The sequence below is a fragment of the Chondrus crispus genome, genomic scaffold, assembly GCF_000350225.1.
Source record: "Chondrus crispus Stackhouse genomic scaffold, scaffold_284, whole genome shotgun sequence".
NCBI lineage: Eukaryota > Rhodophyta > Florideophyceae > Gigartinales > Gigartinaceae > Chondrus > Chondrus crispus.
Genome location: NW_005179166.1, coordinates 66,726 through 127,676, shown reverse-complemented (window position 1 = coordinate 127,676; position 60,951 = coordinate 66,726). Strand labels below are relative to the sequence as shown.

The 60,951-nt window shown below is 53.6% G+C and overlaps 11 protein-coding genes; 5 read left to right on the top strand and 6 right to left on the bottom strand.

Moving 5' to 3' along the window:
• Window positions 1–2,057: 2,057 nt before the first annotated feature.
• On the bottom strand, window positions 2,058–3,254 carry CHC_T00005327001 (hypothetical protein). Its single transcript, XM_005716865.1, has one exon. The coding sequence runs from the start codon at window positions 3,252–3,254 to the stop codon at window positions 2,058–2,060; it is 1,197 nt and encodes a 398-aa protein (XP_005716922.1).
• Window positions 3,255–4,600: 1,346 nt separating this feature from the next.
• CHC_T00009031001 (myo-inositol 1-phosphate synthase) lies at window positions 4,601–6,217 on the bottom strand. The gene has a single exon (XM_005716864.1). The coding sequence runs from the start codon at window positions 6,215–6,217 to the stop codon at window positions 4,601–4,603; it is 1,617 nt and encodes a 538-aa protein (XP_005716921.1).
• A 1,332-nt stretch (window positions 6,218–7,549) lies between these two features.
• CHC_T00005326001 (hypothetical protein) lies at window positions 7,550–8,202 on the bottom strand. XM_005716863.1 is given in 2 exon segments: window positions 7,550–7,908; window positions 7,909–8,202. 1 exon segment carries the CDS (start codon window positions 8,200–8,202, stop codon window positions 7,909–7,911), a length of 294 nt encoding a protein of 97 aa, XP_005716920.1. The 3' UTR covers window positions 7,550–7,908.
• Window positions 8,203–8,214: 12 nt separating this feature from the next.
• On the top strand, window positions 8,215–8,931 carry CHC_T00005325001 (hypothetical protein). Its single transcript, XM_005716862.1, has one exon. The coding sequence runs from the start codon at window positions 8,215–8,217 to the stop codon at window positions 8,929–8,931; it is 717 nt and encodes a 238-aa protein (XP_005716919.1).
• Window positions 8,932–8,949: 18 nt separating this feature from the next.
• Window positions 8,950–11,121, bottom strand: CHC_T00005324001 (hypothetical protein). XM_005716861.1 is given in 4 exon segments: window positions 8,950–9,603; window positions 9,604–10,643; window positions 10,751–10,976; window positions 10,977–11,121. 2 exon segments carry the CDS (start codon window positions 10,974–10,976, stop codon window positions 9,604–9,606), a joined length of 1,266 nt encoding a protein of 421 aa, XP_005716918.1. The 5' UTR covers window positions 10,977–11,121; the 3' UTR covers window positions 8,950–9,603.
• A 254-nt stretch (window positions 11,122–11,375) lies between these two features.
• CHC_T00005323001 (hypothetical protein) lies at window positions 11,376–11,870 on the bottom strand. Its single transcript, XM_005716860.1, has one exon. The coding sequence runs from the start codon at window positions 11,868–11,870 to the stop codon at window positions 11,376–11,378; it is 495 nt and encodes a 164-aa protein (XP_005716917.1).
• A 4,726-nt stretch (window positions 11,871–16,596) lies between these two features.
• On the top strand, window positions 16,597–17,616 carry CHC_T00005322001 (hypothetical protein). The gene has a single exon (XM_005716859.1). The coding sequence runs from the start codon at window positions 16,597–16,599 to the stop codon at window positions 17,614–17,616; it is 1,020 nt and encodes a 339-aa protein (XP_005716916.1).
• A 221-nt stretch (window positions 17,617–17,837) lies between these two features.
• Window positions 17,838–18,104, top strand: CHC_T00005321001 (hypothetical protein). Its single transcript, XM_005716858.1, has one exon. It carries the CDS (start codon window positions 17,838–17,840, stop codon window positions 18,102–18,104), a length of 267 nt encoding a protein of 88 aa, XP_005716915.1.
• Window positions 18,105–18,123: 19 nt separating this feature from the next.
• CHC_T00005320001 (hypothetical protein) lies at window positions 18,124–20,509 on the top strand. XM_005716857.1 is given in 2 exon segments: window positions 18,124–20,250; window positions 20,251–20,509. The coding sequence occupies 1 exon segment, from the start codon at window positions 18,124–18,126 to the stop codon at window positions 20,248–20,250; it is 2,127 nt and encodes a 708-aa protein (XP_005716914.1). The 3' UTR covers window positions 20,251–20,509.
• A 27,390-nt stretch (window positions 20,510–47,899) lies between these two features.
• Window positions 47,900–48,322, top strand: CHC_T00005319001 (hypothetical protein). The gene has a single exon (XM_005716856.1). It carries the CDS (start codon window positions 47,900–47,902, stop codon window positions 48,320–48,322), a length of 423 nt encoding a protein of 140 aa, XP_005716913.1.
• An 11,063-nt stretch (window positions 48,323–59,385) lies between these two features.
• Window positions 59,386–59,907, bottom strand: CHC_T00005318001 (hypothetical protein). Its single transcript, XM_005716855.1, has one exon. It carries the CDS (start codon window positions 59,905–59,907, stop codon window positions 59,386–59,388), a length of 522 nt encoding a protein of 173 aa, XP_005716912.1.
• Window positions 59,908–60,951: the final 1,044 nt, after the last annotated feature.

Below are 60,951 nucleotides of genomic sequence, written 5' to 3'. Positions count from 1 at the left end.
AGGGTCTTCAACCGGGCGCGCGTGCCGGGGGGCGGGGGAGGCGGGACGGCGAGCGGGCTTCAACCGGGCGCGCGTGTTGGGGGGCGGGGGAGTCGCGACGGCGAGCGGGCGCTAACTGGGTTGCTCAGAGACGGTGACGGACGTGGTGTGCCGGGTAGCAGCAGAGGCAGGCGTTGACGCCGTGGTGGGCGAGTGCGGCGGGTGGGACGGGCGTGCGCGCGAGATCGCGGACGCGGTGTGCATGCAACTCCACGCAAAGCGGTTCCAAGCGGCGGCGGAGACTCTGCTGGACCGGCAGGCGGGCGACGCGCGCGTGGTGGCGAGTTGCGTGGAGCTTCTGCGCAACATGAGCGGGCAGCACGCGGCGAAGAGCGCCGTGCGCGGCGAGATGTGGCGGGCGACGTGCGTGGTGGGTGGCAGTGCCGGGGCGGACGGACGCGGGCGTGGCAGAGACGTTCTGCGTGCTGGTGGGCGGGGTGTGCCTGCGGCGCGGGGACGTGGTGGACGGGTGCGCTTAGGAAGGGGCGGTCGAGGTAGTGGTGAGAGCGGTGGCGCGGAGGGCGGCGGCGCGGGCCGCGCGCATCACGGAGGTGCGAAGAACGGGGAAAGTGGTCGCTGAGAGCCGGGCAGGTGTTGCAGCCGGCGGTGCAGGAGGGCGCCCGCAGGCGGGTGGGTGCCGGGAGCCGCCGCCAGGTAGCAGTGTTAGGCGGAAGCGAGCGGCGGCGTGGAGGGCAGCGGCGCTGACCATGTTTGCGGGCTGCAGGGACCGAACCGCGGCCGGGGGGGGAGGGGACACAGGCGGGCGGCGGCGCAGAGGGCGACGGCGCGGACCGGGCGCGACGCGCAGGGGCGAGTAACGTGTGGCAGGACGAGGGGGCAAGGGGCGACAAAGACCGGAGAGAAGACGGGAGAGTTAGCGCAGGGGGAGGGGGAGCAGCGGGGCGGGGAACGACAGCGTGTGCAGAACGAGGAGCGGAGGAGGAAGGGACTTGGCTTGGCCTGCGAAGCGCGCACGGAGCCCACTTGTACTGTACTGATTTTCTTGTCAAAAGCCCTTCTGATCCTTCCTTCTTCTTTTCCTCTGTGTCCTCCATCGTTATTCTCTATCTATCGAAGTCTTAAATGCTGGCTTCACAAGTTTCCTCTTTGCCCGAATACTGCGCTTCGTGCCAGTGCTGTCTCCTTCGTTTTCTTTCTCCTTTCGCTTCGACGCCCGTCAAAGAACTCACCATCTGCCGTCCCTACTTTCGCTTTCCTCGGCCCGACAGCGGGCTCACCACACACCCACTGATACTGGTCCGCTTTCGCTTCGATTCCCTCCATCCGCGCGCCCTCTATTTCCTACAGCTCTCCACCGCCTGCGCTCCCCTCCAAAAGGCCCTTTACCATCTTTGCCAACCCTGATCACACTGTCCGTTGGGACCGCAGTTCCCTTCGTCCCAGTTTCCCGCGTCCGCGCGTCCCCTGCGAACCGCAATGTAGGCAGGAGCACGCGCTTGGGACGCCTGTGAGGTCTCATATTTTGACACGTAGTCCAGAATTCAGCTCTTCCAGCAGTATTGTACAGTACCAACGGTACAGTAACCAAGAAGCCAGAGTCGTTGGGGTATCGAGACAGCACCGTAAAGCGATGATTCTTCTGTGTCCTTCGTGGGAACAGTGCCCCTATTCACTTTCGAACTGGAAGGCTTTCGATTCGTTGTTGTCCCATCCCTCGTGCAGCGCATGGAGGATGCTTCGGACGGGGGACTGGTACTTGTTCACTGTACAGGAAAGCAAACAGGAAACGCCCATTCCAGGTGTGTCTATGTTTGTTCCACATTGCCTCAGCTTTGGTGTTGGAAAAGAGCGGAGATGGTTTGGTTCCAGGGCACAGGCGATCCAATACCCCTGCAACCATGAGAGTTGAAACAGATATCTCGCGAGGAGCACCTCTTTCGTTCCCAAACACACACCTTATCCTTTCTCAAAGGAGATGCGGTTTCGAATGCATGCTTTTAGGTGGCACAAATGCCGGTCTTCATGCCAAATGCAGCTGCTTAGGGTACACCACGAAATCACATGCTGCTATCACCGATCTTGAACAATCCGACTTCCAGCATGCGACCCTGCTCCCATGTACCTTCAAGCCTCTGCATTCTATTTCCCAATTCCTTTGATCTTTGCACACAAAAAGTCCCCAGCTTCATTTGCTTCTCCTCATATATCCGCAGCGCGCTGACGACATCTCCGCCATTCTCCTTCAACGAATTTTGAAGCTCCCAGGCATCCTCAGCAGCTTTTGCGGTCCCCACAGCGATGTGAGGTCGGGGCGCAAAGGCTGCGTCACCCAGTAGACACACGCGTCCAAAGGCCATTTGCTTTACTGCCTGGTCAAAAATGATTTGCACGAAGGGTGCCTCTGTCTTCCGCACAAGCTCGCGGAAGGGCTCGGGCATTGCCTCCACTTCTTCGCGGAGATTGGTGACAAGCTCATCCCGCACCAGCCCAGGAGGTACTGAGTCCTTCCGCCTGATGCCGTGTTTATCTACAAGCACTTTGGCAAGCTCTTCGCTGGATGTGTTGCGATACCACAGCCAGTTGACGTATACTGTCTGCAGCTTCAAGTCATCCGAAATGACAGGTATTGGGTAGGATAGCATGTGTCCATCCGGAGTGAGGTGCATGTGCGCCTTGGACTTGAGTGCGTCTGATGCTTTGAGGGAAAGTAAACTTTGTTCCACTAGACCGCGCCAAGCGAAGTAGCCAGCGTAGTCTTTGCTGACTTCTGCACTGAGCATCTCTCTTGCTGTCGAAGACGTACCGTCTGCGCAGACGAGAAGGCTTGCCGTGGAAACAGTCCCATCTTGCAGCGTCACCAAGACTTGTTCATCGGTTTGCGAAATGCTTCTTACTGCGTTTCCCGCGCGATACTGTTCCGCCGGAAAGTGGAATTTTAAAGCGGTTAGGATTGAGTTATAGGAGGCGAAGCGGAAACATGCTGGATCCGGGGAAGGCGACTCTTCGGGCAAGTACACTAAGGAGGAAACTTTTAAGCTCATGCAGGAAAGGTCGAGGTCCGTGCAAATGTTAAAGTAGCGCGCAGAACAAGGATGCAGAACAATCCCAGCCCCTTTGTTTGATAGCATGGACGCGGAGCGTTCAAAGACGGTTACTTGAAATCCTGCCCTTTCAAGCCAGACGGCAGCATACATACCACCCAAGCTTCCGCCCATGACGATAGCGGTTGGGCGGGCCCCCCCGTTCGTAGACATTGAAAATGTGTTTGAGCAGCAACAACCTGTGGAAATCGAACTGCCGTCCAAAGATGTGAGACAGCTCCCTCTGTCGCAACAAGGCTTCCAAAGGGTGTTCGAGCGCCTCGTGTATCTCTATGCAGTGTGAATGTTACGAAATGTCATTGTCGTTGGCTCTTGTCTTGTAAAGGTACCGTAACGGTACCTCTTTCTTAGGCATTCCCGAAAATTAGTGGCCAGTGCTGAAATTAGAGTGGTCCTGGGAGATCAGGTTTGATGCTCTTTCAAAGGTCACGTGTTCGAGTTAGACTGGTTTAAAAAGGAAGTGAAGCAATTCTATTGGGTCAAAAGATGGCCCGGACGTCTGTTGAACCGCCTCCAGTGCACGCAGACCACGAAGATCACATATCGTGGATAACTCGCTGGCTCCTCTTCAGTACTCCCAAATTCTCCAGTCCAAGCGGCCGCATCACGACTTCAGGCCCCACGCTTCCGCTGTCGTTCTAGTTCCGCTACACCACGTCATCTCTTCGCGAGCCATCCCGCTAAACTTGGGCTAGTGGACGGGTTCACACAAGTTGCTTGTCAGGATGGTTGCTTCACCTTGCTTCGCACAAAGTGTGACAACCTTTGCTGGTCGATCTCTCCAATCTAAGTCGGTATGCCGCTCCCGACCGGCAGTGCCCGCACGATTATCAATCCGCCGCGCACGAGCAGCAGCATCAGGACCTGAGACAGATGCCGCCGCCGAGGCAGATAATGCCGTAGAAGTAATTCAGGGAGGTGACGCCGCGCCTGAGGCTGTGCCGTCAACGCCTTCGGAACCCACCAAGCCGACGTCAGACGACTTTTCCGAGCGCGTGCCGGGAAAGATTACCCTTGACGAAATCGCACTTGCGAAGCAGCGCACAGCCCTCGAACAGTATTCTGCGGAGCTGCGAAAGAAGCGAATTGAAGAAGAAAGGGAGGCATCAAGATTGTTTGGTTGGGTCCCCTACGCAGAGACTCTCAACGGAAGACTGGCTATGTTTTTTATCGTCACGGGCTTGCTCACCGAATATTGGACTGGGTACAATATTCCTGAACAAGTCGAGCTTATGGCACGTACTCTTGGCATACTGTAGAGCTTTCTTTTCGTAGGAAAGGTTCCATTAAATTCGTGAAGATACAAGTGAGGGCAGTCCGAGCCAAATATCACAACCATTCATAGTTGACTGAATAAGCTATGACCACTTGCGGTAATCTCAACTGCTACCCCATACTGGTGCAAGGCTTTAGGAAAGCGCGAACGCTGTCACTGCCACCTATTCGCAACATTCTGTAACATATGTAAATGTTTCTTACAAATTTGATCTTGCCTTTGTCTAGAAAGGGCACTTTCTCTCTAACAGGAGATTGTTCTCTGGTGGTAGTCCAACAAGAGCCCGCAGCAGATTTTCAATACATGCCTTCTGCCTTCCCAGTGCGCTTACAATTGGTTCGCCGGGTGGTACTCGCGGAATCTTCATGTAAAATCCGAGCACGCTGAGAGCTGTTTCCATTCCGCTATACTTGTCTTTCCTCAAGCCTGCGTCCCCTTCCTCAACAGCATACTGAACCCTAGAAAATAGTTCGACGAATATCGCCAAGTCAAGGATCAATGGTGCACACAAGGCAGAATCAAGACATTCATTGTGCATTATAGTTGTGTAGTGTCCGTCCATGAACCCCTCAGATGTATACTCTGACACGTCTCGCTTGGAGTCTCCTAGAAAGGGTACGTACTTCACAACGACAATATGATCGATTGAATCTTCATTTCCTTTGTATAGAACTCCATTTGAGTCGACAATATCTTCGACTACTCTCGACTTGGAGGCTGATTTAGGCTTCCACATCACTTCATCCGTGAGTTGATACATGTCGTTGTTTCCGAGATGGTTATATGTTACCATCGTCTTGATCTTGAAACCACACCCGATCAAATAGTCTACCAGAACAGACTTCATCTTCGTCTGTCCTGACTTGAAATCATCGCCACATATCATCACGTTTCTTTCGCGAGCAAGTTCCACGACACCTGGGACAAATGTGTTTTGAGGAGATCCGTTTACGTATGGACACCCTTCAAGAATTGCTGCAACGCAGTATAACGTCGAAGGAGATACCTCTTGATGTGACTCTTTGATTGCAGTCATTAGGTTGCTGGCAGTATCGTTTACTCCAGTTATTTCGGTGGCATAACGTTCCGAGTTTCCCGTCCAAATGATGACGACATATTCCAACTCCTTGGTGGACTTGAAATTTCGAATATCCTTGCGCAATTGTTCGAGTTGCTCCCCTTTATCGGACGTTGACAAGATATTAGTTGCACGAGGTTGCTGATTCTTTGCAATAAACTGTTGGTCAAACGCAGCCCGCAGGGGCACCATGTCTTCCATGAATGGTCGCAACTTGCTTCTTAAATCCGGCTCGAGGACCTTGGCCTTATCCATGGCGTCGGCTAAGTTGCACCCCGATATATCCCAACCCCCCAGCACAATGTCGTTGGGTTCTACCATCGGCAAAACTGATTTCATGGGGACAAAAATGTCTCTCCCTTGCGCATCAAAGCCCACTCGCATAGTGGATGCCTGTGTGAGCGATCCATTGTAGTTCGGGAGGTGCTGCTGAGCTCTCGTCTCCCACGTAATGTTCTGCTGGTTTGCCACAACAGCTGCAGTTACGGTAGTCCCATTGTTCCCACCCCACCCGACTTGCATCAAACCAAGTTTACGAGGTCTTACCGCTGTCCGAAAGTGATAAAGGCGCTCGACAGGCTCCGCCCGTACATCTCCATCCTCCTGGACGACAGCATTGACTGTCCTGTAAGGGTATGATGCATAGATGAAGTCAGCCTCATACTTAACATCAGGACTTACAACTTTAAGCAGACCGGTTGCCGTTGTAGAGCCAGATGTCCGTGATGCGTTTCTCCGTCGTTGTTCATTGTTATCCGTCATCGCTAGGGCTCCGGCTAGCCCTCAATCGGTACCGATCTGCTTGATGCGCAAAGACTGCCTTCCAGCTGACGCTAATGGAAAGAGAGATATAATGTGTATGTGGCGTAGTTCAAAGCTCGTCATTCATGAATAGAGAAACCACTTCTGTAGGAGCGGTCGTGAGGTCAAAAGAAGATCTGAGGGGTCAACGATAGATCGGAAAGTTTGCAAAATGATGACTGGAAAACCCCAATCAGAAAGGCTTTATGAAGGTTCTCCATGATCTCAGATATATCTCCTTGTTACACTAGCTTACAGTACAATGCAGATCTGAAGTATTATGAAGCGAAGGGCCTCATATGAGGTCGCATTTCAACATATTTGTTTAAGGCTGACGTTTAAGCAGTAGGTGAAGGAAGGTGCCTCGTCACCGCAACTGAGTTCCTTTTTCGGCTGAAGAGGTCCGGTGAGAAGTGCCTACCCGTCACGGTTCTTTCTAGGAAAGTCTGGTGAAGATGCACTTTTGAACAACCGTGAAACTTGGTGTCTTCAGGTCTTGGCACTTTGATTCAATCTTTATGGGTCCAACGCACGCTTGAAACTTCAGTGGATTCCTCGCCTTCCAATATATTCGAAAACTGCGGACCTGATGCTCTGCCGGATATTCGTACCGCAGTGTGCCGCCAAGTAGACCAGAACCTCCTCCCCAGAGTCGACGCTGTTTTCATTTCTCCGTGTCATGCAATTAAGTAGTACCTACTCCTACGATAGTACGTCCTTTAGTCCACATCTGTACGACCACACACTGAGGCGCCAGACGCGCCCGCCGCCGCCGTGCGACCGCGCAAAGTGCCCTACAGTACATTTGAACAAGACCGCTTGTCTCGGAGTAAAAAACGGGTATCGATTCATCTTCTTCATCCCCTGCAATCGCATACGCAGGCAAAAACGCTGGAGAAATTGTGTCCACGTTTTTGTTCTAAACGAGCAAAGTGCTTCATGAATTATTAGCAGAAAAGCGGTACACAGTGTAGGCTCCCATGAGTTGCAACTCACCAATTGCAGGGCTTACCACAGCGCAGAAACTAATCATTTGCTGCTTCCTCCTCCATGCAGCCACCACCGATCATGATATTCCGCTACATGTACGGTCTGTACCTCAATTTGTTTGACTAACTTCTACAGTCCGGCACATCAAATCTTCCGTAAAGACTGGTGCAGCACTGAACCAGTCTTTACTGTACAATAGTGTAATGTCTTTTGCACCATGGAGTACTGTTGAAGAATGCGGTTATATGTAAACTGTGTCCGATATTCCCACCCCCCCTCTTCTTTGCAGTGCGATGACTAGAGTTTCTCGCACCCGCGCACCCTGCCTACCTGTAGCGCACGCGGGATTTGTTTACCCTTCCCTCAACTGTACCTATCATTAATCATATACCTCCGACGGGGCTTCGTGCCTTCGACAGGTGGGAGGCGTACTGTACCTCGCGTCTGCACACAGGCCTCTGCATCCTACCAAACCTCAAGCGTCTCCACTTTGATAAACTACCCTGAAGAACGCAACCGGCCCCATCCCACGAGCCATCCAATAGAATGTACCTTCTCCCATCTGCCCATCTCTGTTCCCAAATCCCCCATGTGTAATGTGAAGAAAACGTCCCAGTGCATTGTAGAGAAAGCGCAGGAGTGTGCTGATCTGCAGCCTCTAATCATACTCTATCATCACCATCGCTACGATGCATGTCCCCAGCCTCTCTACAGTTGGATCTCCCGACGTCTGACGCTCCCGTCGCTCTGGGGGTTTCTACTTGCATCTCCCACTTCTTCTTCATACCAGGGTTCTCCTTCTCAGTCGACGTGGCAAACGCCTCATCATCTTTCTCTCGTTTCTCAACTAATCGCGCTTTCCGCCCTCCAACCCCAATCTTGACGACACCAACGATGGGAGGCTCTGCACTATATGTAGCGACCCATCCTCCGATTGTCCTGCTCCTTCGCATCATCTCAAGCAGCAGATGGTGCGAAATACCTCATCAAACCCACCAAGTACATACGTCAGCAACATGAGAACCGCACTCCTCCTCTTCGCGACACTGCTCCTAACAGCACACGCTCGCACGATCAACGTCGTGGGCGAAGGTACCTCGAACCTGCCCCCCGACCAGGTTACGTTGGAGGCCGGGGTGACGACGACGGCCAAGTCGGCGGTGACAGCGTTGACGGACAACAACCGCAAGTTCGTACGTCTCGTGGCCGTAGTTAAGGAGAAGGGCATCGCAGATAAGGACGTACAAACGTCGTCCTTCGACGTGTTCCAGGATTTCCGAGGGCGTGGGGACAGCAGGATGCGCGTGTACACAGTGTCTAACCAGGTCACGATCAAGGTGCGCGATGTGGCCATGGTGGGGGAGATCCTGGACGCCCTGGTGCGTGCGGGGAGCAATGAGATCTACGGAATCACGTTTGGGCTGCAGGATTCGCAGATGGGCAAGGACACCGCGAGGAAGCTGGCTGTAGCAGACGCCGCGAGGAAGGCTGAGTTGTTTGCGAAAAGCGCAGGCGTGAAAGTAGGGAAAGTGCTCGCGATTAGCGAGACGGCGATCGCGGGGGGATCGGACAATGGTGCTACCCTCCCGAACGGAGAATTTGCGGCTCGAGAAACTCTGTCCGTGTCGCCCGGCGAGCTTGATGTCGAAGTGATAGTGTATGTGCTGTACGAACTTGTCGAGTAGTTGGTTATGGTTTTGGGGTAGATCGCGCGGGCTTTGAGTTATTTGTATCTCTGTATATGTCTCTGTATATGCTGCCGTTGTGGGCAGTCGATGAGACACATTCGGAAACGAAAACAGATGAGGAGCTTCAAATAAAGGTCTTCGTTATCACGAGACAAACAACCTCTTTCGCGCTTCTTCCCATCACAATATATGTCTCGACACATCATTCAGCGTCAACGCTAGCGTCTTCTTTGCGATGACGGCGCCGCACCGTCCTTCTTTCTAGCGGGCTCTTGTGCTTGGCTTTGTGTTGCACCACTCAACCCTCAGAAACGACATCATTCGGCTTTCGTCGGGTTTTGAGTGGATGAACAACCTTCTCGACCCGCTGCAGTTCAGACTGACTCTTCTAAACTTTCAGTTCCACATTTTGTTTTCAATACATGTTTCGGCATGCCATGCCAACGTGTTATGAGGGAAGCCATAGAACTACTGTTCCCTGTTAGAAAATTTGTATGGGAAAATTTGTTTTGTACTATGACCAATCCCTGCCTTGACACGAGCCCTGCTTGCTCAGTAGCTGAAGGATAACTGGTTCGTTCTGGCCCCACGTCATTAGCAAAGAGAACCGATTCTACTTCGCTGTTCAGTACTTCTCGCGCCTGTCCACAAACTTGGCGTGCGATCCTGTTACAGAGGAGTTTCTTCCCTTTGCACTGCACCATACAAGGTCGAGAGGGAGCTTGCTTCGTCCGCTTTGAGAGCAGTTACCCCGTTCAATACAGTCTCAGAGTATGTGACAATACTCCTTCTTGGTGCTTTGTACCTCCGAAGCATGATGCATACCAAGAATCCCTGAATGCTTAAAACAACACCGATTACATAAAACATGTTGTACTTCTCTGGCGACAGCTCAGCGGAACGGGCACTAAGGTCAACGGCAGCCATTATCTTCCCAGACATAACTTCACCAATACCCATTGCTATGCTTGCCCCAACCCCGAATATGAGGGAGCTATTTGAAGGAGAGAATATGTCACGGGCCAAAACTGCCGATTCTACCGCAACCCCTGCGAAAACCATAAGAATTACCGAAGCGGAGAATACGAATCCATCGTAGTTCAAGGTCTGGGAGAATGAAATAAGTGCAATGTATGAAAATGACTGCATGATGAATAAGAGTAGTGTCACATTCTTCGACCCAATGGAAAAAAATCCATTTCCCCACTTCAAGCAATCTGAGAGCACCCCGACCAGCAACCGAAACACAGTAGAGCAAGTAATGGCAATCTGATAGGACCTAATGACTGTGGTTGACGACATGCCGAAGCTTCTTCCAATGTTGAAGAAATACGGAATGAACGCATATCCTGTTTGACCCGCGAAAATTGCTAGCACGTAGTGCCAGAAAGGGATAAGGAATGGCAGTTTCCTCCAAGATATAAGTTCCCCTTCGTCATCGACATCAGCGTAGCTCTCCGGAAAACCTCCTTGTGTGGAGCATTTCTTGCACGGCCAACTTAGAAGTGCAATGCTTGGTGCTGAAAAGAACACAAGAGCGATACCTGTTATAAAAAGAGCGGTGCTGCACTTAACACGTTCCAAGAGATACTCAAATAATCCAGAGAAGGCAATTGTCCCCAGACCATATGCAAGATTCCCAAGACCAACTGCGAGGCCTGGTCGTGCTGGCGACCAAGCTGCGAGCAGCTCTAAAGAAATGAGATAGTCTTCTTGCACAAATTGTTATCAAGAATTTCACAAGAACGTCAGCAAGTTGCAATTTGTAAACCAGGTGTCAACGAACAGCAGCCGAAGGTAACATGCCTTAACATACATATGGCGAAGGGAATTCCTTGGAGAGTAACTGCAATAATCATCAGCGATTTACTTCCCATTGAGACGCCAATACCACCTAAACCGATAGTTCCGAATAGTAGGGAACCTATAGCAGAGGCTATTCGGATTTTCTGTGTCTTTGAGAAGCGCATAGGCAAGGCAGCATATCGTGTGTTTTCTTCTTCGCCACTGAGGACCACTCCGACAAGCAGCATCACTGGCATTGAGAGAAGACTCATGTATACCATAGAGGAGGACACTACACCGTCTAAATCACCCTCTGTCGTCGCCGTTTCTTCCACAGATTCATTGAACACACCTAAGGAGTACAGAGCTCCCACAAGGAAAAGGAGCCAACATCCAGCACAAAGGTTCTTCGCGGTATCGAATTTCTGTAAGAGGGAACTTTTTGAGACGCAGCCCTCAGCACACCTGACCATTGCCGCCAATTACTTGTATTGCGACAACGGGTATGAAGCAATCTTCACCAGATTTGCTTTTTCCGGGAGGACAGCACCGGTCGGACAATAATTCAGACAACTCAGTAGCGCCACCCGAAATAAAATCAGGTGGAATACTCGTGAAACGAATGGAACGCGTCGATGCAATGGAGCAAGAAAAAGTCAACGGGATGGCTTCCGCAGAGCAAGAGGGAATATAAAAACTCTCGCTACAATCACGCTGTCTATGAGAAGACAGAAAGCGGTTGCTTCAGAGAACTTCGCGTGGTCTTGCTTTGTGAAGGAGGTTCGGTCAATATCGTAAATGCTCAGCCGCCGGTTGAGCGACAGCGCACTTGACCTTGGATAGCAGAGAAAGATCTGGAATTCTGTAGCTTTCGAAATTGATAATGCAAGCAAAGCGGATTTGGTTTCCTTAAGAGGGCGTCGACCTACGCAGGTCTTTTTCTTTTTGATACGCAACGCCGCATAGTTTCCAGCTGAGTGGAAGATACCTACTGGGAGAAAAAGTTTATCAGGAAGTTCCCCCAATTTCATAGGCACCCCAGGGTAGCTGAACGTGACTGCTTTCCCCACCCAACCTTGGATGTTTGGATAGGACATTGGTGAAGTTTTGATTTGCGTGCAGTGTCGGAATGCAGTGCATAAAATTAACATGCGTGCATGCGCCTCTACCTGGGAATGACGGGCACTCTCATGGTTTTCGTGTGGAAGAAAGCAATTGTGAATGTCCGGAGTTGTCTTGAGTGGGGGCTTCCTGAAATCCTAAAATCGCAAATTGTGTTGACCAAATCGGGATTTTTTGACACGCAAACGGCGCGTTGTGCACACATAACGCGCCGTTTTCTCGGACGGGCGGCCCCATGTAGGTTAGGATAAGACGCCGCGGCGCCTCACGCCGTGCGCCGCATCTTTGGCGCGTCCGCCGCGGCGCGCCCAGGGGCCGCGCCGGCCATTACAGCGGCGGATATAGGTTAAATGCGTATCGCACGAATGCCACAATGCGCGCGTGTGCAATCCAACTTTTCTGTAGTTAGAGCTCTGACGGCGTCATCGTCGGCGTCCGGTGAGTTCAAAACGTGCGTACAGAAGGGGGACGCACATTGTGTGCCCAAACATTCCGTGACAAAAATCATTTTGTGTGCACAAAAAGGAAAACTATGACTCTTGACACAAAAAATAATTTCCGGAGGCTCCCAGTATGGAAGAACAACCACAAATGATCACTACTGAGCTCTGACTCAGTTCTGTGACGTGATTGTACAGATCACAGGCTGCAAAATATTGTACAGTCAGGACCACGATATAAGAGCACCCCGTGCCACCCCCTTCATCTGCTCTTATTCCGAGGTTGCTGTTATTCAAGAATTTGGCACAGGATGTCCATTTTACTACCCAGATCGCTGTAGCATCTCACCAATAAGCAGTTGCCTGGACCCGTGCACAGCAGCACTCCCTCGTAAGCGCGCAAACACGCTTCTCACTCTCCGTAACAACATCCCAACCTCTGTTACGTTGCAATCATCAGCAAGTTTTTCTAGCGGACTTCTGCCTCGAGTTCCAGAAGGGGCGGAGTGCGTAAGCTTTTTGCGTCTAGTGAGGCACCATGTGCGTGAGCCTTTGAGATCAACACAGAGAGGTTCGACTTAATGTTTGTGACTGTGCTGCGTCCAATTCCAAAACGCTTCATCACCGAAGAAGCGCTTGCGCCGTTCTGGAGACAACGCGCAGCCTCGGATTTCTCTTTCAACGAAAGGCGCTTGCGCCTCTTAAGCGAGTCGCGCGCCATCTGTGGAAAGTGGAATGTCATTTTGAGGCACCGTATTTATCTGTGCGGCGGAGGAATGGTACGGGCGCTCGCTGATCTGTCCTCCCGTACCATTTGAAACCCATCTTAGAGGTCTCCCTCACATGAGGGAGACCTCTAAGATGGGTTTCAAATACCAGCCGAGGAAAGGCCTGTGTGAAGGTAAGTACAACACTGTAATTACAATGTGTAATGGTGCTCGAAGTTATGATACCGTGTCAAGCGAAAATGGTGCTCTTATTGCGAGGTCGCTCTTATTCAACCTGCTCTTATATCGCGACCCCCCCTGTACTGTACCCTGTACCACGTTTCCATGTACGGTACTGTACGGAACACTTTATGGTCTCATACGTGCGTTGCAATATTATACAGTAGCCGATGTACAGGCGCTGTTCAGGCTACAGTAGGGCATTTTGCTCGAAACGGCTACAGTATACAGTATTTATGAAACGCCCCGTATGACAATCTGGTCCGGAGACAAGCAAAAGAGAGGGGTCCCGAAAAGAGAGTTAGAGAAAGGTGAAGTTTACTCGGGCTACCAGACCGCGCTTACCCTTGTAGAGCCCGGCTAACGCCGAGACCACGTAGTGGTCATTAGTTTCGTCCGACACCGCCCCTCCATCGTCATACCCATTAGGCCCTGCCGCTGCTGTGGCGGCAGGGGCGGCCAGCGCTGGAACCTCGGCCGAACGCCGAGGGGCGAGCACAGTAGAGCTATACTGTATATTTCGACAACCCGGAGGGCGCGAGGTCACAGAGCGGCCGTCGCCGCCAGTCCAGAATCCTTAGTATCCTTCCCCTCTCATACCTCAACCATCTCCACATCGACACTGTACACGTACAGTATGCGGGTAGCACTGGATCTTTGGTACTGTATAGTAGATCTGTGTCTTTGTGAAGTCTCTAATGCCCACAATTTTGTAAAGAACGTAGTTCTAATGATAATGATGGGCTTCAGAACAAATGTGTAAATGTAGCTCCCACAACCCGTTGGTACAATATGTACAGTATTGTAGTTGATGGAGCCGAAGTACCGTATGTGTACAGAGCTGCATTGAACTGCAGGAAAGCTCCCAAGGCTTTGTACTGACTTCAGGTTGAGCTCATTTTATAAACGTAGCTTTCTCGACTTCCCCAAGTCATATTTCATGCTCGTAGGGAAGCCTGCAATTCCACGAAGGTCCATAGCGCTCATCAAAAACTAAAATATGCGAAGTGCGAGCTAAAAAGAAATATAAAATTGCGTTAGTGAATCCCTTAACAATGCAGTGTAGTCGAGCCTTTTCACATCAGGCCGTTTCCAGGTACAGCTATAGCACAGGGCAGCACAGGTCCCACAATCATGACAGATAGAAAAAAGGGTCGCCCTGAAAATATTGCAATAACATCGAGTAGTCCTTGTCACAAAATACCAGAGATGTATGGGAGACAAAAAGCCTTCAACGTGAGAGCCTTTTCATGACAAAATGATGAATACTATAATTACCGAAGACGACCTTGCTTCAATTATCATAATACAAAATGCCAGACGCACTGCTTGTAGTAGATCTTGAGAAAATTTGAAATAGTTTACAGAGGTCATGAATCGTTTAATCTATTTACTTGAATTGCGCAGCATACTTCCGGTAAACGCCGTTTCGACCAGGGATTTGGTTCTCCTCTACTTTTCACCCATCATCAATACCTTACTACCTTCTGTTACCGCAACAACTCCCCAGGCTCTCTCTTCCGTGAGTGTTTCAATCGTCAATGTATGTGCCTCGGAAAAAGACCTCGCGGCCAATCTGTCTGTATCGACCTTCCATAGATCCAGGGTAGTGATAAAGATAAACGCGTCTCGGCACGTCTCGGCACGTTTCCTGCTAATACTAATTTAAAACAGCCATGATTTGCGCCCATTCAAGTTACAATTGTGACAATTTTCCTACACGGACTCATCAATGTGACGGGGCAGTACCCAAGTAAATCATCTTATCTGCGTCCAAACGATCTTCCTGGTCTCAGCTTTCTGCTCCGCTGGATGCTGCCTCGCGGTAGTCTCCTGTCGGTCCTGCGACAGAAAAAGTATTTCTTCGCCGCAGATAGCTGTTTGATGTTCAGATACTCGTCTCCGTCCCGTCCAAGGGCATTTTCTCTCTCTGCTGTCTTGCCGGTTAAACAAAAAAATGCATGCGATTCAAAAATGATCAAAAGCCTTTGAAAAGCGTGACGCGACATAACAGTAGATGGGACATACTGTAACGCATAAATGGTAGATCACAGATCAGGACTAATGCCATACGAGCGACGAAAGTCTCGCTCTGGAAGCGAGAAGCTTTTTCATCTTTCGCCGTTCCTGTATAAAAAAAATACAAACATAGCGTATGTCGATGAGACCTGTTTTTGGTTCCCTGAACAATTATGCTACAATAATTATTGGGGTTGGCGTTCCAAATTCGTTGAGTGCGTTCCTGCATCATACTGCGATTGTTACGATTTGTTCTGCGGTATCGAGTTCCTCAAGGAATTGCGACGGGCCGGAGCCTGATTCAAACATAGTGGCAAGTCGGTTTTCAAAAAATACGATTTTGAGACATTCAGATTGCGAGGTACCAGGAACCTGAAAGCACTTAATACGGCGTGCATATATTAGAGGGTTTAAGAGAAGGATAGAGACATGAGAGTGCCATTATCAACCTCGGTACGGGTCGGCAAAGGATTAGTAGGAATGTATATGCCAAAGACCCGCCCACGGTGAAAGTAGTGAGACGGCGAAAGAGAAACAGTTTGGAGTAGGGCAGATGTACTGTTGAATGAAAAATTCACACAACACCAACAATTGCATTGCAATGAAACCAAGAGCTATGTAACCACATGCAACCATCAAGGGGTTTCGTGGATAGGCAAGCATCAGGACGCCGACTGCAATAACTTCAATTATCATTAAGCTTGGAAAAAGTTGGGAATAACTCGTCTATGGCAAGTTCGGTCTGTGCGAGACTTTCTTCAGAGGCAACTCCGATGGTAGAGGTCGCAATATCAGAAAGATGAAAAATCGAATCGCAGCAGTGCGTTTTCCCCGCACAGAGTTCATGCATACGCAACCACACAAACTCCAGTTAGACAGGTGTTGGATCACCGGGCCTCAGTTTCCAAACCTTCCATACAAGGATAAAATTCCAAAATTGATATCCCATTAGTCATCCACAGTACAGTAGCTACGCAGAGTACTGTGGAGACATTCCTTGGAGTGCTTTCTATTCGGTTTACCTTCACAAAAATTTAAAACGAGTAAACCTACCAAAGAAAAATGGAAACCGTGGACATCAAAGTTGAAAAGAAATAAAATTCGCAGATGTTTATGTGACGATAACGCTTGGTCGGATAGACACTAGAGAGAGAGGTGTGAGAAAAGCGCCTTGAGTGGGAAGACACCTCTTTCATTATGGTGTTCTTCCAACGCACACAAGCACTGAGGAGCATCCTCTGAATACGTTTTTGACCTCTTCCCGCGGCGGCACCCATTGTCACTAAAACGCAGGCAAAAAAGATCGCTCTTACCTTCCTGCCCACACCTACAGCATTCTATCTGCGACCATGCTACTCATGCTACAAAAGTGGCCAGGCCAAACCTTGGAGCTGGCGATGCTTCTGGATGAGACGCCGCAGTTTCACGCGCGCGCGATGCACAGCGGGGAACCCTGGCGCGCTGATTCTGTCCTATGCGCGGCGGCACGCTCGGTAGACTTGGAGGGCTGCGCCTGGCTGTACGTCGTGTTTGAAAAGGATCCGCCATACACGTGGGGGTCCAAGATGGTCAAGCTGCTTGGCGGTGGGCGAATCGCACGCAAGGACGTGTCGGACGAGGGGGTACCGACTGGGATGTATAAAGAGTTGCGTTATGAGGTCTTGGCGAGGCATGTGTTTCATAATATTATTGGGAGAGATTCGCAAAGTGGATATCAGGTTATTCGGAATTGTTCTTTGGGAGCACCAGAGGAAGTGGACAAGGTGATTCATAGAAAGCACAGCTCGAGAGGAAGGAGGGCTATGGAGGACGAAAGGGAGCGCAGTCCTATGTATCTTAGGGAGTTGAGAGAACGGAGGGAGAACCAGAAAATGATGAGTTCGGGTGAGCGCTGGGACGAAAACAAGGCACGGAGGATTGCAGCCTCAGAATATCCGCTTGACCCATTGCTCGGGAAAGCTATCGCGCAGGTTAAAACGACGGGCGCGGCCTTGCCGCCTTTTTTGCCGGATGGCAACAAGACTTGGTGCTGCCTAGTGTGGGAACGCAAGGAGGCCGGGTTGGAGGTAACGATGGAGAAGGAGAAAATCACTGACGAGAGGGATGTTGATAACTTGGAGTTGTTCAGGAAGCGGGGTTTCCACATGATCGAGTATCAAAGAAGGCCGTTTGTGCAGATAATCATGGGACGGCTTGGCTTTATCAGAAGGTCGAGGAACAATGAGCGGCGGGCGCCGTCTTTGGTCAACGTTTGCTCCGGGCACTTGCGAAACATAGTGATGTCGATGGACTCGATAGCGAAGGCGACTTCGTGCGGGGCGTTTCCTGACCGGGCGATTGCGGATCGAACCGCTGACGGAGAGAGGTGAACGTTAACAAAGGTGGGAGGCAGGCTGGGGTTCGATACGGCCTGGTCGACGATAGGCTGCAGCAAGCTTGTTATTGAGAAGATCAGGGAAGACGTGGGGATCAGTATTTCCACGCCGCCCGCACTGGCCAATCAGCGCGCTGTAGACTGCATGCCTTACTGAGCCGACGTCATCAGTCGGGGCACAGTTGTGCCCTCATTTTGCAGCCGGCCAATCACCGCATGCTCCTCTCCATCATGTCAAACCTGAAGAAAACTTTTGACCAGCCTTCATATCCTAAGCTGGCGTTCTCCATCTGGTTACCCTTCGGTAACCAGGGTAAGACTTCTCCTGATTCCTTGCGCGGCCTCCAAGTGAGGCATCTCCAGATTAGCCTCTATGAACTCTGCATTTGTCTTTTCGCTCCCAGGCTTGTCATGCGCCCAGTCGTGGCGCCGCCCGCTTTCAGTTTTGTCTTCGACCTCTCGCCAGCCAGTCGTTGCACATAGCTGTAGAGTTGCGCTTCAGATGAATTCGCAGACGTCATCCAACTCTAATGAGGAACTCGAATCATCACGGGACAAACAACCGGAATCTTCTTCTCCCACTTCCTCCCCCACCGCAACGGACTCTGAGTTAGACGAGCCTCAGCTGGACTCCGGTTCTGGTTCTGGCTCAGCCATTTCTGGAAACGGAGGCGACGGTCCCGGTAAGCGCCAACCAGATGACGGCGAGGGTAAGAATCCCGAAGGGTCAAGAAACACCAACCCTGTCATGCCAGAGGAAAAGTCGCAACTAGAGCAAGTCAACCACAGCTTTAAGAAAATCATCGAACTACCGGCTGGCATCGTGTCCACAGTCACCAGAACGGCCTACGGCTTTATAACAGATCGCGTCAGGGAGCTGTTACACTTTGTCCCAGCCCCGGTAATCGTCGCCCTCATCTCCACCGTATCTACTATTTCAGGGACCAGGTACAACGCACGTCGCAATAAGATGGCTGCCATTGCCGCACAGCAGAAGGCGGCCAGGGCTAAGAAAGACGAAATTGAGCGGCTGCTGAGAAAGAAGTACATGGAGCTGTCAGCCCCTATTCTGAAAAGCGCTGCAAAGCTCGCTGACAGAATTCACTCTATCGTGGATTCAGACTGGGACCGCGTGGAAAAGAAAGGTCTTGACAGCTCTCTTTCTCCAGCATATTCAGCCTATTTGCTCGGTCGATACTTCGCAATGGTAGAGATTATCAAGCAGGAGAGCGTTATTTTGGATTATGGTTTCCATGCAGCAGATAGAGTCTTAAGCAATATTCTTGGTAGGATTCAAGGTGTATTTGCGGCAAGCGACGAAATTCTTATCGAGATGCAGATGACGGAGCATCTATTCCACCCGCCTGATGGGCAAACGGCTCTTCGCGCCGGCCCATTACGTGTTACACCGCGTGCACAAGCTGTCCTCGGCGAGCTCCTGCATCGCAAGCTCTACAGCGGGAAATTGGATTTCGTGGATAAAGCAGAAAACGAGAGGCGTGGGCAGGACGCGGTCCTTTCGTTCCGAGAATTTTCTCGTATTCTGGAAGTAGATGCAACCGTCGCGCGCTGGTACAAGCCTGTGATCCGAGACTTTGAGACTTTGGAGGCCTTCGTGCGACGTACTTCGCGAAGCAAGAGACGATGCGATCGAGTTGGGTCACGACTGTATTTCGCGCAGTCGGCCTTGATGGACTTGGTCGAGTTTTTCGACCCGTTGCCGCAGGCACATGCCATTCCATTCTATCGGCGGAGAAGGCTTCAGCTTGGAGGGGTTTCGTACTCCGAGGAGCAGCGTGCTCCGCTAAGCCTTCATCTGTTGTACAGAGAGCTGGCGAAAATCAGAGATCGTCGCTCGATGGTGGGGAGCAAGATGGACCGACTGCGACTACCTCGTGGAGGTGTAGAGGTGCATGTGAAGGGGTCTCAGGCGCACTCAAATAGCGATACGCTATCTCAAAAGTACGGGGATTGCCCCTACTCCCAGCGCGTCCTCATTTTACTCGAGGAACTCGGGGTGCCGTATCAGGCAGTGGCGATCCCGCCTATGTCCAAGCCTGGGTGGTATTACTTACTGCACCCCGACAAACGGACGCCCGTGGTGTACCATAACGGAAATTTAGTAGAGGACTCTCGACACATCATGACGTACATCAAGCAGCATTTCCGTCCTGCGGAGGGCAAAAGGCGTCTGTCGTCCGCGAAAGTGCTAACACTTCCGGTAAGCACAGCTACTTATATAAAATTCCATGGGCACTTTCTCAACTGGGTGAGTGGACAGGAGGATGCACGTGGCGCAGTGGAAGAAGAATTGCGGAAATTGAACGGGACTGTAGCGCGAGCACAGCGGCTTTACGAGAAAGGATCGTTCCTTGGAGGCTGTCAGTTTGCAAGGGAGGATACTGCCATCGCACCTATGCTGCATAACGTAGTCGTAGCCGGCAAGGCGCTGAAGAATTGGGAGCTTCCAGAGGACTGCAAAGCGCTTCGCAAGTACGAGGAGGATGCACGAAAAGTACCGAGCTTCGCGAAGACGGTAGGGGCGGATGAGGCTATCGTAGCAGGATATAGATGTCTGGCGAAGAGGGGAGGCGAGAAAGTATGGGCTCTTGCTGATATGCTCGAATGATGTGGTCAATCCGCCGCATAGTCCAAGTAGGTGCCATGGAAAGCCGGATTGAGCGGCCTTGAGAAAGATGATGATGGCGCATAATATGTTGTGAAGGTATTCAATGGTGTTCCAACTGCGTCTGAGGCCAAACATGCTGTTGTTATCTTGCTGGTATGGACCTCGAGAATTGGCATTGAGCCACCCCACTCTGTTGACAATGAGGATGATAAAAGCTCTATTAATATCGTCGAAGAATGGCGAGCAGTGCGCCTTCCAATGCTTTCCAAGGTATCTTTTGCATTGTTCAGCAGTTTTGCTACTTTCTATTCCTTTTTATCGATCCCACCTGCTGCTTGTTCAAACTGTGGGAGAACGGGAACGATGAGGTTAGTAGTAGCCGCGCTCGTCGCACGCAGCGGCGGGGGAAAGGAGTCGCGAGAGCGAGGGGGATGGGGATACTTCGGATGTCGAGTCTCGAGACTTTTCGCCGGCGCTGTCGGAGGGTAGCAAGTTACCCCCGAGGGTCGGTCGGGATACCGCCCTCGGATTTGAATATATCCGGATTTTCTGCCGGCGCGTCGAACGGATAATTTCCCTTTTTTTCCAGATTTAGAGCTAACCAAATAAACTGTAATTTCTATCTTCCCACACACCCCCTGTTGGCCCTAAAATTGGGGCACGCGGCGCCGGCCGATCCGCCGTCGGCGCCAACCCTATATGGATCTGACGCCGCGCCGCTGCTGCTCGGTACTCGCTCCCTTGTCGTGACAACGCGGCCTTCTAGATTTGCGTAGGGTAAGGGCGGTTGCTTGTTGAGTTATTCCCCCCTTCTCTCGCCGCGAGCTTTCGGACCCCCAAATCCACCGCGGACCAACAGCTTCCGGTAGTCACCACCTGCGCACGCCCACCGCCAGCCCTCGCTATACACTGGCTCAGTTCAGCGTCCGCTTGATCTCGCGCACCGCATCGCTGCTCCGCTTCTTACACCACATCGCCGCTTCGCTTCTCACACCACATCGCCGCTCCGCTTCTCCGCCATCACTCCCGCGCGCCGTTGCTTCCCCACCTCCGAGCTTCCACCAACGACGGGCCGTTTCCTCCGCGAGTCAGCGCGCGACCTTCTCGAACCTAAAGAGTGCCGGCAAGCCAGGGATCGGGGGTCGTGCGCTTCCCTGCGTGATGGCAGGCCTGTGGCTCGTTGAGGGTAAGGGGAGGCTTGCGGTCGAGATGATGGCGTGGCTCGGAGGAAAGTGGAGGTCTAGCGAAGTCCTCGTCCTGGCCCGGGCCTCGAATTCACCTTCACTCGGGAGAGGACTGCTCAGAGGCTGAGCATCGGGACGGAAACATCGAAGGTTCTTCTACGTTGGCTGTTGGATAGGAGAGGGAGGATGTTTCAGGTTGCGTTGTTGGAGAGATGGGATTTGCTTAACGCAACGGGCCTGTCGGAGCACGAGCAGCGCCGCTGGGAGGTTCGAAGGGTGGTGATGGCTTCCGGAAGGACTCACGGCTTCCGCCCGGGTCAGTACTGCGCTTCACATCGGAGCGTAGGCGGGCGCAAGACCTTTTGGAAAGTGGACTTCCATACCCTCCAGGCCAGCGTGTTGTCCGTATTCGATTCGGCAGGAAGCCCAGTTACCAGCGACATGGAAGTGACTTGTCCGGGTGGGCAGGGAAACTCCGAAGTTGAGCTCGTCTTTGGTACTCGGAAGACAGCACAAGCCTTGGAATGGCTGGATGAGTACTGTGCCAGTCATCAAGACGATTTTGTTGTTACTGGGGGTCCCGGGCATCGCGAAGCCACCGGACTCACTAGGCCTTATCGTACGCACCAGGCACTCTTCTGCCGCGCAACACACAGCGAGTGCGTGCGTGCTTCCTTCGCTAACGCGCTACACTCCGTTGTAGGAGAAGATCCGGCACTTGCCATGCTGCGCAAAGGACCCATCAAAGCTCGAAGCCTTGCAGAGTTACAGGCCTGGAATGAAAAGCATCTCGGGAGGTATCGCCTCAAGAAATGCAGCGTCCCCGTGCTGGAAAGTCTTGTGGAGTGGATGGTCAACAAGGTGGACGGCATTTTTTTTAATAAGAATCGTCGCTCTGGACGACCTAGGTGAACGTTTAGACCACGTAGTAGTTCTTGACGCCCAAAAAGGCCACGTTCTAGATCCGGTTGAGCTCTTTGCGCTTGATAATCGCCCCGGAGTGCTGGGTGAGTGCCTTGGAATTGTTTGCGATGGCTTTGAAATTGCTGAAGTTCGGAAGCTTGAATTGCAGCCAGTCGGGAAGGGGAAGAAGAATCGCAGGAAGTCTGGAAAACAGCGCAGCGAAAGCAGGAAGACAAAGAAGAATCACATGAACAATGATTCGGTTGGTAGAAGGACGAAGAGGATGAGGGTAGTGGAAGACGACAGCGATTAAACGAGTTCGAGAGTTACATTGGCGTGCTCGATGCACTTTTGATCCGCCTTGAGCCTTGAAGAACCTCGTCTTCTAGAAGATCTTTCTGCATGATTCCATTGAGGATCTTGAACATTTCTTCGTTCCTCTTGGTTAATGCATCGGCAGGGTTTTGCGTACCGCTTACCCATTGCATTACTGAAATTTCCCCGTCTTCGAAGGAATCCCTCATCCTTGCTACCGTCGGACTCAAGCGGTAGTCTGCACCTTCGTGAAGGGTGGTCACGGTGGCGTACAACCCGTGTGAGTCCACCGTCAGCACGAAGGGAAGCTTGACTGGGGCTTTGTGAAGAGTTTGCAGGCTCTCTGCCGTTAGCGAGCCTCTGTCTGATGACGTTGCGGCGGCAAGAATCTCTGCCCCCATAGATGAAAAGGCAGCACGCTTCTGCTTGCAAATGATCCAGTCAAGGACGTGGTAGATCCCCGCACCCCCTGCTGGCAGGTATAGGCCGGAGACATACCCTGTCTGCCCGTATGAGGAGCTACCTTGACTGGCGTCAGAAAAAGCGAGGTAGGAAGGATTGACGAGAGACGACGGCGTTCGAAATAGGAGCGTTGGGGAAAGCGCTTTGATCTCCACAAGCAACTTGTTCCCGTTTATAAGATCGGCCACCTTCAAGCGCCCAACGGCTTGCTGAAGGTAGCTGGCTGCGAAAGCCGCTTGCGGGAGAATGCCATGTCCGAGGAAATTGAGACTTCCAGCGAGAGCTTGGTATGAAGTCAACTCTGGAGCGGTGCACTTGTCTTGGTGTCGTCTTCTTCTTTCCTTTGAGACGTCGATCGGAAGAATTTTGTCCACGTACTCTTGCATATTAATGCTTAAAGAGCCGGAAGGCTCCTGGTGGATATGAAGACGATTGAAGATCAAGTCCTTGTTCACGACGTAGCGTCCGACAATGAACCGGCGAGAGATAGCTTCGTGAAATTGATGGATGATTGGAAGAACGCCAACCACGAGGAAGTCATCGACGACCTTTGCGACCAGTAGGTTTATCGATCCCTCGGCATTGTATTTGGCGAAGAGCTGAAGAAGGCCTGGGACTTGTACGAACCCTTGCGTGGACATCCATTTCTGGGCGACAAGTTGCCATAGGGGTCCGGATTCTACAATTCCATAGGCCGGCTTGAGTATCTTCCAGACTGTTCGAGCAGAAGATACCCAACCTTTCGGGGGTCGGACGTATATGTCGCGGGGAAAGTGGCCAGCTTGCAAGTATGCTCCTTTGATGTCAATGGAGGCAACTGAGAAAGACATTATTGCCGCGACAGAGAGAACGATGCGAATTATAGGGAACTGCGCTGTCGCCGAGTCTTTCCGGACGAACTCTTTGTCTCGATCCCGGTTCCCGTGTGGGACTAGACGACACTTTAGCTTCAGCTTTCCTCCTTCTCCGTCGGTCTTGACTTGGAAGAAGTGGTGGGAAGAAATCACATTGACATGTTGTGGGAGATCCCCATAGGGGACTTCCTTGTATGCCTCGGCTTGTGCGTAGTTTTCTTTCTCCTCGGCTATGGCCTGATCAACTATCCATCGCGGAGCAAATTGGAGTTTGAATTCAGAGGTGGGCTTGTTCCCAACCACTTCCTGAATTTGTTGAAAGACCTTTTGCTTCGACGATGCAAGATGAAAAGGCAGCCTCGACGGAGCTACAACTTGTGTGGTTCCGATGTCTTTTTCCGGCTGTGGGGGCTCGTGAGTTGAGTTCAAATCGAGAGTGCTACTCGAAGTTGAGACTGGATACCGTGTTCCAAACAAGGAATTGCAGCGATCGATGGACCTTGTGTTGACATCTAACAAAGGGTTGTTCAACTTCTTCGGCTTTGAGGATGCTAATAAGCTCTTTGATATGGGGTGGGAAGCCCACAGAGCCTCTTCGGTCCTGAACTCAGAGATGTCCGTCAGATCGCCGGGGGGCTCCAAGTCAGGAAGGCTGTCTACATTCGCCGCTTCCTGCTGCCCTGCAGACCCTTCCGGTCTGCTTGGAGGCGACTTGTCACTCACATTCGGCATCTCTTCTAACTCCGAGAAGAGCGGAGGGGGTGCCGATGTTGGAGGGAGCATACCGTCTTCAAAGTCCTCATCAATGACGAAGTACGACCGTGGGAATACGAAGTCCATGTCATCCAACTCAGCAAGTAGAGGGGATGACGGAGCTTTCCGAACGTCCTCGTATGCCGCTCTTATGGGCTTACCAATGTGATCCTGACGCCTTGAAAGGACGACGAAGTGGGGCTGTGGGTTCTGCACGTACGCGTGTTCCCACGAGCCAAACTTTGGGCCTCTCTTGAAGTAATACACCGGGTCATCACGTGAAAACTGGGCGGCTTGAAGCACTTGTGGACATCGCGACTTGTCGAGAAGCCTCAAATCTCTTCGTGCCACTTGCTCGTTATGCGCAGTGATGAGATCAGCGGACAGCTTTGCTTGAAGGAGACCAACAGGCGAGGGGATGTAACCCCGAGTCATCTCGAAGCTGCTCATTGACTTGCTTCCATATAGGATGTTGCTCAGATACACGGCACGTGAGACCACGTCTTTCCTTTCAACTGAGTCAATACTGCACGCCGAGGAGTTTGATGCATCCTTTAGAAGACGTTGGATAAGCACACGGACAACCGCATTCTTCCGCTCCACGACGCCGAATTTGTTATGACGTCTGGCTGGACCGGGTTCAAAACGTATTGAGAAGTACCTTAGGGCTTCGGCAAAGCGGGAGTTGAAGAACTCGATGTCTCCCGATATGATTGACGGTGCACCGTGAACGTTTACCGATGCGACTTCCAATTGCCGAGCTGCTTCGTCCATCTCACGGGTCCGCATCAGGGATGCTACTGAATAACCCGTATGGACATCCACCATATGTAAGATGGGGGCGTTCTCGAACTCCGCACAGAAGGAGAAGTCGAGTTGGACATGGCTGCTGAACGAGGCGAGTATTTTCCCAAAGGATATCTTCCGCGATTGGAGTGGGCGGCCTGTTTCTTTGCAGCTAGTGCACTCCTCGACGACTCTCTGAAGTGCTTGTTTCAGCACAGGAGTCATCACTCCTCCTCGACGACACAGCGTCTCCATGTCTTGAAGGGCAAGGTGTGAATATCCATGAAGCTTGTTGGCGAAGCGACCGGCGATTCTGCCATATCGAAACCTTGCCTTCATGGTTTCTGCCGGCGGGATAGTGGACGCATATGAGACTTCCGTGGAGAAGAACGTCACAAAGGAGGATGTTTTGGACGGAACGACGAGAAGAAATGTGCGAACCGCATCGGGGTCACTCGACATTGTTGGTTCGGTGTATGTCTTGAACGTGAGACGTTTTGAGGAGAGGTTTCTCACTCCTTTTGGAATAACCAAAAGGTTCTCCGGTCCAAGCTGGTACGAACGGTGAAGGATCTCGTTACCCAGAAGAAGGAATCCATCTCCTCTCGTAACGTAGAACGGGATTTTGACTTCCGTTCCACTCATGTCGGTCACGGGAAGGTCCCAAACTCCAATAGTGACCTCGGCGTCGCTACAATTCTTGCTATATCCGTGCAAGAACGGTTCACAGTCTAGCCATTGAAGTTTGAACGGAATGTTCATGGCAGTGCAGAGGGCTGCGGCGCAAGAAATCCCTCCAACGCTTCTGGGACATCCCGGATCAATAATGGGATTTGGATCCGGGGTTCCCGGATTGATATCCGAGGAGGCTCCAGGATGGCTGACTAGGCTTGCCTGTTTGACGAGCCGCCGGAGCCTCTCCGAAAAACGAGGGATGTGCCCCGGAGCCGCCGTCACTGGGGTCTCGGCGCGTCCTCTTTTTCTTGGTGAAGGCGCTAGGTTCCTTGCACTCTGCTGCCCCTCTGTAGTGACCACGCTCTCCGCAGTCATAGAAAATGGACTGGGTCTCGTGATCCGAAGACAGCTGCCTCTCGCGACTGCCTCGAGATGCGTTACGACGGCTAGAGGGTGGACCCATTCGAGTGTCCTTCTTCTGCCCGTGACGTGAGCCGACTTCAGAGAGTCTGTCGAAGATGCTTGCATGGCCAGGCTTGCCATGGGTGCCAATGAGAGACTTGACCTTGCGGTCAACCAAGGCTTGGACGTCCTTCATGGAGAACTGGGGAGCATCCATTGACGTTGTCTGGGTCAGATTCCTCAGCAAGATCACCGCGTCGTCAAGGTTGAGCCTGCAAGAAGTGTGCCGCGGCAGGAAAGAGTCAGCAACTGACGTCTTCGCAGCATTATTCTCTGCAGTCACCTTTAGGTCTTGGACTGAAATGTCCAAGGAGCGGATGAAGCTGATTGTTTGCGATCTGAAGTCGGACAGAGCCTTCTTATAATCATCGGCCGTGGACTCTGACTCGCGGAGTGGAGCGTCAACCTTCTTCAGCTTCTCGGATATCTTGAGGACTTCCTCGAGATGCGCCTTGGATACCTTTTCGGTGTCGACGACTGCAGACTCCTCCTTGTTTCGGGCTTCTGCATGCGAAATTAGTTGGAGCTTGGCATTGGTCAACGTTCCCTCCTCTATTTTTGCGTTATTGAGGAAGGTAATCGCCAAAACTTCACCTATCTGCGAAGAAGAAGAAGTGTTGGCGTGCAGCAAGTGCTTGGCTGCCAAACCTCGGAACCTCTAGACGAAGCTGGAGAGCTTCTCGTTCCTGTCTCGGCGACACGAGGTGACCTTCTGATATGATGCGATGAGCCTTGTGACCATGGCAATCGGTGGGTCTACAGCGACAAGCTCGACGATGGAGAGTGCCGCTTGCACGGGATCATCCATCTGGAGGTAGTCGAGCTGTCCTTTGGACTGGGTTTCATCGACGATTGCCCTCTGAGCTTCCGGAAGGCCGCGCTCATAGAGCGTTCGTCCGAGGAGCTTGAACATCGTCTGAAAAGTGCGATCGGTGCCTTGGTCGTGGGCGACTTCAAGTGAGTCGACCCACTGTCCAACCTTCTTGCGCCAGGCTTCAAGATCGCCATCGGCGGCGAAGAGAGGCGGGTCGAAGAATCCTGATAATTTACTCATGTTTCCCCCTGGGCTCATAACTGTGGGATAACGGAAACGATGAAGTTAGTAGTAGCCGCGCTCGTCGCACGCAGCGGCGGGGGAAAGGAGTCGCGAGAGCGAGGGGGATGGGGATACTTCGGATGTCGAGTCTCGAGACTTTTCGCCGGCGCTGTCGGAGGGTAGCAAGTTACCCCCGAGGGTCGGTCGGGATACCGCCCTCGGATTTGAATATATCCGGATTTTCTGCCGGCGCGTCGAACGAATAATTTCCCTTTTTTCCAGATTTAGGGCTAACCAAATAAACTGTAATTTCTATCTTCCCACACAAACATAATACAGGGGTGCCCCGTTTTAGCGCACACCAATTTAACGCATGACCCGGTTTTGCGCACATAGGTCCGGGGTGCACGAAAAAGTATGATAAATATCTAAACAGTACCTTTTGGCAACGGGAGGGGTCGGCCAGTTACATAAAAGAGCCGTTCTGTACTGTAACAGCTACAAAGCATATGCTTTGTACCATATAGTACAGAACGGCTGTAACAGCTACAAAGCATATGCTTTGTAGCTGATACAGTACAGAACGGCTCTTTTGGCTGCATATGCAGCCCGATTTGGTACGCTATCGGGCTCTCTCTTTATAAATTGCCAAGAACGAGTAAAGTTCGATCTCCTTCTACGGCCACCCTCAACAACAAAGAAGTACGAGCCATGAGCTCACCGTCCCATCTCAACCGCTGTGTGGAACCCTCATGCGAAAAACGTGACCCTATTGGAAATTACCACCAATGCATCAAGTGCAAAGGTCACGTGCACAGTTGGTATGGTTCTTCCCCAACAAATGAGTTATATTCGGCCCCCCGCATCTGCTCCCCATGTGCTCTTCCCGAATATTCCGAACTACTCGATCCAGCTCCCGAGACTACGCCCTCAGCCACTGACACAACCGGTGGGCCTTCTCCCTCAGTAAAACGCGAAAGCTTGCAGGATCGCCTTGGCAATTTTCGTGAATTTCGCACCATTAATAAGGAGGCCGGCAAACACCCCTGTCGTTGGGGTGTTTATGCTACAGCAGCCACTAGTCAAGCCAAAGAACGGCTTCCGACGTCGCCGACAAGACGCGGGAGCGAAGACAGCACGTACTGTCTTACGAAAACAAGTCCTCTCGGATGATGAGGAGAGACCCTGACGAGACCACGTAGTCGATTGCCGCGGAAGCCACCTCCACATTTCGGTAATGGATACACGGAAGACTTGGCATCCTCTGAACCACGACGCCGTGGGGCCCTAGGACAAAAAAATGGGTCAGCAGATGTACGAGCGGGCAGCCGAGATGGGGCACACCGGGCGAAGACGCTACCTCCGATCCTCAGGTCGACGGGGCCGTTCCCACCACCTCCGTACCGCCTCGCCGTCTGTGAACACGCACAAAACGCGGCGCGGAGGAGAGGAGTTGGGAGATCGTGGTTGAAGCGAGCGGGCGTGATGCGTTCGAGAATACCGGGAGGGTCGCCTCCAATGCTCAGGGCCAGTGCGTACGCGAACGCGCGGATCGCAGAAAATAATGCGCGAGAAGCAAGGGAACGCGTACCCATGCTCAATGTACGGACCAAGTGGGGAGGCAGACGAACTCTGATGCGCAACTGTTACCTCGGCGCGGGCTCCTTTCATAACCCCCGCACTCTAAAACTGCGAAAATTGGGAAAATGACAAAACGTTGCCACTAAAATAGGTAGCATGACCGCCGTCGGTCAGTGCAGTGCCTCGCCGTCGGAAAATTCGCCACGGTCGCCTTCTAAAAATGCAAGAAAAATATGGAGGAGAAAAGGGGGCCCTACAGTCACACAATCCAAGCTGCACGTGCGCGCGCATGCAGCACATGTACTGTACGACACGCATGTACTTACATCATAAGACCTGCAGCCCGCCGCTCATGCCATCACCAAGTCACCACCGCCGCCTTCCGAAACATTAGGCAAAAAGAGGAGAAAAGGGGAGGGGTGGCTACAGTGTACCGGTGGACATGTGCATTGCTGGAAAGTCGAGGCAAGCTTGATGTCTCACACCGAACCGCCGCCATCCGACCGTAAGTTGTGAAAAATTAGTGAATAATGGACAATTACACTGGACGATGGAAGGCACGTGCCTTACTCACGCGCGCTATGCGCACGTGAGGGAAACAAACGGCGTACAGGAAGGCCCTCGCTCTGGACGCAGAGTACAAGGTCGCACGCGAAGCGGCGAGCGACGAACACCGAGACCCTCGCGGCCTTAGCGAGACAGCGAAAACCGGGTCCGCGACTCGAGCACCCGAACTAACTACGACGATGCGCCCCTCCCCTTTCCCTTCCACGCCACCGCATCTGACATTTCGTTTCTTCGCAAGGGCGTTGGCGGAGGCTAAGAAAATAGCGCACAGCGCAGGCGCGCCACGCCAACCAAGACGACGCTGGGGCTATGTCGCCGCCGACTGCACCGGCAGACGGCGGAACAGAACGACGAGGGGGGATGTCGCTGAGCTTGTGAATTGAGGGACGGCGGAAAGAGATTCGGGCCAGGGAGTGGGGGCACGCTGCGGAGCAGAAGCACGTCTTCCAACGCCGACTGCGCGGCACCGTCTGCAAGGAGGGCGTGAACACGCCTCCCACTCCACCAAGCAGAGACCTGACCGACGGCGGGAAAGACACGCCGCCTCACGAAGAGCACAGGACAGGAAGAGCAGCCGCTAAGGACGCTGACGAGACGGCGGGGAAAACGCGGTTCCCCCTATTCGCTCCCCCACTCGGGGAAGACACCGAAGGAGCGCCTCGTGACGGAAGGAGAAGAGATTGGAAGTCACCCGCTCCCGCGACGATAGAGGGGCTTGCGGAAAAGGACGACCGGAATTTGTCCCCCTCCGGACCGTCACTTAGGAGGGCCGACCAGGTGAGGGTGGGGGACAAGCTCGCTCGGCACGAGACCACCGACACCGCCGCGAACATGAAGGTATGCGACTCTGCGTCGTACAGCACGTCCCTTCGGTAGACAAGGAATGAACGAAGCTTGCCTCACCCCTCCCTCAAGGGGGAGGGAAAGCGGGAACAACGCCCGCCGAGGGTCGCCAACCCTCCGAGGAAGGGGAAGAACCAGAGGAGCAAACACCGACCGAGCGTACACTAGAGAGCGGGCGGCGAAACGAGACGCCGGGTCGCCCGTCCCCCCCTGCGAACGGAGGAGGACGAACCCTCGGCGCACGCGTGCTCAAGATGACGTGCGAGCTACCGGCGAAGGGACTCAATACGCAACGAAGCACCCTGCGGGCAAGAGAAGAGAGCGGGCGAAGAAAGCCTTTACGACACAGGAGAGAAGGGGCGGCGCTAGAAGCCGCTCAAGGCGGTTAGGGAACGTCCTCCCGGTCTCGCCTCGCCGAGGCGGGCGCCATGGACCCCGGCGGACAGTAACCAGGGTACCGACGAATGGCGGTGTCGAGGTCTGCCAAATTCGGCATGGCTGCCCCGGACGGCGCACCGGCGGCACTCGGGTTGGCCCCGGCGCCGTCTGAGCCGTAGGGGTCGCGGATGACACCCCCCGAGGGGGCATAAGGATCGCGCAGTACCGGCGCGCTCGCGTTGGTCCCGCGCACCCCCGCCGGAGGGGCAGGTCGCAGCTGGTCGCGCTCTTGGCGGTACCGATCGCGATCGGCCGCCGCGCGCTCGTAGGCGCTGGCCTGTACCCGGGCCTCCTCCCACAAGGAGTGGGCCTCGCGCTGTGACTGCTGCCACGCCAAGGAGAGCGCGTCACGTTCCCCGGTGATACGACGCGTCTCCGCGCTTCAGGCAAGGAACCACTCCACCAGTGTGGAGAGGAGATCCCCCACGGTCCACGACCGCTCGCCGGACGCACTCAGCACCCCGGCGAGCGCGGGAATACCCTCGATGTCCCTCCTCGAGAGGCCGAGGTCTCGAACCGCCACCCCCAGGGAACCAGGAACCCCCGGAGGATGAAGAGGCGGCATCGGAGCCGTCTTTTAGGTCCCCGTCGCGACGTGCGACCCGACACGAGTGCCAAGAGGAACGGAAGGCGAGAAACAAGGAGGTTGAAGACTTGAGAGGACCGGAGCTGCAGTTACAGCGTCCAAATCGCGGTATCGCTTGCGTCGGGTTCGCTGCGATTCAGACCCCACTCCGCCGCGCTTGCCCGGCAGCTCGACCGAAGTCGAGCCGGCCGTCGGGCGCGCGACGACGGAGTCGGAGGTCAAGTCTAAGAGAGATATGCGCTCTGGCCTCTGGTCGTGTAGTCGGTCCAGTACCGGTGGTTGCGCTCGCTCACCTCCGCTGCTCTTGTCATGGGGACGACCACGGCGCGGAATGACCAAAGTATGTGAACGGACACGCGCTAGAGAGGGTGTATAGGAGCGTCCGGAAGGCCCGGCGTCACTCGCTCAAGAAACGCGATCGTGTCGGACGACTGGAGAAACACGCGTCCGTGCGCACCAACCTCGGCCATGAAGGCACTGCACAGAGACAAGGCCCCCTCCCGCTCGAAATTATAGACCAACCGGGAGTGGGAAGGGTGCTGCGGATCGAGACCCGCAAAAACAAAGTGCTTGAGGGCCGGCAGGAGGAGGGGATGGACCCCTAGCGATGGAAATGACGCCCGGACCGAGAAGGGCAACGCGGGGAAATCCTCGATGGATAAGCCGCATTCGAAAGCGGCCGAGGAGTAGACGCGCCCGTCCTCCTCGGCGGAGTGACGGTAGATGGACCAGTCGTACTGCGCGATCCCGATGGAATACAAGCGCATTAATGAGCAGGCTGATTTTTGCAGCGCGACCCGAGGCTTCGTGTAGCCGGAGGGGCGCGGAGTCACGTACAGACCGGGGATCTCGGGAAGGATGAAACGATGAGCGTCGACTGCGCTCCAACTATAGAGGAAATGTCGATGTAGAGCACGTCGTCAACACTGTCGGCGAATGTGCGATCCCCGGGGATCTCCTCGGGGATCTGATACACAATGCCGTTGCCGCCCGACACCAACCGCCCAAGGACGGCCGAGGCCGCCTCCGAAAAGCCTACGTCGTGTATCTGCCGGATACGCCGCAAATCAGAGCGAAGCTGAGGGCGTGTGAGTAATTCGCCGAGGGTGATACCAGTACGGCTGTGACGAAGCCAGCCGTACTGTAGCTGCTCGAGAGGGAGAGGAGCAGAGCGCTCTAGAGGTGAACCGAACCATCTGGTGGTTGACGACACGAGGCCCGCCTCGTGTGATCCGTCGACACGGACCCCCTCGCCGACCGTATCGGGGCCGCGGTCGCCAACGGGTGCGACGTGCGAACCCGGGGATTCCGGGAACGAGATGCCGGGCCCCTGCGATAAAGGACCCGCACTGCGAGGACGGAGGGCCTCAGAGGGGCCAGCCGGAGGAGTGACCGGCGCCGCGACGCCGGGGTCCGACTCTGGCCGACGCGGCTCGTCGGCCTCCGACGCTGGCAACGGCGCCGCTCCTGCCAGCGCGAACACCAAGGGCGTACGAGCCGGCCGCGACTTCTGGAACGCGATGACAGGCGCTCCCGAAGGAGCCACGGGACCTACGGAGGGGGGAGTAGAGACACCCGCGGCATCGGCCGCCGCGGTGGACGGACCGGTAGCGTCCCCCGACGAGGCGGGGAGCGGAGGTGTCATAGCGCGAGGAGCAACCGGCGCGCGTGACGAGCAAGCGGGCGTGCGCGAGTGGAAGCAGAGGAGTCACGAAGTGGAAAGGAGGGATTATCGGGGGGACAGCACGCGACACCCCTCGCCAAGGGGGATTGCTGCAACGAAAGCTACCACGACACGCGACCGCGGACGGTCACCCTTAAGGGGGGGCCGTGTGGTATAACCCCCTCTGGGGCTTTATTTTAGATTAGATCAACTCAGAATCGGATCGGTTACTGTAGGGCTCGATGCTCTACAGTACCACCACGTGTACCCCCAAGTACAGGGGGCGCACGTGTACACGTGTACGCGCGGGAACAAAGAGCGCGCGCACACGTGTACTGTCAGCCCCGATGGCTGACAGTATTACAGTGTCGACCGACCGCTACAGTACATCGGTACTGTACTATTGTGATAGGTTATTATGTACATTAAATATGGAGCGGACCGGCGGCAGGAAAGGGCGACAAGGAAGGACTTGTCGACAACCCACCGCCGAGGGTCGACTCCCCGCTTATTCTAACCGCCCGCCTTCGCCTTCGCGTGCGTTAGACGACACCGAGCGCGGGTAGAGGACGCGCGACGCACGCCCACGAGCCGCATCCACCTCCGCCCGTCTGTACTGGATCGTTACCCAGTACCGCACCGGGGCGTCGAGGCGTCGATCCGCCCGCGCGTGCGCGCGTCCTCCCCGATCCCGCTCTACCACGCTACCCGGGCCCGTGCTCCGGTTCCGTAGTGGGTGTCCGTCTTCCCTTGTCTTCTCCCTCTCGAGGGTCTCCGCAAGAACTGAGTATACACCCCGCTCCGTTGGGGGTGTTTAGACTACACCAACGAGGGGAGTGCCTCCCCTACGCTCGCCGGAAGTCCCGGAAAATCGCTTCGTGATAGACCAGGTGAAAACGCGGCGGACGGGAAGACCCGTCCGTCTTTCTCTTCGGTGTGGCGGTACGCCGACCAATCGGTCAGCGCCAAGGCGATATGGTGGAGACGCATGAGAGAGCAGGCGGATTTCTGAAGAGCCGCACGAGCCTTCGAAAAGGCACGGGGACGGAGGCTGACGTACAGCCCCGCTACCTCCGAAAAGATGAAACGAAGGGGACCTCGGGTGCCCTGGTGGAACAAGTACGTCGACATCCGGTCGACGTACTCTGCCTCTTCCACACTGTAGGCGAACGTCCTATCCCCCGGCACTGCGTCCGGAATCTGATAGGGGGCACCGTCCCCCTCCGATAACAAGCGCCCCAAGGCGAGGGACGCCCCCTCCGTCAAGCTACTTTCGCATATGGCACGGACCCGTAGTAGATCGGGGCGCAAGTACGCCCTCGCCAGCAGTTCGCCTACCGTGACGCCCGACCGAGCATGACGGCGCCACGGGTACGTCAAGCGACCAAGCGGTAACGGAATCGACCGCTTTAGGGGCACCCCTAACCACCGGGTGGAGGTGTCGGCTGCCTCCTCCCCCATGACAGTGCCGAGTCGAGTGGCGGTCGGTAACGCCCCGGGGCGCCGGCAGCTGCCGAAGGCCCCGTACGAGCCCTCAGTCGGCTGGTACAGCCAGTCGTGCGATTCCCTGGCTCGGCCTCCTTGACACACATCGAGCGCACCGTCGGCGCGCGCGCCACGAACGGGCACCGAGCCCTCGGACGCCGGAGCTGGTAGAATCGCCGGCGAGCGAGTCGCCGACGAAGGAGCAACCAATTCCTCGGATACTGTAGAGTCGCGGGCTCCCCGCGACTTCTGCAAGGGACGCTCAAGCGGCCACTTGCGCGAGACCGGCAGGGCTGAGTTCACCGGAAGAACCTCACATGCCCCGTCCCCCTCGACGGGGGTAGGGTCGCCAATAGCAGCAGAGGGGAGTGCCGGCGCCTCTGACCCCCGGCGGGCGAGTGACAAAGCCGGAACAGGACCTCCCCGAACGGGAGGAAGTCCTGTCATATCAGGGCCCCAAAGAAGGGGACCCGCCACGGGGACGTGAGAACGAACCGGTAAGCTCGAAAAGGGGACGAACGACGGCCGCGGGCCTAAGGGCGGAAACGGGAAGACGTGTCCCCACGTAGGGGATAGAAGGACGATAAGGGAACGATCCGCGGATGCGCACAAGGACGCGCGAGGAGGGGGAGCGAGACGCTGCGAGGGACAGGGAGGATAGCCAGAGGGCGAAGCGAGAAGGAAGAGACCGGCACGCACGCAAAGGAGGGCGGGTCGAGACACGAAGGGCGACGACCAGAAAACGAAGTCGCCAGCACGAACGGAAAGGACCGTGTCGACTACGCGATCAGACATAGCTCCCACTCTACAAGCACCCGTGGACGCGGACGTCCCCGCTTAAGGGGGGGCCGTGTAGTATAACCCCCCCTGGGGCTTTTTAGATAGATTAGATCTACAACGGGATCTAGTGCTGAAGAGCCCGATGCTCTACAGTACTACTACGCGTGGCCACGTATACCCCTCGGGTACAGGGCGCACGCGTGCACACGTGTACATGTGTACGGCGCGGGACGGGAGCGCGCACACACGTGTACTGTCAGCCACGATGGCTGACAATATTACAGTACGGTCCGATCTGTACTACAGTAGTCCACTACAGTACTTCGGTACTGTAGTGTTATAGATTGTTTTGTATATTAAATACGGAGCGGACCGGCGGCGGTGGAGGAGGACAAGCAGGGACTTGTCACCCACCGACCGTCAAGGTCTGACTACCCGCTTATTCTAAGGTAGTGCTCGCTAACTACCTTAGAGCGGCACCGAGCGCGGGTTGAGGACGCGCGCGGTACGCCCACGAGCCGGCTCCGCCTCCGCCCGTCGGTACTGCATCGTTACCCAGTACCGCGCCGGGGCGTCGAGGCGTCGAACCGCTCGCGCGTACCGGTGTCCTCCCCGTTCCCGCTCTACCACGGTACCCGGGCCCGCTGACCGGTGCCGTTAGCTGGTGTCCTGCTTCATCCCCGTCTTCCCGATCGACAAGGGTCTCGGTCGAACTGTGCATACACCCCTATCGCTGGGGGTGTTTATGCTACAGGGGCGCGGCGCATGCCCTGCGGCCGTGGTTACAAGTTGGATTTCCAAATGTGTCGGCAACAGACGAGGAGCACTTATACAATGCATGCATGAGCGCGGTGCGAGAAGCAGTGGAATGGAATTATAAGGAGATCAAGCTTTACTTTACTTCTTAAGATATGGCACGGAAGCTGAAATGTAGGGAAGCACCTATAGCGCTGATGTATATATCCGCAGCTCTACTTGTCAACTTCAAAACTTGCCTCGGGCACAAGGGACATTTCGGTACATGGTTTGAATGCCAGGCCCTCGCTCACTCGCCGAATATATGAGCTTTGCCAATCCTGACCCTCACGACGGAAATCATGATGAACAAATGGAGAGGGAACGGGCTGCGTGCACGATCCAGCCGCGGAGCAGGCCGCCGCTGCCCGGACTGGACCTCGACATCGTCGAACTGGAAGCCCAGGTCGACCAGCGGGTCGTGCACAAAGACCTTCCAGTACGGCGGCAGGTCCTTCGACGGCAGGCAGCGCTTGTAACACGTCGGGCGCATGGTAACCTCCGTGGCGAACAGGAGGAGGCAGCTGGTGTACCACAGGACGATGAAGACGACAAACAGGGCCAGCAGGAAGGTGGGCATGAAGCAGAGCGGAATGAGCTGCGGCCCGGCCAGCGTGGCGGCTATGGGGATGGGGGCGAAGAGCAGTGCAGGAGCGGTGACTGGATGAACTCGTCGACCTCTGCGCCGACTTGACGCTGCATGGTCTGCAGGTCGGTCTGCCAATGCGACAGCATGAGACGCTACTTGTTCGCGTCAACGTGCCGTGGCCTGGCGCGCGCGGCGCGCAGCACGGTGCGGTGCGGCGCGCCTTGCGGAAAGAGTGGATGGCCGTGCCCACGCCGGAGGCAGGCGAGCGCAGTGGAGGTCCAGGGCGGTTACGCAGCCAGGCAGAAGGGCATGGGGCATGGGGTACTTGGCGGAGGACACCTAGAGGGGGGGCCGCTAGCATGGTGGCCGGCGGAAGGGGAGGGCTGGAGTGCGGGTCGGGGTGGGGGAGAACTGGGAAAGGAGTAGATGTAGGAGGGGATGGAGGGGGTTTCATGATATGCAGGAGGTTGTTGGAGGAGTAGAGGGGTGTTTCCAGGTGACGCTCCAAGCTTCAAGCAGCCAGGGAGACGTATACGAGTACAACATAATCGGGGGAGGATACGCCGGCAGATGTGCGCCGCTGGTTACGCGTAGCTTCGGGGCGTGTAATGGACATAAGCAGCACGAAGTTTGGGGTAGGTGGCAGGGGAGGGAGCGGGGCGTGGAAGGCGCGGAGAGACCGCACGGGACGGGCCCGGATGCGGGACTGCCGCGGGAGGGGGGAGGGGGCGGGAGAAGAGAGGGATTGCATTTTGGCATTTTGTAGGGCGACAGATGACGTCGCGTGCAACGTCCAATTTGCGTCTCCATCAACCTGTCGCGCCTCGGTTGGCCGTTTCCGCCCGGCATCCTGCTTTTCTCATTGCTGTAGCCTCGTCTCTCTCCCCTCCCAAATCATCTCGCCCTCCATGCAATCCTTCTCCCCTGCGCCCCGGAATCACGTCTTACCGACACTCACTCCCCCGCACTACTTCAACCCCCCCTCTCCCCCCACCCCCCGTCACCCTCCCGGCATCTTCGCCCTCCGCTCCAGCATGTGTGCCCCGCACTACAAGCTCGGCTCCCCCTCTCGCAGAAAACCCTACCCAACCCCGCCTGCCCTCTCGCTACCACAAACCGTGGCATTTCGTCCTCCGCGTCGCGCGACCCCGTGCGCCACATCTCCTCTTCGTTCGCGGCTTCCACGGCCACAAGGCATTCCACGTCGCCTCCGTCGTACTCGCACCCGCCCGTCCGCCACGCTCACACTCGAAATGTACTTGTCGTACGCGCATCGTTTTGGTTTTTTTGTGACGCGCATGAGGATGGCAAACGCAAACAGCATGATGACACTTAGAGAGAGAGCGCCGACGCCCTCCTGTACCCGTCGTGTAGAGGTCGTGTAGAGGTAGGACAGTAACCCGCGTAGAGACGAAGAACATCGCCTCCGCGATTTTGTTTCATTCTTGTTGAGATGATATATCATGAGTCCGTGTAGAATTCTTTGGGCGACATCGACGCGAAAATGGGGCTATTAAGTGCTTCACAAGGCTTCGGAGAGGGGTGAGTGGCGCTACAAAGCGAACAGAGACGGCGCGGAGTCGTTTAGGCCAGTTTTCGAGCCATACCCCCAAGAACCCCAATCAATTCTTTGCGCTCGTCCAGTTCAAGCTTATCAGACTCTTCCTTTTTCTTCGTACCCTTTTCTTCTGCCTCAAAACGCCTTTCTTCTAGAGCTGTGCGTCTTTCGTCAACGTCAACCCGCCTTGCCTCGATCGACTTTATCCAAACTTGGTGTTCTGCATCGCGAATCTCCCTCTTCTGCTCTAACGATAAGCGCTCCTTCTGAAGAAGGTATTGTGCCGCGTCTGCTGCCTTCCGCAATTCCATATCCTTTTGGATCATCTCTAACTCCTCATCCGACTGGTTGTCGGCCATGGACCCTGGAGAAAGAGACTTCTTTCGACGTCTCTGTCGCTTGACTGCCGCTTCCCTAATATCTTCTCCTGCTTGTAAAATACGTTTGTCATCGGCTGTCTTCTTGTCCTTCATATCCCGTTCCGTTTCACTCTTCTCCCTCATTTCATAGATCACATCATCTAAGAGCTGCTCCCTTTCTCCGTACACGTCTGTGGTGCCGGAGGAAGCCAGCGATTTGGACACCTCCGCCTTTCGGTCCGCCATAATTTTGCGGAACCTATCGGAAATGATTTTCCAGCTCGGCAGCAGTTTCAGACCTCTAGATTTGAACTCCAAGGACGTGAGAAAGACGTCGAAAGCCTTGTGGAACAGCTTCTGGTGCTTTCCCCATAGCGCCAGATGCCCCCCAGCAGCGTGATGGACGTCAACAGAGCTATGTCTAGTTGCGTGGTGAAGCGGAACCGGCGCAAACACTTTGCCTTTTCCTGTGGTGGTGGTGGAGGGGTTGCGGTTTGACATTGTCCACCTACAGTAGCGGGCTGGTCGTGGCATGCCGCTTCTAGGGTAGGGGATGTTAATGCGTTGGAGGGAGTTGATGGTAGGGGTGACGGAGATGAAGGTGTTTGGGGAGACGGTGTTTTGTGTGCGTCATCATTTGGTGGGGGAGATTTTGACATAGGGGAATTGGTTGCCGTTGGGAGGTCACGAGCGAGGGAATAGAGACGCAGCGAAAGTTTGAAGATGGAGGACGGAGAAAGGATTTTGGAGGATTAGGGCTTTGAAGGCGGCTTTCAGCCGGCCATGTATGCACCAGATGGAGTTGGCGTTTGCTTCGATGGAATTTTGGCGCGCACTCTTGAGACGTAGCGGGAGGATTTTCGGTACCCCTCCAAATCGTCTCCTTTTTAGAATCGCTATTTTAATTGCAATAGCGATTCGTCAGAACGGGACCAGACGCAAAAGTCACTATTCGGTACAACTGTCCTGCGACGTGTACAATATAGTGATTTTTGAGTCACCACTTTTATTTCGTAAAGTCTCTAAAGGGGGGGGCCACCCAAAGATGGGACAAAAACTGCCAATTAGCATCATAACTCTGCTTCGCAAACACTCTAGGAACTCATTTCACTATCAATCAACCTGTCACGCCGTTACCAATGAGACCTCTGCGCGTGGCGAGAATCCTGTAAACGGTACCGTCACAAGCGGACTAAACGTGCATTGTAACTGTTATGGACAAATGGAGAGGAAGTTCTCAGAAAGATCGGACAACCCCAAAAATTGGCCCAATAATTTGCCTTTATTTCAACTAAACCGACTTTGCCACGTCACTTCGGTTCATCCCAATATTCTGCGAAACGAGCTCAAAGTGGCAACGCTTTCAAAGTGCGAAGCTTTGCCACCAATCGACGCTCTGCTAAGGACCGTGTTCTCACCTGATGACCACCTCGTAACACTTTTCCACGACGTTGCGCTTTGCGTGATCGGTTTGTGGCAGGCTGGGATTTTTATGACTCGTGTGAGCTCTGTTTCCAGCTTTTTGATTTCTTTTGAACGCCGCCTGCGCGCATTGCCTCTCTCCTTCTACGAACCAAATCGAGGGCTTGCGGTGCAGTCACGTCACAACTATTCGTGGTATCCAGAAACCCGGATGCGGTCATTACTGCATCGGAGCCTAATATTTTTTCCTTAGTTTCAGCCATCTTTTTTTGAAAGGCAGCACCCAATTCTTTCACCGTCAGGATGGGGGCACCGACCATTGCGGATGCTGGACGAGGGTTGCCAAGGATACGACATGGGTCCAACGGCCACAGTCCAGATCGTAAAAAGCTAGCACAGATGTTGTCTCGAGTAACCGACATATCATATGCATACCGCAGCACACTGCAAAAATCATAGACATAAAAACGTTTGTCTGCAGCATGCAACATGCAGTTCTGTAAACCAATTTCAATGTAGTGTTTGAAGGATGAGAACAAAACTGAGTCCCACGGCTGGGTCTTGCCGGACGTGTGGCAAGGAAGAACGTATACAACAACGTTATGACGACTAAATAATTCAAGAACTTCCAGTGACAGATGCGATCTGTATCCATCGTAAACGAGAAGGACGCTTCTGTTGTTCTCCGTTAGATCAGAAACATAGAGAACGAACTTTTGAGCCCAACTAATAAAATTGCGGCGATCTACGCCTCCATTTTCCTCTCTCATCGCTAGCACAGAGTGTCTTGGAAGGACCGACAGCGGTGTCTCGGCCACTTCTGTCCCATTACGTATAGCAATCCTGTAGGGAACTGGAGTCCCTTTCATTACAAACAATGGCGGGCCGTGTTCTTCCGCAGCCGAAATAACAGGCATCATTGTAATTCTCTCCATGCTCGCAATATCAGGACGCCGAATGTCCCTTGCCCCGCGGCGGGGCATCAACCTTCGTGCCCGAGATTTCGCACCTGCATCGCGGTTTGGAGTACAATCACATTCGTCGAGGTTAAACAATCGGGAAGCGTCAATTTGATACTCACTGATGAGCTTTTTCAGAGTAGCAAAATGATTGGTAATGGACTCAGAATTGACTTGGCGAAAGCGGACAGCTTCCTGAGTAACCGGTCGAGCAAAGAATAGTTCTTTGGAGTGTCGTTGACGAAAACGATACAAAAAAGCGTTGCTCAGTGCTTTGAAATTCCACTCAGCTGGCAGAAGCTGGCGCCGTGCGGCAGGCATTCGTGAAATGAGGATTTGAATGGCTTCACGAAGGTGTTCTAGAGTCATGGACAGCCCCTTATTACCGTTTTCTAGTAAAAAACCGACTACAATTCGCTCCTCGGCTGTTGTGAAGGCTGCCTTTCCTCCCTGCTTCTGCACAGCGGTGTGCATTCTTCCCGGCAGTGTTGCCCGCGGTATGCCAAACTTGGTCTCAGCGGCCCGGTACGTGTTTTTGTCGCGCACATATTGAAGTGCCTCATTGATTGAGGCAGGTGCTACAACGCGTTTTCGCGATGCCGGCATAATGGGGTTGACTGGGTTGGTGCAACGCACAATTGTTCGGCAGTCTTGAGAGGGTACGGAGGGACTTTGTGGACACTTTGAAGGCAGTTGTGCTCATATGATGTCTATAAGAGGATGAGTCGGGGGGTTGTTTTGGGCGGGAAAATCAATGGAAAGATTAATTTTTGAATCTAGCCACACAGTTTCGAGCAACAGTGACTTTTCTCCGGCGTTTGGTATCACTAGAGATGCTCCAGCAATGCAAAACGCAATTTGTGGGCTTTTTGCAACAATTTATGTTGTCTCATGATTAGGTGAATGTCTCATCTTTGCGTGCTCCCCCTTTAATAGACTAGTGTCTATTATCCCACCGATTTGGATTAATTAGTCCTCGGTTTTGGATTAATTAATCCTCATGGAACAGTTGGTGAAGAGGTGCTGGCAAGTACTAAAAGCCCCGGCTTAGGCCCCTTTATGTTGCTTTACGACTGGAAGGAGTGCGTGGAGTGCGTAGAAAGCACGTGGGGTGTGAAGCATATCCTTCCCTTGGACGAGTCGCATATGAAGACCTCTTTTGAGCTCTCTTCACGGCACTGCGAGCACACTCGCGTCGTCCTCTTGCCGCATACAACGCAATTCTTCTGCGCCCGCGCCGACGTCTCCGTGCCGTTGCGTGTCTTCTTCCTCTTCTTCGTCGGCGTTGCATGCGGGCCGAGGCCTGACGTCGGGGTCAAGACAGTCGCGCCTTCACCAACTGACGCGCGAGTGCGCAGCCCGACAACGTCGTAGTTGTTGTCCACCAGCTCCAACGCCAGCTGCTCATAGAATTCGTTCTGTAGCATAGTTCGCAGCAGCCCCCTCGAGCCCGTGTGCAGCAGCCATGCGTCGACGATAAACATGCCCAGAAGAGACATGCCTACCCTCATAGACCAGTCGTGCGTCACGTACGTTCGCTCCAGCCTTAGGTCGTCCTGTCGACAGCGGTTATGCTGATCAATGCGCGCACAGGCGGAATAGTAGACCTCAGCGCACTATGGCTGCTCGACCGTGAGCGCAACCCGTGCTGGGCCGGCCTCAGTCTGGCGTCAGCGACTGCGCTCGTACGAGGCGCCTGCAGCAGCGCTGGACGCAGACGAGATAAAGTACCGCCGCTCGCGGTCGACCCAGGCCAAAGCCATCTCCGCCACGTCACCGTTTTCGTCCTCATGTGCGAACGACAGCCAGCGTCCCCTGTTTGCTACTGGCTTCGCCTTCAGCAGGCGCATGGGGAACTTCCTCGTCGCCGTCTTGACCACGCCGATGAAGCGCAGGCCTCGTGACCGCAGATGAGCTGTCGCCTCGTAGCTCGCAAGGTACGAGTCAGCACAAACGATGCGTGCTCCGGCACCAAGCCAGGTGCGCAGCAGTCTGTCCAGCACAACAGTGCGGTGGCCCAGCCCCTCCTCTCGCTCACTTCGACGCTCCTCCTCGTGCTCGGCCGTCGTCAACAGCTGCACATCATCACGCCACTCCTTCCGCACGCCGAGGTTTGGACTTCGCAGCCGTTCTCCGGCTTGCGGTCTATCGCCACATAATGTGGGAGCCCGTGCTCAATCCAGTGCCCGCCCTGCCCATACCACCGGCTCATGCTCTCGTCAACGCAGATGAGGTCGGACGGCACGAAGTTTGCGGCCCGATGGTGGTTGATGGCCTCAACGAAGTCATCAACTAGTCTCCAGCGGTGCTTCTCGGACAGCTCATCCGCTATGCGCTCGCCCTGCTGGCTGAGCACCAGGGAGGACCAGATGTCCTCAAACCTGTTGCGGGGCATGCCAGTCTTGCTGCCAAAGCATGGAGCGGAGAGCAAGCGGTTCCTCGCATTGACAGCCCACAGCTCCCTCCGCTTCCCGAAGGAGTATCTTGTTCCTAAGATGAGAATCCCAAAGAACTTCAGCAGCTCCCCTGTACTCACCGCCTGCTTCCCTTTGTCCTGCAGCACCTCCGACGTCCATTGCACCATCTTGAGCAGATGGGGGTGCGGCAGTGCCGCCATAAAAAAGTCGAGTGGGCGCCGCGTCGACGAGGATCCGGAGTCACCCCCTTCAAAAATTGATTGCCCTCCTACGCTTCTCATTTCCCAACTTCGACGCGGCACCGCCCCCCCAACCGGCTCTAAAACCTCTTTCTGACGCCACAATACTCCATGCGCGTCGTAGGTGGTCTGGGTTTGCAGTGGCGGCTCTGGAGTGGGTGATTCGTTTTGCTCAGGGGTACTGTAAGCACCACTGCCCGTCTGCCTGGCGCTTCGCCCTTGCTCAGCTTGACGGAGCACAGGGGTCGCTGGGCTGCTCTGATGCTGCTGCGGCGGTGCGGGAGTGACCAGGGGAAGATCCCCGAGCGTGACACTGCGCACAGTGATGCGCCTGTCCCGCTGACCGGCCAGAGAATCCCACCTCACGGTGAGGAAGATGCTCACCCTCCCTTTTCCGGCCTCCTTTTCCACCCTCAGCACCCCCCCTGACACCAGGGTCTCCTTGTAAAGAGACCCGTAGAATCGTTTAGACTCCGCTTCTCCCAAGGCAAGGTGCGCCCTGGCGTGTACTCGCGCCCCAATCCGCTGTTTTGCCAGAGACGACATGGTCGAGCGCAGCGTGACCTTGAGCTTGGCGTGGTGGCCCTTTTTGCCGGTGGAGGTTATGATAGCTCGATGTAAAAGGCGCCCATCTCCTCCAAGCTAATAAAAAGGGCGCTGAATCGATTCTCGGTGTCCATTTGCTCTCAAGTCCAGCCGTTTACCGTCCAGCATGGTGCTGGAAAAAAGATTAATTAATCCTCGTGGGATAATAGACACTAGCGGTAGAGATACTCTTATAAAACAGTATGTTTCCTTCTAATGACACGTTTACACGGACAGGGGGGTCGCGTTTTACGGCGACCCCGTGGCAAAGCCTCCCTACTCAGGCTCTGTCTTAAGACAGTTTGGACGGCTTTGGACAGCCTTGTTTTGGGCGGTCGTGGATACTTTTTTTGAAGTACATAAAATAATGGAGCTGTAATTATGAAGTGTGCGGAAATCAGGATCTCGTCTTTCGCGACACGGTCAACACAACAAAATTTCAGTTGTGTGCCCTCTTCCATGTTACGCTCTCCTTCAATGTATCACCGTACATACATGCACACATCCCCGCGCCTCCTTTTCACCACACACGCTCATGTACAACTCTTACCCCTCTCATCCCCCTGCCCTCGCTCCGCCCTCCCGCCCACACCCCCTCCCCCGCTCTGCCTCCACACATACGCCATGTCTTCATCCTTCGATCGTGTATACATTCATTCCTCTGGAGTATACATTCCTCCCCCCTCCATCCCCATTCAACTCCTCCGTCTTTCAACCCCAATTCATTATGGGCAACTCTTCATCCCTGCTGCCGCGTGCTCGCCTTCCCCACCCCCTCGCCCTCTCCGCCCCGCATTTCCAGGACGCAGGTCGCGGCGTCGTGGAAAAGGCTGTGGGACAAACGAGACATGGACCGCGAGGAGCTCAGCTGTTTCCGACATTCTCCATCTCACCCATCGGATGCTTGCTGTTCCCCATGCAGGCCTAACGAGAGTTGTCCCGCCTACCCACAACTTTTCTCCGGTACCTGTAAGGAAGGCAAACAGAGAAACGTTTTTGGGATTTGTTCCAAGGCCGAGCATACAAACTATTTCTACGTCCCATGGCCGGTGAAGAAATTCAGTTTCCCAAGTGTCTTCAATCCACGGTCTTCTTTTTTGCGACGGCACCATATTCATCACCATTCCAGCGCCACTGTGTAGCTCGGCAGATCTCCTCACCTTCATTTACAATAGACACCCTCTCTGTAATCTTTTGCGATGAATATAGCTCCGGACGGACTTCAATTCGTCTACGACAAACGTATAGGGCAGCCCGTTGGTTCTCTCCCTTACGATCGTCGTTTGATGGCACGGTCGGGCTTCCCTACCGAAACTTCGATTGCCGAAAACGTCCTCAGCCAGGCTGAGAAAATTATCGAAACGCTGAAAGTTCGTCCTCCTGGTAGCGACGAAGCATTGACAAGGAGCTCGTATTCGTCCGAGGAGGAAGGCTACTCAGCTATTGCGGCCGCAATCTTTTTTATCTCAGCAGAAACGAGGGTCAAGCATCGTCGAGCCAGCTACCCGCGAGCCGAGCTCCCATTTATGTACACGATTTCTTTTGAAGATGTGGTCAAGAGGTTCTCCCCGCCAATGTTCCGCAAGGCTTACCGGATGTCGCTTCCGGCATTCAGTGCGCTCCTGAGCCTGGTGCGAGATCTTTTGGATAGGCCTTTCAAAGGCCCAGTGAGTACAGAAGGGGAACTATTCCATCTGACATAAGGCTCGCAGTGACGCTGAGGTTATTGGCAGGGGGAGCTATTGTGACCTAGTGCTTGCGTATCAGATCCAGAAGTCTACCATTTACAGCATTGTCAACAGCACTTGCAGAGCCCTTAACGAGCGCCTGCGTTTGAAAGGTTTTCCTGAAACCACTGCTGAGCTGCAGGAGATTGCGAATAAATTCCAAACCTCTCGAAATCCAATAAGCCCCTTGTCTGGATGCGTTGGCGCTCTGGATGAGATATGCGTCAAGGTCAAGAAACCTTCTAAAAAGGAGAACCCTGCACAGTTTTACTCCCGCAAGGGCTTTTACGCAATTCCTGTTCAAGCGCTATGCGATTCGAGCTATATTTTCCACTTTTGTTCCGCTCTGTGCACCGGCTCGACGCATGATGCTCTGGCATACTCTGTGTCGGGACTGAAGAGGGAAATAGAAAAAGGTGTGTTAGGAGAAATCTTCTACATTGTAGGAGACGAGGCTTACACATGCACGGAACAGGTGATCACACCCTTTCCTAAGAGTGAAGCAGACTGTGACCAGGACAACTTCAACTTTTATCAATCCTCGTTACGCATGCACATTGAGCAGGCTTTTGGAATGCTCGTCGCGCGATGGAGGATTATGAGAGGTGGATTGGAGTTTTCAGTTAAGAAGAGTACCAATCTTATCTGTTTATTAATGAAACTACACAATTACTGCCTGGAAAGCGATACCGAGAGCGCGCAGGTTGTTTATGAACTAACGGACAGCGAAAGAGAAATGATTGAAAGTGATGTGCGGACGTGGTCCGAAATATCGAGGGGAGTTGCCCGGGAATTCCAGAACCTGCCGGATGACGAGCGTCCAGCACATGAAGGGATCCTACTCCCGCTTAACATCAACTCTATCTCTAACAAGCGGGATAAACTTGTGGCCGTAGTCAAGGGGAAAGGGAAAGAACGTCCATATCCGGTGGTCACTTTGTTGCATACTGTAGGTCAGCATTGTAGTTCGGGAGAATCTACTGATGGGAACTCTGACTGAAGGGAGCGCCCGCGCCCCGGGGAGTCAGAACGGACGAAGCGGGCGACGAGGGAGGCGCAGAGGCGTGGGCGTCGGCAGGCTTCCAATCTGTTGCGGTCTGCGTTCCGCGCGTGTGCGAAGTTGGAATGGGGCAGCCTGCCCCATTCCAACTCCGCATCTGTCTCACTCCGCCGGAGGTGGCGACGGTGGCGCGGTGAGAGGGCGTGCACCTAGGGCGGGAGTTCGTACCGCGGGGCGTGCGGCAGGTCGTGAGCAACGGGCAAGAGAGTGAGATTTTTGCCCTTGCGCTATCGCGGGACGCGTCCGGGGATAGCTGCCCACTCGCAGCGGCGAGGGGGCAGCGTCCGGCGGAGATGACAAGACGGTGCGCATTGATGCGGGCAGCGGCGCTTCGGAGTGCGTGCTCTCGGAGGGCGCGCGGGCGTCTGAGACGGCACTGAGCATGGCGGGGGGCAGGTCGCAGACTGTATAGGCTGGCGGGATCGAAAGTACCCTGCGTTCGTACGCTTCCGGTGCGCGGACTAGGGGCCGCTGGGCGCCCATCGCAGAGGTCCACGCTCGCAGTGGGGTCGTGCGCGCGCTGCCTCTGGTTGCACGACCAAGACGACTTTAAGTCATATGAAAAGATGACTGGGGAACTAAATGAGTTAATTCAGATCGTTGGAGACGATCTACTCGTCACAAATCCTGAAAGAATAGAAAGGGCTATCGAGACGAGTGCCTGTAATGGCTTGCTGCTTAAAGTGAATCAAATTGGAACAGTGACAGAAGCTATTGAGGCCAACAATCTCTCACGAAATGCGGGCTTCGGCGTGATGGTGAGCCACAGGTCTGGAGAGACGGAAGATGCTTTCATAGCAGCGCTCTGCGCAGGACTCGGCACCGGCCAAATTAAAGCGGGGGCACCTTGTCGATCCGAGCGGCTTGCCAAGTACAACGAACTACTGCGAATTGAAGAAGAGACGGGAGATCAAGCTGTTTTCGCGGGTGAATATTGGAGAGACCCGTGGATGCTGCAGGACTCCTCTAAAGGAGCTTCCAATTGGTAGTCAACTCCCACGTATTGGGCATTCCTCCACGATTACAAACGGTCGTCGCTGTTTAAATGATGCAATTTGACGAGTTCTCGCCGAGACGAAGCTATTATCCTCACCTTGAATCGGATGACGCATACGGATTAGGGCTGGAGGCTTCGCTAAATACGGAGGCCGATTAACCTTTAGGGATGAATCTGAAGATAACCGAGAGAAAAAACACAGAAACCCGTTTGGCGCAAACTCTATTGATCCTGGGACTCGTCTTCCCCTTCGTTGGCAATGGCTTCCGTCCACCTGTCCGACAATTCCAGCGACGGATGACACAGGATGTAGATACCATCGGTTTTCGCACATAAAGTACACGGTTCTGGCATAGTAAATACGTACGGGAGGAAGTTTTGTGCAGGCGGGCTCTCTTTGTACCTGCACCCTCCCGGTACTTCATATTCCCCTTTGCCCGCCTCCATGTGTTTCTCGAATAAATCCCCTTTCTGCGGCAATGCAGGAGACGTTGCATGGTTCGGACCCGTGTCCCCAACAGGACCTGGAGCAGTATTATCCTCGAGGTTCTTTTGGTGTTTCTCGACTGGCAGCCCCTTGAGTCTGCCTTCCATGTTTTCCTTCTCGCCATCTTCCCCACTTGTGCCCCAATCGCTGTCGTATTCATCACTAGTGCTTGAATCCTGTTGACACCCGTTGATCTCATGTCGACCTTGCGCCTCTCTCATGTGTCGGGGTGAGACAGCTTCTACAATGCCTAGCAAGTGCTGAAACAGTGACAAACGGCCCTTTGTGACAGACGCAGTACCTGCCTTCGCAAGTCCCTTCCAATACAGCGTTAGCTCTTCTAAGAGAGCCATTCCGCGCCGGTGCCTCTGTCTTCCAGGTACTCGAACAGGGGCATCTCCTGATCAATATATTCCAAGTGGTGTTGCACCATGACGAATAAGAGACCTAAATACTGAGATGTAGGGTAAAAACAGTTGCCCATTTCTGAAAACAGCACCGCGGTCCATCCTGAAGAGCGTTTTTGGGATTTGAACGAGTCGGATCTTCAAGCCAGGAGTTGGTTGTACTGTGCCCAGCATGTCAGAAAAGAAATGGATAAATCCGGGCTCGACATAGTCTCGCACAAGCAACGTAATTGCACTTGAATGAATAAGCAACTCACCGGACGCATACCGACTCCGTGAAACAGAGAGCCGCGCCTGGCTCGAGCCGCGCCGGGCTTATTTGATGGATCTACTGCAGCTGCACCATTCTCAGGAACCAGGTTTTCTGGCTCGGGCAACCTAAAGGACATTCGTCTCAATTGCTTACTATGTCGTGATCCTCCGCTCTTCACAGAACCGTGTCCCTTTCAGACTACTGCAGCTACTGCAGACTTCTTGAGGTCCTTCGCTGAAGTAAGGATGGCATGCACCGGATTTACGGCACCTCGACTATTAGTAGTGGAATCTTCGTCTGGTGGGCTTGGCACATTGATATGGAGTTCCGTGCCTGAAGCTGCTTTCGGCGGCAGTTCTCCTGGTAGATCTGCCACTGTCAATTTCTCTACCTTCGCTTGTAGTACTGCTGCAGGCATTGATTGAACTGCATCTTGTTGCCCCCCAAGTCGGGAGGAAATCTCTGGAGAAGCAACTGAGGAATGTGCGGGAGATGCAGAAAATTGGCTGCGAGATACATTCGCAGACGTTTGGCGTTGTCGTATCTTACACGTGTACATAGCACTCCCACCGTACTTAACACCGTCGTCGCTCATGCCCCCAGTAAAGTCGACCCCAGGTCTTGAGTCTCTCCTACAGGTTATAGGCCCTTCCTTTTCTTTTTTTTCCCGCTCCCACTGCCCACCCTCTCCATTCCCCCTTCATACCCCCACAACCAACCGGCCCACGGCCGATCATCACATCACACAACCGCAAAAACCGGCCCACGGCCGATCCGCACATCCCCCACACCAACCATTTCTTCTCCTGAGACTCCCCCCCTATCCCTGACCTACTACCCCCCCTCCACATCCCCAACCACCACCAATCATCCACCCACCATGGCATCCCCGCCCACACCTGACGGTCCCCGCATTTCCGTCACTCAACTGACACTCACCAATTTCAACTATTGGCACAACAACCTGATCCTCGTAGCCTCCATCAACAATTGCGACGGCCACCTGGACAACAACCCTCCCCTCCCCACTGACACAGAAGACATCCGATCTCACACACGCCAGAAACGCTTTGCCCTTGCCCTTATCTTCCACAGTCTGTCCGAAGAAGTTCGACCCCTCCTCTCTGACGACGACCTCCTTCTCTCTCCTTACGATTTATGCAACAGACTCCACGAGATTACCACCGCAAACTCCAGCAATGCCCCCTACCTGCTGACAGCCCTCGCTCGCGAGACAACCCTGCACCCCGGCACCTCTATGATCGAATACCTTACACTCCACAAGAACATACGGACCCGGATGCGTGCCGTCAACTATCCTGGCATACAGGAAAAAGGCACCACTGCACAGTTTCTCCTGGATGGCTTACGTGACCACCCGGATTACAACCCGATCGCTCTCACCCTCCATGCACAATCTAGCCTTCTCCCCATCGAACAGATAGAAGCACACCTACTCCACGCAGAAAACTATCTGTCAAGGCAAACACCCCAACTATCCCACCAAGCACACCCACCTCAACCCCGCCCGCAACGCCAGTACAACCCTCCCCGCGGCAACCGCAACGCCCGCCGCCCCAACCACTGGCGCGGCAAATGGTGCTCCTACCACGGCACCCCATCACACGACACGGACGAATGCATTTCAAAAATGCGAGAAGATGTTCACCACAGTGCACTCCAACAACAAGCCCTCAACCGTCCACGCCCCTCCACCCACGCCAAATGGCCACAATCCCCGATCCGCCCCACACACGCCAACTGGCAACAGGTCCCGACTCGCCCCACGTCCCCACAGCACCAATACCACACCAACAAGTGGAATACTAATCCCGACGCCACCCCGCAGTCACCCCCCACATCGTACGTACTTGACTCTGCTGCGTTCCCCACACACCTCCGTACTGCACCCCCCCACATGCCCCCTTCCTATGGCTCCACCCTAACCGCCAACGGCTCCCCCTCCCCCATATCTCATCAGGGACCAGTGACCCTACATCCACGCACCAACCCGGCCCACCCGGCCTCCATCCCACTCCGCCGAGCCATTTTGACACCCCACATCAAACATAATCTGCTTTCCATCCCACAACTATCCTCCCATGTCGACACAATTTTTCAAAAGACAAGGCATATATTTGCCGTCGCCTCCCACCCCCACCGCCATCCTCCATTATAACCACCGCCAAACTACACCGAGGACTGTACCACGTCCTAATACCCACCTCCTTCACACCCCGCACGAGCGCACATGCCAATCTCACGAAGTCCCCCCCCATTTCATCATACTTCCGCTCCGCCAAACCCCGATCCTCCGCACCCCCTCCCCCCAAACAGAAACCCTCCCATCATCCCCATGATCCCCATCTGACACTCCCCACGATCAAACAATCCCCACCCTCCTCCAAGACAACGATCACACCCCGCAAACCATCTCCGCCTCCCCTCAGCAAACCCCCCTCTGCCTCCGACCTCGCCCACCACAACTATCATCTCAAACTGGGCCACATACACCCAAAGAAACTACACTACATGGCAACACACAACCTAGCCCCCGGACTGCCCCCTGCCCTCAAGTCCACTCCACCACGCCTCACATGCACCGGCTGCCTTGTCGGGAAAAATTCCCGCGCCCCATTCCACAAACACCCCCGTCAGGCACCCCCGGGACAACACATCCACACGGACATGTGCGGCCCCATCTCACCCTTCTCTCCCAACAACAACCGCTACATGTTAACCTTCATAGACGAAGGCAGCCGCAAGCTCTTTGCCTCCTTCCACCCAACACGCGCTACAGCCGCTACCCACGTCAAATCATTCTTGACGTCGATCAAACCAATACACGGACACACCGTCCGCCATGTCACAAGCGACAATGCGAAAGAGTATATCTCGCACGATCTCCGTGCATACTACGCCGACCAACACATCACCCTACACACCACCATCCCACACACCCCGCAGGAAAATTCCCTCGCAGAGAGAGCCAACCGCACAATTTTTGACCATGTCCGCGCGGCACTGTCCTCATCTGACATGCCCCCACACTTCTGGGAATATGCTGCTCGTGATTACATAGACAAATACAATCACACACCCCATCGCTCCAGCAAACAACTACCAGAGAGCCTCTGGTCTCCCACACCAGTCAATATCACTACCCTACTTCCCTTCGGACAACACGGATACGTAACCAACCCCGCACCAAAAACAAAGCTCCAACCCCGTGCCCAACTCCACCGCTATCTATACCGCATAGACGCCACCCATTACGTCACCTGGAACCTCTCCACCAAGAAAACCACCCGCTGTCGAGCTTCCGATTTTATCTCGTACGACCCCCACCGGGACCCCGTCTCCACCCAATCGAGAAAACAATTACCACCACCCCCCACACACAACAGCTCCCCTGTTCTACTGAACCACAACAACATCTGCACCCCCACCATCATACTCGATGATCACATCGAAACCCTCATGTCCATGCCCACATTCTGCCTCAACACCCTGAACTACGACGCAGAACCCGGCGACACGGCAACAAATCCACGCTCCCTTCGCGCGGCGCGCCAAGCACCGGACTTCCACCTATGGGAACACTCGTGGAACGCCGAACTAGCCAGCCTTGAAAAACACGGCACACTCTCGTACATTCCCAAATCCTCCCTACCCCCTCAAGCCACCCTCCTCCCGCTCAAATTCACATTGCGCCTCAAACGCGATGAAACCGGCCACGTAATCTCCCGGAAAACTCGCTGCACAGCTCGCGGCGACAAACAAATCCCCCACGTCCACTACGACCCTGACAACATCTCAAGCCCCGTCGCCGACCGAGATGCTGTCCGCTGTGCCCTCGCCCTCGCGGCCGGCACCCCACTTATCGCTGAACACTGGGACCTAGAGTCCGCATTTCTACACGAAATCCTCGGCCCGGAAGAGACAATATACGTGCACCAACCCCCCCAATTTGACGGATCATACAAACACCCCGGCCACGTTGGTGTACTTACAGGCAATATCTACGGCACCAAACAAGCGTGCAAAATATTTACCTCAGGTCTCGCGAACAACCTCAAACTATGGCACTTCAGACGCCTCACCAGCGACAGCTGCACCTTTATGCTCCGCAATGAAGACAATCCCCACTTCGTCCTCTTTGTCATCACCATTGACGACTTCCTAGCCATAAGCAACCACCGCCCCCTCCTGGATGACACCCGCACCAAGCTCGCCTCACGCTACACCGTCAAGAATCTCGGCCCCGTACGCCACCTCTTGGGATGGAAAGTGGACCGCACGCCCACCTCCATTTCCATCAGCCAACCTGCATTTACTGCAGACATTCTCACACGGTTCAACATGGAAGCATGCAGCCCAAGTCACACTCCGTACGACACCACAGTACTCTCTGCACGCCATCAAGACGAGACCAAACTACCACCATCCACCCCTTACTCAGCTGCAATGGGCTGCCTACGCTACCTCGCCAATAGCACACGCCCTGATCTTGCCTTCATCACAGGCCTCCTCGGCCGGTACTCCCACGATCCATGCCAACGACATTGGCACGCCGTCCAGCGAGTCTTCCGCTATCTCCGTCACACCCCCAACCACGGGATTACATACAAAAATCCCATGCCATCCCAGCCTCTCCTCGCCTACTCCGACTCCGACTACGCCTCCTGCCTCGACACACGCCGATCCACATCCGGTTTTTTTGCCTTCTGGCGCCACGGCCCTGTAGCCTGGCAATCGAAACGACAAAAGTTTGTCGCCTCGTCCACATGGGAAGCGGAGTACGTAGCAGCCTTCCACGCCGCACAACACACAAACTGCCTCCGGAATCTCCTTCACGACTTCCGTGCCCTCAACATCTCTGTCCCAACCTCCCTCCACATTGACAACGCAGGCACTATCACAACTGCCAAATCCGCACATCCGACTCCCAAATCAAAGCACATAGACGTCAAGTACCACTACGTCAACGAGCAAGTTCGCCGCAAACGTATCACCCCTGTGAAGATACCTTCCCAAGACAACCCTGCTGACTGTCTCACGAAGCGCCTCAAACCGGCGATCTTCAACCATCAACTCTCCACGCTCCAAATGACCGCAACACCACCATCAAGCGCGGCGACTGTCGTATCTTAATTTTCTCCACTTGATGCCGCCACCAATCATCCTCCACTCCTTGTAGTATCTTACACGTGTACATAGCACTCCCACCGTACTTAACACCGTCGTCGCTCATGCCCCCAGTAAAGTCGACCCCAGGTCTTGAGTCTCTCCTACAATTTGGTTGCACCGGAGGGGATTTCAATCGACATCAAATCATCAAATTTTGGTTGTATGGGTATTTGATTCTACCGGTGGGGATGCTCTAAGAAGTTAAAAATAAACGCCAATCTGGTCACCTTCTTCCCTTTCACAAATCATGTAAGCAGATGCCGCTTCACTCGAGTGGCCAAAGATTTTCTTTGAAATAATCACAAAAGGTTAACATGGAGCCGGCAAACCAATTACGACATGCGAACAAGATTTAATTGTGTTTTTACGTAAGAGGTCCAATCAGTAGTCCGTTTTCCGTCCCCCACGCTCTCTAGGACCTGCCCACAACGCTTTGGCATACTGTGTCCAAGCTAGTACAGCAATGAAGGTTCCAATTTGGACCATTCATGCGTTATGCATCGCGTCAACTCCTCTACAGTACGAAACTGCCTTGAATTCGCATAAACTCTTCCCGCTAGAATCCCCATATCCCTAGTATTCCTATGGGTCCATATATGGATCTATAGGTGATTTGGCCAAAAATAGAAAAACCTCTAAAAGGCCCTATGGTTCCATACATGGAACCATAGACCCGTGAAACACCTCCCATTTCGTGCCTCTTGTACTGTAAATCCGTACCGTAAGTATAAATATCTCGATCTGACTTTGTAAGGTACAGTATCTCGCGTGGAGTCTCTGGAATGTTCAATATCCAAAATCGGCCAACTGCTCAGTGTGGCACAGTCTGCCCTCGACACACCCCGTGTCGCATGCTCCCGGCCTCAGAAAAATGGCTACTGTGACAAGAGACACACCTGAAGCCACTTCATCCACGGCTATTCAAGCACCCACGACAGGACGGGGCAGGGCGCACGGACGGCCACGCGGTACAGGCCGAGGACGGGGTCGGGGTAGGGGTAAAGGACGTGGCCGAGGCGCAAGAACAACGCCGACAAGGATCCAGCCGTCAACAGCTGGGCGAAGGGAGGATCCTTCTCATGGGTGGAGGATATCGAATGAGAATGCGGCCACAGTGATGATGGAAGATGTATTTGTTGAGAAAGTAATCGGGGAAAGAGCAAGACTATTTTGTGTGTCTGCTTTGGAGCGTATAGATGTTGAGCGCACGGTTAGGGACCTACCCGACTCACGGACTGGATTCTTCCTTCTGTTCACGGATGAAGTACTGCGTACATGTCGAACGTGGTTGAACGAACATATATTACTTACCCGGAGGGAAGTGCGGCCAGTCTCCGTATCGGAAATGTATAAGTACATGGCCGTGTTGCTCTTCTCACACTGCACTGGCTTTAGTTTCGAGAAGACAGCTGTCGTCATGCCCCAGGATGGTTCGCAGCAAGTTGATGTGGAGAGGATGAGGTTCATCAGTAACAACATTTTAGCCTTTTCTCCTACAGGGCGCGGAAACCATGGAGGTATAATTTGGCGGCCGCAAAGAGACCAAACACAGTTGCTAACTCAGTTTGAAAGAGCAGCTTATCGGACGACATGTAAGATGTTTGTGTCACCTACGCATACTTTGGCCACACTCGATGACGATTTGTATGGAACACGAGCCTCCGATAACCAGGTCAAAACTATCAGCAGTCGGAAGGCTGACCGTGAGGATCATACAGCTGACGCAATGGCGGATGCCTTGTTCTGCATAACTTTAATGGTTCGTTTTAGATGACGGGGTGTGACAGAAACAAGCAATGTTTCTAGCTTGCTGGACGCGTTACTGGAAGGGAGAGGAGAACAAAGTGTTCATGGTTTAGTCGTCACCGTGGACAGGGGCTATGGAAAGCTTGAGCTTATCGAGGAGTTAGTGAGGCATTGTGTAGGGGCCATTCTTGTGATGCCCGACCACGTATTACGCTGTCACCCATTTGTTGCGCGGTCATTCCTAAATGTGATGCGAAATGAACACGACCCTCCACCTGCCACAGAAGTTCCAGATTCTTCTGGTGATTCCCAAGAGAAGCAACCAGCCGGAGCAGTTGAGGCCGATGACGAGGGTGTGGGAGGAGTTGACCTGCACCCTATAGTGGCGGACCGCCGTCGGACGTTCATAATTGGCGATTCCCCGACACAATCGCAGGAGATCTGGATGGCAACTAAGAAGCTTCGGGTCTGCCAGGACGACAGTTCATCTCCAGTAATTCGGTCTGTTGTAACCGCTGTCGCGGTGAGAGAGAGGGGTAGAGACTCATACAGTAGAGTATTACGGTTTTTATACAACGTACCTACTGCTATGAAAGATTGTTTTAACAGCTGGGTTGCTGTACTCAAGCATCAAACCCTGGGAACAGTTCTGTTCAATAAGCGCACAGATTCCGGACACCTCTGGAGGCCATCGGAAACCCCCGTCCACGACAAAGAACGATTGGAAAAGTACGTCTTTGCCCATTGCACAGTATTAACTGTAGGCAAGCGTTGTGCAGCTGGTTTATACTACGGCAATTTCTCTTAACAGGGACAAGTTCTGGGAAGCTGTTGATGAACAATAGAAATGTACGCGAGTGCCTCGGAATTTTCCCATTTATCCCCGAAAATGAGCTATTGTTGGCAGACATGTTGGCACTTTTGTGACAACATGGTTCAGCTCATCTCGTTCCACAGAACAGATGATGAGAGGGACCGCAAATGAGTCTGCTGCGTTTTCAGCATTGTCGAAGATGTCATTTGTTACTGCGCTATTTTTTTGCGGTATGCTTTCTAAAAAAGGGGAAGAATGGCTAGCATGCTCTCCTGACGGGCTTGCGCTGATACATTTCGAAGCGATTGGGTTTAAGCGTGAAACCGACAGTGCAGAGTCCAGTACACTTGCATCCGTTGAAATTAAGACTAATGTCGCGGAGAGCAGTCTTGATCGCAACATGCAGAATGCCACAGTGGATGTTATGAAATGTAAAGTGGGTGAGCCGTCTTTCCTGTCTCTAATACCTAAAGAGCATGCCGCCCAACTACTGTACCAAATGGTTGTTTTATCTGTGAACTACGTGGTTTATGTCGCAGCAACAGAATCTGGTGTTCTTTTTACTGCGGTCGTTTATTGCCCTCAAGATATTTGGATACTTGCCATGAAGCGCTCGCCAGTGTAGCCGGCATACTTGTTGCCTGGGCCCATCTTCCAGATCCTCATCCACCTGAATTCTCCGACAGTGCCACTCGTAATACTTTACGTCTTCGATTACCGTTTTGGCATTTAGTTAATGCATACGTGAAGGAACGGGACCCCTTTCCTCCCGTAAAACTGTTCAAGCACTGCTCCCAAAGTCTTTACTCAAAGACCAAGGGAGGGGTGGATGGAAGCGCACAAGCCAGGGCTATACTGAGGTGTTCTACATCTGCACTTAAATGGGAGCAAAATATTGTGTTGCAGACCCTAAAGACAGTAGCGATTAACTCATTTATTGCATGGAGAATGCACAAGAGACGAGAGCTTTTTGAAAACAACGAATCGTTCCAGAGCTTGAGGGCTCTTAGGCATGCGTTGAACACCACGCAGTCCATGGCTGATTTCATTTACGATCTATGCAAACAATTATTAGTGTATGCGGAATCTGTAGATGTTGCACCCGAGGGACCTGATGAAGAAGAGGAAGCTATTGGCGGGACTGAACGGCAAAGGCTTTCCGAACTGGCGAAAAGACGAAAGAAAAAGAGAATATTGTTCTTTAATAGTGAGAATGGGAAGAGATTGCGATTGTCCGTGCGAGATCATACGCTGAAACAACAGGTGACACAGCAGTACTGTGCCCTCTGTGGCATGCATCGCGCCTCTGGAGATTCACAAGTGTGGCGAGGGCACCGAACCACTTATAAATGTGTGCAATGTGATGTACATCTTTGCGTGCACATCTACCCTGGGTTGCAAAAACGTTGCACAGAGCTGTGGCATTCAGGTACAGTGCTGAAGCCTCGAAGTACTCCCAAACCTGTTTCCCACAGTTCCACAACCATATGCGAACATCTACCGGCTGAACAAGAATAACCATAAAGCTGCAAGGCAATTGAAAGAAAATCATAGTGGTATCGGGATCAATGTATAACGTGCGCAAGATTCCGGCCCAGTAATTACTTAATTTCTGTACTTTTCCATGGATCCATATATGGAACCATTGACTGAAATCGCTTATAGCGCGCACAGATTCCGCCTAACTTTCATCCTCGAGATGGTTCGGTTTACTTTGAGCAACGAGCTTCAACTTTTGACATCTTGTTCTACGTTAGGAGGAGAAGGGGTAAGCAGAGGGGCATCCGAAAATACATTTTTTCTGATGTAGTACGGGCTGTTGAAGTGCTGTGTTCCATATATGGAACAATAGAAAGAAATACTAGAGATATGTTCTCAATTGGGTTCAGATCCGGGCCACTTGCAGGCCACGGCAGCAGCACGATTTTTTCCTTCTTGAACCATTCCATTGTCAACTTGCTCTTGTGAATAGCAGCGTTATCCTGTTGATAAATCCAACTTGACGTAAACACACGGCTTGAAAAAGGTAAAAGATAGTCTTCCATAGTCTTGATATTATCCATAGAGTTCTGATTACCGCGTAAAATTGCTAAATTTGAAGTAAAGTGCTCTGTGAAAGCCCCCAAACCATCACACCACCTCCGCCCTTTTGACGCTTCTAAAATATCTGCTTTTCTTGACGGATGTCATGCCACTGATAAGCAAAGCCATCGGGACCGTCGAGATTAAACTTTTTTTCGTCCGAGAACACAACTTTGCCCCACTGGCCTGGATTCCAGGCATACCTAATTCGGGCAAAGCTTAGTCTGTCCTCTAAAGGGTGTTTAGTCAGAGGCGGAACGCATTCTTGCTTAATATACTTTAAATTACTGGAAGAGGCACGTATTTGACGTACGCTTCGGGCCTTGATTGGGAGCTGTAGCGCTCTTTTTATGTCAGAAGCGGATGACTCTCCCTCTGATGCTTCTCTTAACATATGACGTCGAGTGTGCTCACTGATTTTAGCATTACCAGCGTTACCATATCTCTTCCCATACTGCGCTGGGGACGATAAAAGTTTAGATATAACATCTCTCGATCTTTTCGTTTGCTTGGAAATGGCATAAATCGATTTGCCTTCTTTTGATAATGCCACAATTACAGCTTGCTCTTCTGTGCTCAGTTGCTTCCCTTTTCCCATTTTTGCCCTTTTGAGCGCCTGTGCATCCCAAGACCCGAGAGTAGAAGCTGTTCCAACTTGTGAGGATACGTTGTAGTCGTCCAAATGGCACAGTTATTATACAATCTATTCTATGTCGTATTTGAACTGCCGGGCAAGAGTAGCCGTTTTCGGAATTTTATGCAGGGGTGAGATTTTTTGAGAGCTTGGCGGTGTTCACAGGTTTATTCACGGTAACAGATATAAAATACAGTGGCATAGGCCCGTTACAAGCGAAGAGGGGTACAGCTTGAGTTGTTTAGACAAAAACTTGCAGGTGTCGTAATTGATGTGCCAGAAGTGTACTAGCGTGCTGTACTGTAGCCAAGAGACGTGATATTAGCCCCAGTTGCCTTCCAGCAACTGAGGAAGGCGAATACTGTGCCCTAATGGGCGTTCAAGCCCTTCAAGCCTCCAGACAGAGCGGCATGGCTGGTGGTACTTTATTGGTGCACTTGGCACCAAGTGCCCTTGCAGGTGCCCTTGGCACGAGACTCCCCCGGTTCGCCTGAACACGGCCTCGTTTTCAAACAGTATATCCGTGCTTCAATTGTCTCGGCAACGTTCCCGTGCACCCTCATTGTTCCTAGCCCGGTCTTACGAGTTCCCCTAACTTTGGGAACAGCGAACACAAGCCCTTGTACATCTCTGGAGAGGCACGTGGATTGTTAGTAACTATACTCGATGGTGGGGTGCAACTTTGTGGTTGACGGCGTGGTGGTGGGCAATGGGTCAAGCGACAGCAGCACGAAAACGATCGAAGAGGGAAAGCTCTACGGCGCGACGGGTCTGCACGGTGGCAACGAAACGTTTTGGCCAATTAGCGAACAGTCACTGAACATTTCCCTCTCGTCTTTGGCTGCGCTTTCGCAAATAGCGTTGTCATCGACAATGACGGATGAGCAGAAGATAGATCTGCAGAACCGCCTTCTCAGCAACTCATTCGAATGGATGAAAAATAGCCGAGGTGTCCCGGTCGTGATCGGCGCATTTGGTGCACGAGGTCATATTAGAAACAGGCGACAA

Bases quoted from the DNA above. Each gene is read 5' to 3' on its own strand.
- CHC_T00005320001 (XM_005716857.1), top strand. From the start codon at position 18,124: ATGAATTCGCAGACGTCATCCAACTCTAATGAGGAACTCGAATCATCA.
- CHC_T00005321001 (XM_005716858.1), top strand. From the start codon at position 17,838: ATGCTCCTCTCCATCATGTCAAACCTGAAGAAAACTTTTGACCAGCCT.
- CHC_T00005322001 (XM_005716859.1), top strand. From the start codon at position 16,597: ATGCTACTCATGCTACAAAAGTGGCCAGGCCAAACCTTGGAGCTGGCG.
- CHC_T00005318001 (XM_005716855.1), bottom strand. From the start codon at position 59,907: ATGGGAAAAGGGAAGCAACTGAGCACAGAAGAGCAAGCTGTAATTGTG.
- CHC_T00005326001 (XM_005716863.1), bottom strand. From the start codon at position 8,202: ATGATGCGAAGGAGCAGGACAATCGGAGGATGGGTCGCTACATATAGT.
- CHC_T00005324001 (XM_005716861.1), bottom strand. From the start codon at position 10,976: ATGCCAGTGATGCTGCTTGTCGGAGTGGTCCTCAGTGGCGAAGAAGAA. The intron at 10,644-10,750 runs GTATGTTAAGGC...TTGTGCAAGAAG, and splicing joins AGGAATTCCCTTCGCCATAT to ACTATCTCATTTCTTTAGAG.
- CHC_T00005323001 (XM_005716860.1), bottom strand. From the start codon at position 11,870: ATGTTAATTTTATGCACTGCATTCCGACACTGCACGCAAATCAAAACT.
- CHC_T00005327001 (XM_005716865.1), bottom strand. From the start codon at position 3,254: ATGTCTACGAACGGGGGGGCCCGCCCAACCGCTATCGTCATGGGCGGA.
- CHC_T00005319001 (XM_005716856.1), top strand. From the start codon at position 47,900: ATGACTGGGGAACTAAATGAGTTAATTCAGATCGTTGGAGACGATCTA.
- CHC_T00009031001 (XM_005716864.1), bottom strand. From the start codon at position 6,217: ATGACGGATAACAATGAACAACGACGGAGAAACGCATCACGGACATCT.
- CHC_T00005325001 (XM_005716862.1), top strand. From the start codon at position 8,215: ATGGTGCGAAATACCTCATCAAACCCACCAAGTACATACGTCAGCAAC.